The sequence below is a fragment of the Primulina huaijiensis genome, chromosome 2, assembly GCF_012295235.1.
Source record: "Primulina huaijiensis isolate GDHJ02 chromosome 2, ASM1229523v2, whole genome shotgun sequence".
Taxonomy (NCBI): Eukaryota; Viridiplantae; Streptophyta; class Magnoliopsida; order Lamiales; family Gesneriaceae; genus Primulina; species Primulina huaijiensis.
Window position 1 is genome coordinate 28,854,761 of NC_133307.1, and position 56,732 is coordinate 28,911,492.

Consider the following 56,732-nt stretch of genomic DNA (forward strand, 5'->3'; position numbering starts at 1 on the left):
GAAGGATTTGTATTGCATTAAGGCAATAATTTGGGAACAACTTGGGGTCCATGCACCATATTATACTGTTATCACTGTGCAAAATCGAACTAATGATATGCAAAAAAATTTAAAATTGGGGAAATGAATTTTTTTCTCATTGACTTGTTTTATATTAGTTTTTGGTCCATAACTCATCAAACTTTGCTCTTGGTTACCTAATTTTAATTTTAGACTATTTTGATTCATGAATTGCTAACGTGGCGTGTTGACATGCCAGCATTTTCCGGCGAAACATCAACAATTTTTGGTTTCACGTTAGCATTTTTTGGTGGTGTATCAACACTTCAGCGAAATATGACCAAAAGATTAAAAGAATCAAAATTTCCACACCAAATCAAATTTTGAATACTCTGTGGACCAACCCAAAATGAGAAGGAAAATTACATAGTTGGTTTGGTAATTTGCACATATTTCAATCTTGGGCATGTTATCGGATAATTCACGATTTTAGTCCACTGTTTTTTTTTCAATTTTAGTCTTATTTTACCAGAGTGCTAATGAAACGTTGGAAAATGATGACGTGACATAAGAAATTTTTTATGTGTCTGATGCCACATCAGGACCTCGGTGAAAACATGCTTTTTTATTTTAAAAAAAGTGCAAATTAATTCAACAAAATCATGAATTAACTAATAACATAACAAAAAAAAGAAAAAATATGTAAGCTACATTACTAAAAATGTAATTTTTCTCACAAGTTAGATGACTAGATTTTTTTTTCCTTTAGAATTTAGTGAATTAAAAACATTTTTTTTTTGACAAAATAGAAAATAAAATGTTGATTTGGTGGTGTACGCGTTTGAGGACGATGGACTATTGGATATACTAATGGATAATCTCGTACTTGCCTGTTTCAGAATTTGTTTGTATAACCTTAACCTAATAGCAAATAACAAAAGTTGAGGGAGAAAAATTTATAACCACTTTATACAATATTTTAGATTTAGTATTGCCATCAATCATTCAAACAAAACAATTAACTAATTATATCCTATCGAGTCATCATTTGATTACAATTACTCAAACAATCAGTGATGGAATCCCTTCCCTCGTAAGTTTTGTTATTTTTAAAGCTCTTCGTTCATATTTTGAAAAAGCTAAATGTCTCCCTCAAAAATAAAAAAGCAGCCAATCTGGTACCAACCGAATTTAGGATGAGTTTTCAGGTTTGAGACTCGATCATTACAAACCCCTCTTTTAACTCAAAATAAATATAGAAAGAAAAAGAAACCAAGATAGCCATCATGTACGAGTCCATCATGCCTCGGGTTATACAAAAACTTGTGTGAGACTATCTCATGGGTCGTATGTTGTGAGACAGATATCTTATTTGGGTCATCCATGAAAAAATATTACTTTTTATTCTAAGAGTATTACTTTTTATTGTGAATATCGGTAGGGTTGACCTGTCTCACAAATAAAGATTCGTGACACCGTCTCACAAGAAACTTGCTCCTCGGGTTAAGCCTTAAGAAACCGTTAAGGACATCATTTTCACCCATTGATAAGTGCCATTTTTTTTACGCCTATTGATACTTATTGAACCTGACACATGTATTCAGTTGCTCTATTTTTGGTGTTGTATTTTAATTATTTGCAATTTTTGTTCTATATGTTTGTATTTTTTGTGATTTTCATTATTTAATTATATTATCTGAGTTAAGTTTTAGTCATGCATGTATATTTAATTTTTAGTATTTTGGTCATTTCTCCTTAGGAGTACTCGGATGTGGGGTTATATATACCAACATAGCATCAACGTCTAATCAGAAAAAGACTAAAACTGCAAAAAAAAAAAAAAAACAAACAAACAAAATTGAAATTTAACAACATATATGGTTAAAATCGTAAAGAGACAAATATAAAGTACCAAAGTTGCATTTTTCCATATCTACCAACTATATACTATTAGTTAAAATTAATCATCATATAGTGTAGGATCGAACGCTTGTCGTTTTACCAAAAGTTATAGCTGGTGGTAACGATGCAACTCAAATGTTTTAAACAGTGCAACAACTAAAGTACAACGTTTCGATTGCTCTAATCATTAATGACAGTTATTGTACCCAACAATCTTCCTCCCAATAATTGCATTTCTTACAATCAATGAGAATCGAACACTTTGGTTCTTATATCAATTTTAAGACCGAGCTATTTGCGTTTTACCAAAAACTAAAGCTGATGGCAACTATACAACTCAAATCTTTTAAATTATACAACTTCTCAATTAATACGTTTCGATTGCTTTAACCAACAGAGATAATTATTACATTCAACATATGGAGTAACCAACGTTTGATATGTTGGTAGAATTATTTTTTATAATTCTAAGAACAATTTTTAACCATCCATATTCCGCTTTTATCTTTTCATCATATTTTCTCACATATCATTTCAATTTGAAAAATGGATAACTTTCAATTTTAAAAAAAAAAAATTACTTACTTCTCCATTTTTTATACGGGTCATATGCGATCGACCCACTAGTTTTAATTATGTAATAAGAATGCTTTTTCGTCTCTTTGAAACAGACTCAACTTTTGATTTCTAACAATATGATATTTAATGTTATGGAAATTTTATTCCTAAATTTTTCAGAATATCGCCTATTTGCTTTTAGTATTATTAATCCGAATATCCAAAGCTCAAATCTAGAGTTGAGTTGCTTTTGTTAAAAGTTAGAATTTTGAAGATAAGAGTCCTTAACTGGAATTGCAACATGGCTTTGAGAAAACTTGTGTCTGACGATTAAAAAAGGCGAAAAAGGCTCAAACTTTGAATAAAAAAGCAAAATTAAAGAGACAAAGGAAGGTTGCACCCGAATGTAACACGTAGATTTTGGCTGGAAAGTATACATTTTGAATGCATGCATTATCTTCTGCGAATGATTCAAAGTTAATTTTGTAAAGAACAATTTATTTACTTGTTTAAAGTTTATTATTTTGATTAAAGTGATTTTTCATCACGCAATTATTCATAAAGGGTGTTAATTAAGAATTGAATCGAGTACACAAAAATTATTTTTAAGTTAAAAATCTTTGAAATTAGTGGGGCTATCCTTGTGATCTAATCTTTATCTTTGATATATATGATCGGTCTTTTCTTATGATCCAGAGGATGAAACAAATTCTGCTTAAAGGAGAGAAAACATATTAAAAACTATCACACTTTTCATTCCTATAATTTGGGTAATTCGACGGTAAATAAATTGAGTTAATTTTATCAATTACCTGGCACAAATGATGAGTTCCGTGAAATACCTTAAAGTCAAATGAAAAAATAGTGGTTCGCTCTAAAAACAGACCGATCGAACTACGTCCACTGACCATCTTTGCAAATTTTTGTCATGATATAACTGATTATGACAAACTAGAATGACAAAAATTCATTTTCAAAGATTTTGCTTTAATTTGTTTTGTTTTTTGAAAAAGCTTTTCTTTATCTTATAGTAGCAGCAGACTAAAACAAAGGTAAATTTTCATGCATATACTAAATAAGGCGAAATAAAACATCCCTATTACTCAGATTGTGGTTTAACCCAAAGATGAGTTTGGATAAACATATATGTGGAAAGTTTTTAACAGAGTAAAAAGTAGCAGTCCATTATTAATCTACTCAAAAGACTGGAGACTACACTCCCTTCACTTTAGTGTGAGTCTACGGACATAACTGAATAACAGAATAAAGAGCCAATCTGTTATGTTTTCCCTTTTATTCTCTCCCATTAATTCTTTATACTGTCTTATGGTCAATTTTCCTCATGTTTACAAAACCCACCCTTTCTCTATTTCAAAGTCAAGAAACCAAGAATTTGTGACGGGAAAGAGACATCAAAATCCCACCAAGAAAAAGAAATTTACGAGTATAGTCAAGAACCTTAGAGCTTTCAAGTTTCAACTTGCGGAATTTGTCTCAGAACAAGTAGTACATATATATATATATATGTTTATAGACAGGCATATATATCAAGGATTTTTATATGTAATGGAGGGAGAACACTTGCTGATTTACGAGAACAAAAATCGGTTGATTTTGTTGTATATCATGATCATGGTCTGGGGCATGGCTAAACTGGCCAGTAGTAGCATGGGAGTGAATTGGGGTACCATGGCGACTCATCAGTTACCTGCGCGAAGCGTGGTCGAAATGCTAAAAGAAAATGGGTTCCATAAGGTGAAGCTATTCGAGGCGGATGACACGATATTGCAAGCATTGTGTGGGACGGATATTCAAGTCATGCTCGCTGTGCCAAATTACATGCTCAAAGAGATGAGCCTGCACTATGGGGCGGCGGCTTCTTGGGTTGAAGCAAATCTCACTGCTTATGCATATCCCGGAGGAGTCAATATCAGGTTTTGTTTGCTTAATCCTCTGCAAGTATTCTTTTGTTTTACATCCATAAAAATCGGATATTGTGGAGTTAGCAGTTTTATTAATTAAGGGGGCCTAAATAATGATTCAAGAAATTTAATTTCGTTTTCAAAGTGATATTCTTGCCAAATTCTCCCTTTTCTTTAGCTTTTTCCTCTTTTCTTGGGAAAGCTACAAAATTTCAACGTGTTTTCCAATCATTTTTCTCCATTTCTTTTCTAATTTTCTGGGATTTTTCATGGAAAAATTCTTGCAGATATGTAGCTGTGGGGAATGAGCCTTTTCTCAAAACTTACAACGACACATACCTTCCACACACATTCCCGGCACTGAAAAACATACAGGAGGCGATTAACCGGGCCGGGCTGGGTTCACAAATCAAAGCAACTGTCCCATTCAATGCTGATGTATACTACTCACCCGAGTCGAATCAAGTTCCTTCTGCTGGTGACTTTAGGCCCGAAATACGCGATCTCACGGTTCAAATCATCCAATATTTGTACTCCAACGATGCACCATTTGTGGTGAACATCTATCCCTTTTTAAGTCTCTATGGGAACTCCTACTTCCCTTTGGAGTTTGCTTTTTTCGATGGATCGAATAAACCGATCAAAGATGGAGATTATGTTTACACGAATGTGTTCGATGCAAATTTCGATACTTTAGTTTGGGCCATGACTAAAGCAGGATACCCTGACATGAAAATCGTAATCGGAGAAGTAGGGTGGCCAACCGATGGTGACAAGCACGCGAATGTTCAAAACGCGAAAAGATTCAACCAAGGGTTGATCCAGCATGCTTTGAGTGAAGAGGGAACACCGGCCAGGAAAGGAAAGTTAAACGTCTACTTGTTTAGCCTTATCGACGAGAACATGAAAACCATAGAGCCCGGAAGCTTTGAGAGGCATTGGGGGATATTCGAATTCGATGGGAAGCCGAAATACGAGTTGGAGTTGTGGGGTTATCAAGGAAACAAAGGATTAGCCGCCGTACAAGACGTGAGATATATGTTAAGAAGGTGGTGTGTCTTAAACCCTCATGTTAAGGATACGGATCAAGATTTGGCTCAAAACATTGATTATGCCTGTAGTTTATCCGATTGCACGGCTTTAGGCTACGGTTCTTCGTGTAACCACTTGAGTGTACAAGGAAATGCTTCTTATGCTTTTAACATGTACTATCAATTCAAGAATCAGAACGAATGGGATTGTGATTTCGCAGGTTTGGGTATGACCACCGACATCGATCCTTCGGATGATAAGTGCCAGTTTCCGGTTATGATTGCTGATGGGAATTCAGTGTTTGTGGTGCATAAGAGGTTGGTTAATATCTTGCTTGGGATCGTTGAAGGATTCATAGTGTTTTTGCTTCTTGTGTCTTAGGCATGCACTTTTCATTTAAACATAGGGTGGAAACAACTTTCTAACATGTGTACATTGAAATATCTAAAGATCAAAGTTTATGTGTGTCGGATATTTGATCTTCCTTTTTGCCAAACAATGAATGTGATTCAGAATTTTCAGAGCTCCGCAGTTTAATTAACATGAACTTAGCATGGCTGATGATATTTTTCTAATTTTGCTTTCAAGTTTTCCACATACTAGTGCACTTGAGTTACTTGATTACGATTTTTAGACGTATTTAATCACCAATTAATATTAATTCATAGTTAAATCTTAATGGAAAACGACATGTGAAAAAAAAAGGGATAATAGGAACTAAAAATAAAATTACCCAATTTAATTAAGTACCAGATTTTGTGGGGAATTGAACGCGCATATATTTCTTTTTCTGTAGTTTTTGAAGATGAGATATGTGACGTCAGGGATTATAAGGGTTCAAAATTACAGATTGTAAATGAGAATCAAAACTCTTCTGGTTCAAAAGAATAAGAATCAAAATCAAGTTAACATAAGGTGAAAAAAAGATAATTAAAAACATCTATTTAAACTAAAATAGTAACATGCATAATGTATTTAAACTAAAATTTTAATTTATTTCAAGAGTAAAAAGAATGATAACATGCAAAAACTTGTGTGAGAAGGTCTCACAGGTCGTATTTTGTGAGACGAATATCTTATTTGGGTCATCTATGAAAAAATATTACTTTTTATGCTAAGAATATTACTTTTTATTGTGAATATCGGTAGGGTTGACCCGTGTCACAGATAAATAATCGTGAGACCGTCTCACAAGAGACCTACTCATGATAACAAAGCTTCGATCTTATTACTTATATATTGAGATTTGAAATAAAAATATTTGAGTTGATAGTATTTAGTATAATATTAGTTTGACTCACTTTATATGATGTTGTGTATGAAACTTGTATTTATTTTGCTTATTTCTTTATTTGTGTTTTTTAAATATTTAAAAGTGTAAATAAAAATAAATTCTGAGAACGACTTGTGTAAATAACTATAATTATTGGGCATTTTGAAGTTTAATCTGGTAATGTTTTCAAGTTGCAGATTTAATTAGTTCAGTAAATTGTTCTTGATTTTCACTTTCATTCTTTTTCGTTATAAATTCTCATGTGACGATAGACATTAATGTTAATGAGTCAAATGTCACTTCAGAAATTAAAGTGAAAAATAACTAAAAACTAAAAAAGCCAATTTACTGGACAAAACCTGCAACATGAAAACTTACACGACTAAAATTGAAAAATAGACAAGTTACATGATAAAAATTATAATTTTTCCTGTTCTATCGGATTCTCCTCTCGGAATCTCATCATAATGCTCACCAATTTTACACGTCTTTTACACGGTTTGTTGTGCCAATTCATCAATTAGTTAGTTGGAATATACCATAATTGCAAAAGCAGTGACCATTTTCTGCATCACTTCTTAGGATGTGGATTCTTGATAGTGCATTATTGAGGGGGACTAGTTCCCTTTAGAAAATATTCACCTCTCCCCGAATAAAGATGAAACAACGCGGAATATTAAATCAGTGTCTCTGTTAAAAAAAACAATTAGCAAAGTGTTCTTAGGATTCTTTCTTATCAATCTTTGGCTACTATGTCAGCACTTTGCATCCCCTTTATTACAGTCAAAAAAATTTTCATAAGACAGTTACAAGATTTTTTTTTTGTTTGGCATGAAATTCATGGACTGGGGAAGTCATTCATGTTGGTACCATGAAGACTTGTAAAAAAGAAAATCACAATAACATTTATTTAACATCTAAAAAATGGAAAAACCATCCCATAAGTTGGCTTATTTTATGTTTTTTTGTTTCCTCAGTCAAAATTAAGTCCTAGCATATAAGTTTTTTAAAATTATTTTAGTCGTTTTTCGCTGGAGGGGAAGACATGGCTCTGAATTTTATTGACATGACACCAGACATTGCTGATTATATTTATATGTATTCCTTGAGCTTGTCATGCATGTGAATCCTGGGTCAACCCAAGGTTTTCCTATAACTACAAATAAGATAAGTAAATAGGACCAATGGTTTGTTAGTAAGGATTGTTAAAGGGACCGTTATTTCAAGGATTGTTAAAGGGACCATTATTTGAAATAACGAGGTTTTTAAAAACTACGTTAAAACTCTCGGAATATCCAAGTGGCAGGAAACATTCTTTGATTTGCTTTTGTTTTGGGGCGTGACTCTCATGTCCCCCAGCATGAAGACTAGGGGTATAAACAAAGTAAAACAAGAATGTGAAACCCCGGCCACCCCTGCCGGAATCGTGAACATTGCTAATGTAACTGAAATGTTAATGTAGATTTTTCCTAAAAAAAAAAACTAGATGGATTTCTGGGAAGATGTATAAACACGTTAATTTATTTTTTATTTTTTTGAAGCCACGAGCTATACCGTAACGAATTTTGTTGGAGGCATAATGGCATAATAATATATAATCGCGGTCCATTTTCAAATGGATAATGAATTATTGGAAGAAAAAGAAGGAATATTTACCTGATCGTGCATGCAAAGTAGCACCGGTACTATATATTCATCAATGGCGGTGTGGTGTATATATGAAAATGGAATTGATTCTGTCTTTCGTTTAATTTTTGTACCAGATGTTTACCACAACCGCGTACTCACGATTAAGCTCAATTATTGGGATCGATTCATTTTATGATACGTGAAATTTCATTTTCAGAGGGTAAAAGTATAGAATACTTTTTAATATCACAATAATGTTTAATTTTACTAAATTCTTCGTACCAACTTGCGTTTTCACTTTACTAAATTTTAAAAGTCACTACACATTTATCTATCTTTATTTTATACTTCTGAATTTATAAAAATTTGAAATATAGGATACATAATATTAATTAAAATCATGATCGCTAATTGATTTTTTATTTTTTTTTACAAACATAATTCAATAGACAATTTTATGCACCTAGAGGTAGGGGTGCAATCCAGCCGAGCTCGAGTTCGGGGACACGGTGTACGTACAATTGATCGACCATGATCCACGATCCAAATTGCTTTTACATATGATATCCTTATTAGGCAAGTAAAAACACATGCATATATGAAGAGATCAAAGTATCTGTTAGACTGTTACTATATACTTAATGGGAGTAACTAAATAACAAAACATGCGGAACAATTAGCAAAATTGGCCAAAAAATTGGTCTGTGGTGGTTTTTAATTAATTGGCCCATCAAAATCTCATTTTGGTGTAATAAGTTGTTTATTTCTTAACTTTTAATGATTTTTCACAGCAATGTTGGTGTGATAACGGATATCATGGACGTAACATCATCATATACTAACATGTATTCGGGTATTGTTAATATGTACATATGGTGCCATGTAAGTGCGCCACCGAAGAAGTAAAAGAAAAACCAACTTATTGGAACTAAGACTCAGTTAACAGAACGAATTTTGTAATTTTCCCAAGAACATGACAAGAAACGCCCTCAACTCTTATAAAAATTTGCTACCAAAACCTCGCAAACAATATTCCTTGCGTAGAAATGGGAACAGAATACGTACAGAACAAAATTTTCAAATCTTTTCCGTAATAATGCATAGGGAATCATGGCAAAAGGTATAATAATTGACTTATTTTTTGTAACTTCTTTCTTCTACCAATTCACACTAAAGAGTTCACTGCTTGCTTTTACCCTCTCTTCATGTCCCCAACTCAAAATATATGAAGGCAGATGCAGGTCTAACAATCAAAATCTTTTTAGATTCTCTTTTGAAATCAGGAAACCATTTTAGCTCAAAAAGAAAGTTTAGGGTCCCATAAAAAGGAGGACTCACTAGTATTTAAACCTGCATCGACACATATTTTCAAAAATCACCAATTTCAGACAACCCTAGCAAACACTTCCAGCAGGGGTACTCCGAATTCTCAATTCTCAAGTCGATTGTTTCGTTTTCGTCCAAGGTGAGACCATGTTTATCGGCTGTTTTCACTTATGCATGTTAGGTTTCTTGGATATTGTTTGATAGGCAAAATAATGTTGTATTTATTGGTAATGTAACTTAGATTAACTAATCAAACTTAAGATTCAAAGATAGCATTACCCTATAGCTATATTTTCTATGAACCAATAAAGTTCACACCAAATTTTTATGTCATATGCAATAATATAAAGGGAAAATGGTCAAATTCGTCGTATAAGCTAATATATTTTGAGTTTTTGTCATTCATTTTGTAGCGTAATTATTTCCATCATCCCTTAAACATCATAGATTCACATAATGCATGGAGATTTTTTAGAACAATAATATGGATATGTACTCTCTATTCAATTTGCTACATGACGTTTCTAACTTTGCGCTTGCCATAAAATATTAGAGACACGATGAATAATCAAGGAGATTGGATGTGTCCCGCATGCCAGCACATCAACTTCAAGAAACGAGACATATGCCAACGATGTAGCTGCCCCAAGTACGCCACATCAGCCGAAGTTTCCTCTTACTCAATACAGAGGACTGAACTGATGCCTGGAGATTGGTATTGTGGAGGTTTGAATTGCGGTGCGCACAACTATGCCAGTCGAATGAGCTGCTATCGATGCTGTGCAACGAAGGAGTACTTCGGTTGTGGGGCCGGAATGATGGCATCTGCAGGTTATGCATATGATGCCATTCCTGGTTGGAAAAACGGAGACTGGATTTGCACAAGGTTTGTTCAAAGAAACAAGGAACCATTGCATGTGTTCGCACGGGATCATAATATTTAGGAGGGTAAGAGCAAATATTAGGGAGTAAAGTGAAAAAATATAATTATCTTTAGGTCCATAGTCAATAAAATTTAAAAATTGAGGGGGGACAGTCGCACCCATCCGCCCCCATTGGTTCCGTCCCTGCATGTGACAAAAAATTGTTAATGTAATAAAGAATGTTATAAGAAATGTCACAGAAGATTTTTTTATTCCAGCTAGCATTTGATATATGCATTTAATTCATGCGGTAATTAACAATTCTAATCAAATGGCGGATTTTTCATAGATCACTGTGGTAGCTCATCCCCACATTTCTTTTGTGTTAGCTGTTTGAATTTGTTCACAACATGATACAATATAATAGACTAACTATTGTAGCAATTTGAGTTAATTATATGTGAAAGGGGAATGAAGGTGAAATAATTTTGGTGTAAAATAGCGTTTGCGTGAGCTTACTACTCGGGCGGTTGGGCCCGAGATGTGACATCGGCCATTAAATCATATTTTGAAGGTTTTCAACGAAATGTCAATTTTAAGACGAATTGATAATTAAATCGTACCATGCATGCATACTTATTTAAGTGAATTAACGAGCATATTTAAATGGATGTCATGTAAAGTTTATTTCTATCTGACATGATTAATGTTGGCCAGGTTTGGATGTGGCATGCACAATTATGCTAGCAGGATGGATTGCTATAAATGCAAGAAACCTAGAGATTTTGGTGATTAATTAAGCTAGCGTATTTCTTTTTGTCAATTCATATATATCCATTAATTTAGTTGCAAAGTTACTTGCTTCTCATTTTAATTAAATAATAAAAATATATTGTATAATTCATTTTTTTTAATTTTCCTTTGCAGGAGGAGCCGAGTGAGGGAAATTAAAGGAAATAGGTGTTAATCCCTATGTCTGATGCAAAAATTTATAATTATTATTTGCAAGAATGTATAAAGCTAAGGGAATAGCCCAGCCAATATGTGTAACATTGTTAAAAAAANGAATGAGTTGGACATATATATAATTAATATTAATATATATATGTGTGTGTGTGTGTGTGTGTGTGTGTGTGTGTGTTCATATATTATAGTGATCCAACTTTGAATGGATATTGAATTATTGGATGAAAAAGGAAGGAATATTTTACCTGACCATGCATGCAAAGTAACAATTAATGGCGGTGTTGTGTGAAATGGAATTGATTCTCTCTGGCTTTTTCACTACAAGTTTACCTGAAACCAGCCAGCCTAGGATTGATTCATTTGAAGCATGTTGATTAAATCCATGGAGAAAACAGATTTTATTTAGAGCTAGACAAAATTAGTATATATAAAAAAATATTTGATCCTAGTAAACTGTTTCAGTTCGTGTTTTTATTTGATTATTTTTTTCTTATTGACCACCATCTTTTCAATTACAAAATATATATAATACTTAAGAGATCAGAGAGAAAAAATTGGTCATGTAATTAGTAATTGGCTTATATTTTTCTCAGTAACTTGGTTTCTTTTGCATTTTTAGTACTTTTCGTCGTGGGATGCTGAAACAGCACCAGAGGTTGACTACCTGTGTAATTATATTGTATGATCTTGAGTTAGATTGAGATAAATAAAAAACAAAGAATCCAAAATTCTATCTGATCATATATATTTGACATCGTGGAAAACTCAACTACAGCACCACCAAACCAAAATAAACATTCTTGATATACACAAAAATGGTTGTGGTTGATGTCGATTTCGAATTCGAGCCCTATTGAATATATACATACATAAGAAAACTCAACGGGGGCATCATCTGTATTCATCACCCTCAAATTCTAATACAAATTTGCCTCCACCACTCAAGTAATGTCTTCCCCTCGTAATGCCTGCAAGAAATCGGAATAGAATACTGAACAAAAAAATTTCAAACTTCTCAGTAATGATGCATAGGGAATCATGGGAAAATGTTTAATAATTGACTTATTTTTTTGTAACTTCTTGATCTTCTACCAATGATCAACACCAAAATGTCGTCCACTATTTTTACCATCTCTCCTCATGTCACCAGATCCAAAAGATCTATGAAACCGAGGACGAAAGGTCTAACCACCGAAATGTCCACTACTTTTTACCATCTTTCCCTTGTGTTAATTAGGCTTCTTTCGTGCTGTTTGTTTGACAAAATAGTGTTATATAAGACGGAAATGTACTTTAAATATAATAATCTTGAATTTCAAAAACTTAATTTAAGAATCAAGGATAGAGTTATGCGTGTTCTCATTCGTTTCGCAGCTTGATTATTGCCATCATACTTTAAACATCATGATTCACATAATGCAGATTTATTAGAACTATATGTATATATATATACGTACACTCTAATCGATTTACTACATTCTTAGTACTGTTGCTAATAACTTTGCACTCTTCATAAAATATTAGACGCACAATGAACAAGGAAGGAGATTGGTTGTGTCCCGCATGCCAGCACCTCAACTTCAAGAAACGAGACCCTTGCCAACGATGTAGATGCCCCAAGAATGCTACTGCAGCCGAAGTTTCCTCGTACACAATACAGAGAACCGAACTGATGCCTGGAGATTGGTATTGTGGTGGTCTGAATTGCGTTGCACACAACTATGCCAGTCGAACGAGCTGCTATCGATGTGGTGCACTGAAGGACTACTGCGGTTATGGGGCCGGAATGATAGCATCTGCCGGTTATGCATATGATGACATCCCTGGTTGGAAAAGTGGAGATTGGATTTGCACCAGGTTTGTTCCAAAGAAACAAGGGATTAATACATGTTTTCCTTTAAATGCACGTTGCAATAACTGATGTGGGATCCTTATATTATTCATGCTTTAAATTCAAAAACCGTGACTAGCCGCACTGAATTGGCTAGTACTACTCCATCAGTCTTGTTGTACGTACACAATTTAGTTCAGGCAATAATCAACGACGTTAATCAAACCCTATGGCCCTTTAATAGGTCACCGGTATATCCATGCATCATATCGGTCTGTACGTGTAGATGTTTGAATTAGTTTATACGTGAATTTAGCATATTTCATAGAATAAAAATAGATACGAAGAAGTAGTTGTTAGTAGAATCTTTCATGCATTGTAGTGCTCACACGGGCTTACGACTTGAGGCACGTACGACATGATATCAACCTTATATTATATTTTGTTGGTTTTCAAGTAAAATGACAATTTTGAGATATATATGTCCTTAAAAAAAGATATCCGTATGTTAAAAAAGAGTGTGGAAAATTCAAAAAGATTCATTCATTGGATCGTACTGTGTTAAATATAATTATGCGTATATTGTTTATTTCTGGCTGACATGATTAATGTTGGCCAGACTTGGATGTGGCATGCACAATTATGCTAGCAGGATGGAGTGCTATAAATGCAAGACACCTAGGGATTTTGGTATGTATCTCTCTTACACATATCGTAATATTTTCCTACATTAATAACTCGTGTACCATTAATAAAAAAATTTATCATATATATTAATTACAAAAATTTTAAAAAAATTACAACTCATTAATTAGAAATATCACAGAAAATATTGCAGAATATTTTTTCTCGTACATACATACACATACATATGTATATAATATTTGTTTAAATTCATTGTCATGATAGTTATTTCTTATTGTAATTAATATTTCATATATTATTTTGTCCCCCTTGCAGGAGGAGCAGTCTAAGATAAACTAATGATCAAAGAAGGGTTTTAACCCTATGAGTGAAGCAATATGTATTAATATTTTTTTTTTTTGCATGAATAAATAAAGCTAACGAAAGAGCTCGACATGTGTAACATTTTTTTTAATTATTTCTTAATTTGTAACATTTTTCCAATCAAGTTTACTTGGAATTGAGAGATCCTCTTAGCAACTATGTACCTTCCAATTCAACTTAGTATTAATTGTTTATTTTCCTGGGTTATTTTTAAATTTAGTTTATTTTATTTTGTTTCCTCTAATTTAATTTGTTAAAAAAAATTGAGTATATCTATACCATATGATATTAGAAATTGTGTTTGGGTCATCTCGACACGTGCAAATAAAAGGCTCTATTATTATATATGAGTCAAAAGATAAATAAGAAATCGAGATTCATGGAATCTCAAGGAAAATATAGTTCAATTGAGAAGTCCCCATCGTTTCTAAGCGAACAAGAAACCGTTGTATATTGAATGAGATAAGAACCAGATGCTCGCACTTTAGCAACAGCTATTGTTGATTGAATAACAAAGGGACTCAGTTAAATGTCAAAGCCAATACATATTGTCGAAATATGCTTTTCATAATGGTAAAAAAGGAAAACAAAATAAGTCAATTAATGAATATAATTTTGATTTTAGTCCTCTTATGAGGAGCGCCAGTTGAATTATTCGGGTTTGGGTATATTTTTTATACCCCAATATATAAAATTTTATTTTAATTAGATTTGTAATATATCTATAAATTAAAATTAAAAAATCGAATATCTGTTTACGCTGTTGTACCCAATCTATCCGATTTTTTCTCCAACCAGATTCAGGTGGGGATCCAAACTACCCAACCCGAATGCCCATCTTAACTCCAGGCTTCATTTGGAGAGTAGGTCTCTTGTGAGACGGTCTCACGAATCTTTATCTGTAAGACGGGTCAACCCTACCGATATTCACAATGAAAAGCACTACATACCTTTAGCATTATAAGAAGTAATATTTTTTCATGGATGACCCAAATAAGATATCTGTCTCACAAAATACGACCCGTGAGACCGTCTCACACAAGTTTTTGCCTCATTGAGTAGATCTTTTGTGAGACGGTATCACGAATCTTTATCTGTGATACGGGTCAACCCTACCGATATTCACAATGAAAATTACTATGTATCCTTAACATAAAAAGTAATATTTTTTCATGGATGACCCAAATAAGAGATCCGTCTCACAAAATACGACCTGTAAGACCGTCTCACACAAGTTTTTTTCTCATTTGGGAGTATTAAAATATCGAGAAAACAACGGATTTGGATGGAAATTTTTTTAAAAAAGGGAAAAAACTCACATAAGTTTTTGTNTGGGTCATGGGGCGGGTCTCGGGTCCAATTTTTGAGACCCGTCTGANATAGGACCCATGACCCGCCCCATACTCAGACGGGTCTCAAAAATTGGACCCGAGACCCGCCCCATGACCCATTTAGTATGCCCAAACCCGCCCCAGATGGGGTGGGTCTATTGCGGGTCTGGGTAAAACCCGGACCCATTGACATCCTTACTTAACTCTATGCTTCATTTGGAGAGTAGGTTTTTTTTTTGTGACAGTATCACGAATCTTTATCTGTGAGACGGATCAACTCTACCGATATTCACAATAAAAAATACTACTTATAACATAAAAAATAATATTTTTCTCATATATTACCCAAATTATACTACGTATGATTTTAAATTTGGGTAATTTTTTATTATATGTATGATTTAATTAAAAGAAACCCACAATTATACTTATAACACTGTTCATTAGAAATTCATAACCCTGGTAACCGTTCAGATCGATCGAGTTGCGACCAGAAATGGCAGTGTTTTTCAGAAGACTGGCAAAATCTGCAGTCGCTTTCGGAAGCCAGACGAAGTGCAATACTGGCATTCGCTTCGGAACTCTTGCAGGTGTATCCGCTGGAATCTCCTCTTATTACTACTTCTCCTCGCCAAATTTGGTAATATATCACTTCTTCGATGATTTAGGGCCGAAGCATGGCTTTGTCCTTGTTTTCTACGGGGGTACATGTTTAATTTTAAATCGTAATAGTGAAAGCTACGATTTTGTTGGATTCACGCACTTTCAGTTTTGGTATTCTGCTGCTGTACTCGTGATTTAACTGAATTTAGAGATGTTGTGTATTTGGGTTGTTTCTATTATGTTTCTTTATCAAATATCTTATTTTTTTATGACTCAGGTTTACTTGGATCAACTCAATGAAGACGCTGTACCAAAAATTGGTATGTAAAAGTTCCTCCTTATGTGAAGAAGGTCGTGATTCAGGTCTCATTGATTTCTTTTTTATCGGTGATTTTAATTTCAATCTATAGTAGCGTCAGCACGACTACAAGAGTTTCAATCATATTGAGAGGCTGAAGAAATCACTTCTCTGACAATCCTGACTAGTTGTTTTACTAGCATGGCTAATATTCATGAAACAAGTCTCAATTAGAATTAAATTATGATGAGACCTAAGCTTCTCGAGTGCGTATTTGAATGTACAAAGAAATAATAGTCCTAATTTTATTAAAATACCTGGTAAAGGAAAAAATATATAAGGGAACATGGAAGTACCTACCCATGACAGATGAAGCATGGTTGATTAACTTAAAATAATTTTGATCCACTGACAGACCTGTTTTGTCGTTATTACCTCATGGAGCCCTTGGATTTTGTGAAATTTCTTGATATCTTGCCTTGAGAATGGACACAAGTTTGTAGGTAAAAAACCTCTACTGTGGCAATTGAATCTGAGCTATCATGAAACAAGATGTATTTTGCTGTATCCCAAATCCACGTTGCATTCACATGAAAGTTTGTTTGGTTTTAATCATATAAACAGTATTATAATTTGAGTTAGGAAGATGATGATGTTTAAATGCACAAGGAAAAATGTGTTAGAACTGTATTTTATAATTGTTATTAGAATCTAAGCAATTTCTATATTCTTTTGGCTTTGAATCATGTTAGTAGAATATCTCTTCATTTCTCACCATAAATAATGTGTTGTGTTGCATGTAAAAAATTATTCATATAACTGAATATCATATGTTTTGAACCTATGATTGCTCTTTTTACCTCGCAATTTGTTGATTCTATTATTTGCTCTCAGCCCTGAATCCAGATAAATGGATTGAATTTAAGCTTCAAGACAAGGTGGAGGCAAGCCACAATACTCAGCTATTTCGGTTAGTCTCTTATCAGTTTTTTTACCTCTTATCTTTTTGTCCCTTGAAGGCGTGTATTCTTTTGAAGTATGGTAATGTCTCTCGCGATTCTTCAGTTGTTCCATCAACTCAAGCCTCTTGCGTGGGCTAACCTCATAAAAGTGAATTAGAGTGGCTAGGTGTGGCAGGCTTTAGTTGGATATGATTGTTTCTGGAGTTTGGTTGGGGAGTGGGTTGGGGGGCACAGAGGAACTCTTGACGAGATTATGTGTGAGCAAGAGGAATGTATAGTCATAAAACTGGTAAGAATATTAGTGACTTTTCTGGGATAACTATTCACAGAAGGAAGAATGGCTCTCATTATTTCAGCAGAGGATTTTTGTGGGAACGATTTCGGATTTCCTCAAATTTTGAATTACCAAATATCTCTATCCAGCTCGTGTACGAAGCCTTATGTTTTCTGGATGATTGATTTGATGACAAAAGAATCTTTATTAACTATAAACTAATACTTAGAATTGACGAGGGCATTGACTGAAAATGGTGTCACTCCCTGTACACTAAAATAAAATAATAATAATAATAAAAACTGACTAAAATGGTGCCACTCCTTCTTTACTATATAATAGGGGATTACTGATTCACTTCAATGTCCAAATCCACAGAAACCAACTGTGTTGCATAGGCACATGGAAGGCAAGATTTTTCTGACAGAGGACGGTGTGGCTATGGATGTGAGTGAGGTGAATTGATATAGAGAGGGGGTCAGCTACTGAGAGGGTGCTGGCATGGGTGGAGATGATACAAATTACTTTCATAAACCTTAGTCAAATCCATATATTAAATTAATCATAGATAGAACTGGTTGAGTTCAGGTGGAGACTCTCCGGCTTAAACCCCTACAAAAGTTCCTTTTGATTTTGCTAACTAATCTAAAAGCTCTCTTATAGTTCTTTTACTGATCTCAACAAGATTATTGTAATACCTGAACTTTTCTAAGTTGATAACAAACTCTTGAGCTTAGAGATGAACTCTTCCATTTGGTATTTTTTAATTGTTTTTGTTGTTTACTTTTTCTGTTGCACAATATTTAATGACCAACCCTCCAAAATTAAGTCTTCTAGGCCATAAATATTTCAAGATTCTTGTTCACTGTTAACATGTTTTTCACGTCTTTTACAAGTTGTGATGGCTCAAAGTGTTGATGCAAAATAAGTGACTTATACTCTTTGTTATCTGGTGTTAATGATATTGACCCCTGTTTTTTTAATTGGTAGATTTTCATTTGATCCCAATCTGAAGTTAGGTCTTGATGTTGCTTCTTGCATTATTACAAGGTAAATTCACAGGATGTTGTTAATTTCTGCATAATTCTTTATTTTTCCAATTAGGTTTTTTAATTTTCTTTGATACAATGATGTGCAATTTGTCATATCTGTTGTCGTTGACATCTCTCACTGTTAATTTTGTGTAGGGCTCCAAAACAAAATGATGCTGATGGAAAAACCAATTATGTGATTCGCCCGTGAGTTATTAAAATTTGTACAGCAGTAGTTTACCTTATGTTTGATGTGTACAAAGTTGGTGCTAATAGTCAGCATAAAACTCCCATGTCTCTCTACCTTAATGATAACTCCCAACTCCTTTTATCTAATGTGTTGGTCTTAATTAAAAAAAAATTCTTTTATCTAATGTGTTAGTATCAATTAAAAAATTATATAAATTGAGTTTCTTTCATAGTTATTGTTCTGTGTGTCAAATCTGAATTTTGCTGTATCTAAGCATGAGTTGAATGACCAACAAAATTCTTAGGAGAAGCGAGGACTGTCGAATTCAATTTTGCCAATGTTTTATCAGATGCATCATCATGTTTCAAGCGGCCTATTCATTTTTTAAGCAACCTATTAATACTGATTAAACTCCAATCAGCTAACCCTCATTCAACTGCCTGGTCCTTGCTGAGATTTTGATAGGGCTAGTTACTAGAAGCAATGAGATCAATATGTAATAAGAAATTTTTTTTCTCAAGCTTCTTTTATCTGCAGTTACACTCCTATATCAGATCCAGATGCTAAGGGATACTTCGACTTATTGATAAAGGTATTATTTTAAAATTGATTTCCATCCCTAAAAATAATCATGCATGCCTTTTTCATCAGTCTCTGGGCTTTCTTTTTTATGAAAACAGTTTCTAGTTATTCGATCTTGTTACAGGTGTATCCTGAAGGTAATATGAGTCAACATTTTGCTAGCTTAAAACCAGGAGATGTGGTGGAAGTGAAAGGGTAAGTAATTCAGGGGTCATTGTATTTAAATATAATGTTATCTGTGTAATAATCAGCTAATATGCTTGTTTTATCCAGGCCCATCGAAAAATTGAGATACAATCCAAACATGAAGAAACATATCGGCATGGTAGGATCATCATTAGAGTTTCACTTTAGTGTGTGTTGTGCAAGTAAAGCTATATTAAGGTGACTCACAGTTCAAAATAAGAATGGGCTTGGAACTATCAGCCATAATTTAAATCTATTCTCAGAAAGTGCAATTCCAGTGTGTTGACTGCCTGTGACGCGTCTTGGTTCACAAAAATAAGTCCAAGATGCTGAGATTTTATTTCACGTTGAATTACACTCTGGCTTGATGTAGGAATGGATAGAGGTGAAGAGTGAAAGGGAAGTAAGGGAAACTATCGAAATAGATTTATAAATTGATAAATTCATAGGATATTAAAAGTTAACCGTCAACTTATATCGCTCTTCAGCAAAAAGATGTCAATGATGCCAAAGAAATTAGAATTCTTTGCATACTTCAGTACACAATAGACATATGGCTAAGGTTGTCATGAGATCCGAAGTATGATAATTTTGAGGTTGGGACTGAATTGTACTTTCAAAGTTGTGGATCTTACGACCCCACACGATTTATGAATTAATCTTTTTTCAACTTCTAAATTATAAAATTATACTCCACATGACCTTCTATATTGAAAGTGTGATTGTTGTGACCCAAATCACCGACATGGCCTCTCAAATGTAGTTTTGATGATAGTTATTAGAGACGCAAGGCGCAATCTGAGGCACGAATTCTAGGCATGCACTTTATTGTTATGAAGCTCCACATCCAAAAAAATTACGATATATAATGCAATATTTAATTTACAAGATTTTAAATAACAATAAAAAAGCTAGAAGCAAAAGTAAATAACTCTATCTTGCACTTAATTTTGCATTTACTATCTCTGCCACTAGAGGTGTGCTCAAATAGGGCCTTGACTATAAAGCACACGAAAACCGACTCTTTGTGGTTGGAGCGGAAGTGGCTTAAATGGGCTACCTACCTTATGGGGTATCTTAATAGTCTATTACTGTGCTTCATCGAAAGATAGTGCCTCAACTTGTGTCAAGGTGCAAGGCTGAGCTTTGGCCCAAGCCTATCACCTGCCTTGTGGGCTTTCAATAAATATGGTTTTAGTGCTAGATATAGGAATAATGTATAGTTTAATACCCTGCATCGGAAGAGCACTCGTTTACTGCTGAGCTAGTGAAGTCATTGCTAGAATCCATGGATAGCGGAATTTAAGAGTTGTCTATGGTGACCATGTTCATTCTCGGCTCCCAGTTGGAACTGAAGTATGTATCTGGATAATTAGTACTCCATCAATTGCCTCAACCCAAATGTCACACACCTTGATACATTTAGCGTCATCAACTTCTAGTGGTTTGGCTAAAGCTATTTCCCAAATCAGAATTTTTCAAGTGCCAAAATTTTTGAATTTTTTTCTATGCTTGTCTTGTTGTCCATATTACTTGTTACAGTGAGCGGCTAGCGAATCATCAGAGATTTGGTGTAATTTCCATATCTGTGAACTTAAATACTCTATTTAATTTGCTGAAGAATGTGATAATCATGCTTTTATGTAGGTTCATTGAACCAATATTGCGTAATCATTTCTGTGAACTTAAATACTCTATTTATTTTGCTGAAGAATGTGATAATCATGCTTTTATGTAGGTTCATTGAACCAATATTGCGTAATCATTTCTCACTTTTTTATTCAGATTGCCGGAGGATCTGGAATTACTCCAATGCTTCAGGTGATAGATGCTATTGTTAAGAACCCAGATGATAATACCCAAGTAGGCCTTAATCCCATTTTTCGTTTTTTTGTTAAATCACTTCTGCTTTAAAAAGTTGATCAATGTGATTTTTGAACATAAATGATGAACTTTTACTCTTTTAGGTATCCCTGCTCTATGCTAATGTATCTCCTGATGACATACTTCTCAAAAAGAAGCTTGACCTACTTGCTGCAAGCCACCCAAACTTGAAGGTGCTACAATCATCAACTTAACTTTTTACCATTTGTGTTGAAATTTGCTTCTTTTTTTTCTTAATCGAGTCAGATCTGATTACATCTCTTATTCAGGTATTCTACACTGTCGACAAGCCAACCAAGGATTGGCATGGAGGCACTGGTTACGTATCAAAGGACATGGTTGTAAAAGGCTTGCCTAGCCCCAGTGATGATACACTTATTCTTGTAAGCTTCTTTGCTTTGAATATCGGTGACCTAACCCCGTCAATATAATCTGATAATGCAGCGTGAGAGTTATGTTTGGAAAGGGTAGGCAATAGTTACAGCAACATGTAGCAAACACTCTCTATGTTTAAGCACATGCAGTTTTGATTATAAAGGAGATAAAAATCAGTTCATTTACGCTTGTTTGACCTGGAGAGCTCGTTTGTAATTTGAGCCTCTCAAATTTACTGCTGTTACGTGCATTGTTTGTACCTCAACTTTACAAACAGTATCACCTGCATTACTGTCAATACCTCATCTTAATCTCTAGCCCCACAAAGGAATTACTAGTAACTTCTATCTGCTTCAATGTGGTTTCTTATGTTTTTGAGAGATAAGTCTGGTGTTGTTTTCTGGGACTAGAGGGTCTCAACTCGATACTTTGCGAATGGAGAGTTGTTAGCACAGTGAATGATGGGAAAGGTTGATGGCTGCAAGAGATGGTAGAATTTTTGTAGACAGGAGTGACTAGTAGATGTCTGTTTGGTGGCATCAATTGTGTGAACTCGTGTCCGTAATTACGTAAGGTGCATACTACTGCATCCAGTACCAGTTACTATGTGTATATAGGTGTTTCATGTATCCAAATATTTCGAAATTAATACTTGCCTCTTCCAAATAACCGATTGCTAGAGCAGTCAAAACTGGCTAGCGAAAGCCCGGCATACCTAGCCAGTTTTTAGTTATGTTAAGCTGCGGGTCGGGGCGGGCTGGCCCACCATTTGTGTTGATAAAGTGTCTCGCAAGTTGGCCTAGTTTATTGGATACAGCAAGTGACTGGACCTCCTGGTTATTGGCCATAACTGTGAGGTGATCAAAATGAGTCAACTGCTGTTGCACCAGTGGATTGGTAGGGGAAGACTTTGTGGACTGGAAGGACCGGTGCTACATATAAAAGGGTAACTCCAGTGAAGAGAAGAACACTTTTAATTCGAGATTCTATTCCACAATCAAAACCCGAAGAAAAAGATTGAAAGAAGTCACAAGGAGATCCAAGAGGGTTGAGAGGTTCTGAGGGGAGAAACTCGGTTATTCTTTTTTTCTGGGTGTAAAAGCTTGTACTTGTTAACTTTTTCTATTTCAATACAGTGGCAGTTTCCTCCCATGTACGTAGGTCGTAAACAACTGAACCACGTAAATTTCTTGTGCTTTGATTGATTGCTTATTGTGTATTCTTGATCCTGTGATGCTTGGTTCTGTAATTGTTCACGTACAGTTCTTGGTTGGGTATCAAATTATGGTTATTCTAACAATTTGGGCGAACGGGAAATTGCCAACCCAACTTGCGTATTTGGCAGGCCGACCCGGCTGGCCTACATCATTATGACGACTCTACTAATTGAATAATTTTACGTGGGAAATTGTTTCACTCGTTTCTGTTGCTTTTCCAGGTTTGTGGCCCTCCTGGACTGATGAAACATATATCCGGAGATAAGGCAAAGGATCGATCACAAGGCGAGGTATACATCATTCCAATAACCAAAATCTCCCCTCTTTTTGCCACCTTTTTCTCTGTTTGCAATGATTCCCATTGCCTAATCATTTTTCCTCTTCGCAGCTGACTGGCATACTCAAGGAAATTGGCTTCACAGAAAACATGGTTTTCAAATTCTGACCACCAATTTTGATTATTGTCACGAATGAGGTGTCGAATAAATATACTTTGATCACACAAAAATACGATTTCGCGAGAACGTAGTTTCCTCCATTACCGTCGTGGATATTTAGTATCCGGAATATATATCTATGGACAGACGAATGTATTTTATAATAATTTGGCTTCGTCCGTTCCATTTTCTTTGATATTTATTTCTATATGATAAATGTGGAAAATGGTTTGTGTTGAACCCATCCTCAGAAGCATCGCACTCCAAAAACAATAGATGAAAAGTGAACCCTTCTGAAATTCACACGATGGGAGTGAATTTTGATGTTTTTTTCTCGTTTGTTTACTTTCTGATTTCACATTGTTTGATTTGTGTTTCATGAATACAAAATAATTTCTGATATTTATTGTGTATTATAAATTTATAGTGTTTGTATATTTTATTTGGGGTGGTCCTATAGGTTATTGGGGTTTCAAAGGCGTTTATCATTTATTGTCTGGATTTGTCGAATGTTTAATGATAATGGCTCATTTATTATCTGTATGAATATATAAGTGTCATCAATTTTAATATGTTGTCCATAGTATCAAATATATATGTGCAAATGATATTTTTGGTATGCGATTTTCATTTTTTTTTTAATTTTTTATCATGTTAATAATGAATTTGTATTTTTAGTCTTGTAATTTACATTTTTTAAATTTTTAATCTTTTTGCAATAAATTTTCATTTTTAATCTTATAATTTTTATGCTTTTTTTTTTATTGGAGTCGGTAGTTTTTGTCGGCAAAAAAAAAAGATAGACTTAAAACAAAATCATGTGACCAAATATTAAAAAAAAACATATAAGTTATATGATTAAAATTGAAATTCACCACAACATGGTCAAAAGTGGAAAAAGTGTATATTACATGATCAAAAATTTAGTGTACTCAACATATATTTTATATGATAATATTTAAATATTTTTTCATTATATCATGCAAAAATATTTATGGGTAGGTACCATCCAAAACATAACCTAAATCCGCTCTGGTACTAAACTGATGTATTCGTTAGAAGAGCAATCGACGTAAATAAATTGCAAAATGAACCTAGTTGTTAATTTGGATAATACCCTTAATAATTATTCTATTAATAAAAAAAATACCAAAATTTTGATGTATGTATCTGGATAACTGACTCTTGAGTACCTTGGTGTATGTTGGTGAATTGTTGTGCAATGGGACTCAACACGTTCGTTATGACTAGGCCTAGAGAACCGTTACCTTCGTACTCTCTTGATAATTTGTACCCCATCAATTGCCTCAACCCAAATGTCACACACCTTGATACATTTAGCATCATCAACTTCTAGTGGTTTGGCTAAAGCTATTTCCCAAATCAGAATTTTTCACGTGCCAAAATTTTTGAATTTTTTTCTATGCTTGTCTTGTTGTCCATATTACTTGTTACAGTGAGCGGCTAGCGAATCATCAGAGAGTTGGTGTAATTTCCATATCTGTGAACTTAAATACTCTATTTAATTTGCTGAAGAATGTGATAATCATGCTTTTATGTAGGTTCATTGAACCAATATTGCGTAATCATTTCTCACTTTTTTATTCAGATTGCCGGAGGATCTGGAATTACTCCAATGCTTCAGGTGATAGATGCTATCGTTAAGAACCCAGATGATACTACCCAAGTAGGCCTTAATCCCATTTTTCAGTTTTTTGTTAAATCACTTCTTCTGCTTTAAAAATTTGATCAATTTGATTTTTGGACATAAATGATGAACTTTTACTGTTTTAGGTATCCCTGCTCTATGCTAATGTATCTCCTGATGACATACTTCTCAAAAAGAAGCTTGACCTACTTGCTGCGAGCCACCCAAACTTGAAGGTGCTACAATCATCAACTTAACCTTTTACCATTTGTGTTGAAATTTGCTTCTTTTTTTTCTTAATCGAGTCAGATCTGATTACATCTCTTATTCAGGTATTCTACACTGTCGACAAGCCAACCAAGGATTGGCATGGAGGCACTGGTTACGTATCAAAGGACATGGTTGTAAAAGGCTTGCCTAGCCCCAGTGATGATACACTTATTCTTGTAAGCTTCTTTGCTTTGAATATCGGTGACCTAACCCTTCAATATAATCTGATAATGCAAAGTGAGAGTTACGTTTGGAAAGGCTAGGCAATAGTTACAGCACATGTAGCAAACACTGTCTGTGTCTAGGCACATGCAGTTTTGATATAAAGGAGATACAAATCAGTTCACTTACGCTTGTTAGACCTGGAGAGCTCGTTTGTAATTTGAGCCTCTCAAATAGGCTTGTTAGACCTGGAGAGCTCGTTTGTAATTTGAGCCTCTCAAATTTACTGCTGTTACGTGCATTGTTCTTACCTCAACTTTACAAACAGTATCACCTGCATTACTGTCAATACCTCATCTTAATCTCTAGCCCCACAAAGGAATTACTTGTAACTTCTATCTGCTTCAATGTGGTTTCTTATGTTTTTGAGAGATAAGTCTGGTGTTGTTTTCTGGGACTAGAGGGTCTCAACTCGATACTTTGCGAATGGAGAGTTGTTAGCACAGTGAATGATGGGAAAGGTTGATGGCTGCAAGAGATGGTTGAATTTTTGTAGACAGGAGTGACTAGTAGATGTCTGTTTGGTGGTATCAATTGTGTGAACTCGTATCCGTAATTACTTAAGGTGCATACTACTGCATCCAGTACCAGTTATTATGTGTATATAGGTGTTTCATGTATCCAAATATTTCGAAATGAATACTTGCCTCTTCCAAATAACCGATTGCTAGAGCAGTCAAAACTGGCTAGCGAAAGCCCGGCGTACCTAGCCAGTTTTTAGTTATGTTAGGCTGCGGGTCGAGGCGGGCTGGCCCACCATTTGTGTTGATAAAGTGTCTCGCAAGTTGGCCTACTTTATTGGATACAGCAAGTGACTGGACCTCCTGGTTAACGGCCATAACTTTGAGGTGATCAAAATGAGTCAACTACTGTTGCACCAGTGTATTGGTAGGGGAAGACTTTGTGGAGTGGAAGGACCGGTGCTACATATAAAAGGGTAACTCCAGTGAAGAGAAGAACACTTCTAATTCGAGATTCTATTCCACAATCAAAACCCAAAGAAAAAAGATTGAAAGAAAAGTCACAAGGAGATCCAAGAGGGTTGAGAGGTTCTGAGGGAAGAAACTCTGTTATTCTGTTTTTTTTTCTGGGTGTAAAGCTTGTACTCGTTAACTCTTTCTATTTCAATAAAGTGGCAGTTTCCTCCTGTGGACGTAGATCGTAAACAACTGAACCATGTAAATTTCTTGTGCTTTGATTGATTGCTTAGTGTGTATTCTTGATCCTGTGATGCTTGGTTCTGTAATTGTTCACGTACAGTTCTTGGTCGGGTATCAAATTATAGTTATTCTAACAATTTGGGCGGAGCGGGAAATTGCCAACCCAACTTGTGTATTTGGCACGCCAACCCGGCTGGCCTTCATCATTTTGACTACTCTACTAATTGAATAATTTTACGTGGGAAATTGTTTCCCTCGTTTCTGTTGCTTTTCCAGGTTTGTGGCCCTCCTGGACTGATGAAACATATATCCGGAGATAAGGCAAAGGATCGATCACAAGGCGAGGTATACATCATTCCAATAAACCAAAATCTCCCCTCTTTTTGCCACCTTTTTCTCTGTTTGCAATGATTCCCATTGCCTAATCATTTTTCCTCTTCGCAGCTGACTGGCATACTCAAGGAAATTGGCTTCACAGAAAACATGGTTTTCAAATTCTGACCACCAATTTTGATTATTGTCATGAATGAGGGTCAAAGAAATATACTTTGATCACACAAAAATACGATTTCGCGAGAACGTAGTGTAGTTTCCTCCATTACCGTCGTGGATATTTAGTATCCGGAATATATTTCTATGGACAGACGAATGTATTTTATAATAATTTGGCTTCGTCCGTTCCATTTTCTTTGATATTTATTTCTATATGATAAATGTGGAAAATGGTTTGTGTTGAACCCATCCTCAGAAGCAATAGATGAAAAGTGAACCCTTCTGAAATTCACACGATGGGAGTGAATTTTGATGTTTTTTCTCCTTTGTTGACTTTCTGATTTCACATTGTTTGATTTGTCTTTCATGAATACAAAATAATTTCTAATATTTATTGTGTATTATAAATTTATAGTGTGTGTATATTTTGTTTGGGGTGGTCCTATAGGTTATTGGGGTGTCAAAGGCGTTTATCATTTATTGTCTGGATTTGTCGAATGTTTAATGATAATGGCTCATTTATTATCTGTTTGAATATATAAGTGTCATCAATTTTAATATGTTGTCCATAGTATCAAATATATATGGGCAAATGATATTTTTGGTATGCGATTTTCATTTTTTTAAAATTTTTTATCATGTTAATAATGAATTTGTATTTTTAGTTTTGTAATTTACATTTTTTTTTTCATTTTTAATCTTGTTGCAATAAATTTGCATTCTTAATCTTATAATTTTTATGCTTTTTTTTAATTGGATTCGGTAGTTTTTGTCGGCCAAAAAAAAAGATAGACTTAAAACAAAGTCATGTGACCAAATATGAAAAAAAAAAAAAACATATAAGTTATATGATTAAAATTGAAATTCACCACAACATGGTCAAAAGTGGAAAAAGTGCATATTACATGATCAAAAATTTAGTGTACCCAACATATATTTTATATGATAATATTTCAATATTTTTTCATTATATCATGCAAAAATATTTATGGCTAGGTACCATCCTAAACATAACCTAAATCCGCTCTGGTACTAAACTGATGTATTCTTTAGAAGAGCAATCGACGTAAATAAATTGCAAAATGAACCTAGTTGTTAATTTGGATAATACCCTTAATAATTATTCTATTAATAAAAAAAATACCAAAATTTTGAAAAATTCCGAATCCAATTAAAAATGAAACATAGTTAATTTCCATATTGCTACTTTACAAAAAAGGTTGAAATCGATTATCTTTAAATACCTTATAGGATTAATTCTGATAGTGAAGTAAAATAGTGCAAGACAAATTCAAAACTAACGTATGTATACATATAGTAGTAATTATTTTACTCTTCATTTTTTTAAAACTATAAGAAACCAAATAAAAGGAAAAGACATTGTACCAAAAAATTCATCAAAGGAAAAGAGAGGTAACATGGGAATAGTACATGATTTCTTAGGGAAAAAATATCAAGATCAACTGTATAAATTTGTAGCTATTAACTAGCTAGTCATCGTGACTAAAAATTAAACTTGTTCCCTTTACGTTGTTTCTTGGAGTGTGACTCGGCCCTCCCGAAAATCGGGCACATGCCACAACCCGAGACCCTAGGAGAAGGTGGATCGCTCAAGGCCGAGACCTCCTTAATAGTATTCGTCGCGCAATACGTGTTGCGTGTAATCGTGCATACTTGGTCATATCGTGATAATTCTTCGAATTTTGCTTTTCCCCAGAGCTCGACGGAGAAGAACTTCTGGTCATCCCAAACTAGCCCAGAGGACCCTTGCCTTCTAAATGATGTTCCGGATCTTTGCAAACCAGCCATATCTTCTGTTTACACTCTTTTTACAATTATATTGGATCTCTCTTTCTCTTGCTCAAAAGCCAAGATCGAAGAACTATATATATAGATATATAGCACGATCAGTTCAATTCTTGATGAAATTTTTGGTGTTGGCTTCTGTAAATTGATTGATTTGATAATGTTTAACCTCGCTTTTCTTTCCAAACGCGATGTATATATATATGGTCATCGGATGTACATTTCAAATTTTCAAATGGATTAAAGAAAATAACAAATATAGAGTCATAGGGCAAGTGAGGTCACAATGAAGAATCTCTATATTTGGTTGAGGCCATGGGGAATTAATTGGTCTATTGACTAGTCTTTTCTTTTTCTTTTTTTTTTTTGAAGGAATTATTCATTTCTTTTTTAAAAAAAATAAATAAAAGTGATTAAAATGTGATCCAGGAATCTTTAACTTGTTAAATTTACATTTAATAGTAGGTTGAGTCATCTAATAATTAGTTCAAGATCCGATTCATCGTTTTCTTTTCTCCAGTATGATTATGTTATAACTATATAATTCGGAATTAGGTTGATAGAGTCTTCATGTTTCAAATCTACATAGGATCATGCTTGGATCTAATTAGTGTTTTATTTATTTGAAAAATGGATTGAAAGATTATTTTCCAGTAGTAAGTTTCAAGTTCTTGATATATAATATATATTTGTGTGAATTGTTGGTGTAATTTTGGACAACTTTTGGTGATTTCAAAACCTCCATGTGTTTGCTGTTGCAAACTATTGATGTTGTCAACCTTTTAACACTCGTAATTTGATAGTAATAAAATTTTTCATATCCTTAAACCATCCAAAATTTGAAACCAATCTATAATCACTCGAAACTGACATTGAAAACATATCTCAAAGAACGAGGCCCCCAAAATTTGAAACCAATCTATAATGGTACTCGATTGAAGGATATTCTTACCGTAAATTGTATCTAGTTTCAATGGAAGGATATCAATTAATCTTTCCTTGGCTTCAGAACAAGAGCGTAATCCCATCTCATCAAATAGGAATCCAATGCAAAAACTAAACACTCAAATACACAGCGATGGTAGTTTCTTCTCGATCTTTAATGTAAGGGTATGCGAGAGTTGAAAGATTTCCTCGAATTGTACCCCAAAAATGGGCATTTATTAACCCTTCTACCGATCTTCATCTTCAACTAAAATTTTCTTGCACGCCTCGTAGCACATGAAAGAAATTCCTGCAGCAGGGACTAATTTCATGCAGCTCGGACCCAACCCTCGATAAAGGCCCTCTACCCCTTCATGTTTGAGTATGCTTAGAAGGGCATGAAGCATGTTTCTATACTGTCTACCATTGAGCGCACCAGCTTGCATATGTTTCCGAGCTACCTCAAGAGGAAAAGTTGCAGTGCTCGAAATTGCACCAGCAGCCGATCCTATCAAGAGTGTGGCCATATTTTCAACTTCATCCTTGTCAAAAACCTTCTTGTAAGCTTTTCTTAATGAGTCATAGGCAAAATAATTGGTGGCAGCATATGGAATTACTCCTATTATACTTGGTGTAAGGCCTCTGTAAAGCTCCGCAGGTCCCTCCTCCCGTACTATTTTCGAGAAAGCATCCATGAGATTTTTGTACGCACCTCTCTGAGGATGATAAAAATAACGCAATTGAAACTTTGTGATAAGAAAATAGATAAATGAATGACAAGAAAATGGAGTTCTTGTACCTGAATGGTTAATCGAGTTTTGAGCAGCTCGAGTGGATAGGTACATATGGTAGAGCTGATTCCAGCTACAGCACCGGCAATTAGAGAAATGGGCACGTGTATTTTGGGTTGTTCTCCAGGTTTAGCAGTCAACTGGTTCTTTACCGTATCATACGCGAATAACTGCAGTTATCAGAGAGAATATGTCAAGAAAAAAGTCAAAACAATGCTTGCATGTCCCACATCAACTCCATAACAATCTGTAGAGCACAGAAATATGTGCTATGCCCTCCCACCTAATTAGTTAACCAAATCTATCAGGTGTGTGCACTCTCCTCTGTGATGTATAGCCAATTAATACTGCTACTCTCGTTGAGAACCAACGAAACCAAAATATGACATAAAAAACGTACCATCAGGTCTGTGTTAATGGTGTAGCTTGTAACCACATTTTTTACTGGATCAAAGTGCATGCACGAAATATTGATGCTCAAGGGATTTGTCAAAAGTAAAACATCAAAGGTGTCCGCCACTCGATAATTGGAAAATAGCATGGGTCCCATATCAACTCCACACTAAGTAAAGGAGATTAGCATATAAACATGAGGGGCTCCCACACCTAATGGGCTAGTTTCTTGGATCTAGGCTATCCTACTCTGCCCATAAAAGAACAAAGAATAACCTGGTTCGAGTGATTCTGAAACTGGGATTTCGAAGTTAATTGAAAATATGGTGGCCCAGTCACATCTCTCTACCATTAATATTCAGTATATCTGTGCCTTTTACATCACATTTCAAAACAGAAGAATGAAAGTACATCCACAGTTTTCTTCACAAAATTATAGCACATCAACAAACAAATAAAACTCGGCAAGTCACCACATGCAACAAGTTTATGTTTTTATCAGCAAGCCAATCCAGACGTAAATTCCAGTTAATAGTTACAATCAATAGAACATCAGCATTAACAATAGTAAACACAAACAACAACATAACATTTCGAATACCAATAGTTCTTTAATGCGAGCCTGCCCAAAAAAAAAAGACGATGCCACATTTAAGATACTTAATGTGAAGTCAAAACTAACAAAGGAACACAGAACAGACTAAAGTACCTCTATAGCTTTGCTTGGTGCAACCCGAATCACATTAACCAGATTACCTCTAAACAACCCCTGCCATCCTTCATGCTTCATGATATCCCGAAACACTTCAGCCATTGAATGGCCACAAGTTCCGACCATTAAATGAGTCCGTATCGTCTCCAAAGGCGCAACCGATGTCCGGGACACAGCACCGGAAATTGCCCCACTTATCAACCTCCTAAGAGATGGATTTCTGATCGTCATTTTACACCTAAGACCCCGTTTCCTACTCTTTTTCTTCGGCAACACCCCTTCTTCCTCCACTTCCAATGCTTCTCCAACCTCCAACTCCGGCAAGCTGCCCACGAGTAGGCCAGGCTCGGGTAGGGCATTTTTACAAAAAAAACTCGAGGGCACAACCTTAAAACGACTTTGATCAGTGGAATTCGGAGAGTTTGGTGATAAGCCAAAGCCCATTCCCATCTGCCCAACACTCGCAAATAGACCTCCAAGATTATATTTTTCACCTTGGGGACACCACAAGAACCCTATTCCAGAATTTGTCGGCAACCCCTCATCTCCAATCCTTTCAGCACCCATTAATCCTCTTCCATCCATATGACCCAGATCAAAAGGACACAAATCTTGTGCTTAAAAATTAAGCAACACCACCACGTCACCTAGCTGCTCTCTGTTGAATATCTTGTGCTTAAAAATGACGCAACACCTCCACCTCACCCAGCTGCTCACTGTTGAGTATAGAAATGCTAAATTAAATATTGTAAAATAGTTAGCAACAGTAAATAAATAGATGCACGACAAGAACATGCGAAAAGGAATATTCCGTCGCATCAGAAACAAGCAGAAGCTAGAGGAGAGATTATCTGGATTGCCTTGGCTTAGTGATGCAAACAATCAAACTAAATCAAACAATATCATACTTGAATTTGATTATTATTTGAGTTTCGAGCTCGGCTCGAGGTCAATTCGAGCTTTTATTATATGCTCGATATTAGTTCGTATGAAATTATTAAGATCGAGAAAAGCTCGAACTCGGCTCGTTAAAAACTCGGTTTATCATGTTTATCAAGTCGGGCTCGAGCTTGATTCATTTCATTAATAGTTCGTTTATCATGTTTAACAAACCTTGGCTTGAGCTTGGCTCGTTTTCAAGCTCGTAAAGCATAGAATTGAGCTCGAGTTTGAGCTTGTTAAAAATTAAATTTATCTTTGAACTAACTTTAAATCAAACATAAAAATATAAATTCATTCATAAATAACCAAAACGACAAAAATAACAACTAAAAAACATAAACTCATTATATTATTGATCATCCTAAAATAATACATCTAGCATCCAAGTAACAAATATTCGTCATACACTGATATCACCATATAAATAACATTGCAATAATTTCACTCCTTTGATACTCCATTCCATGTGTTCCAAATAAATTTTATTTTTTAATCGATATAAATTCATTATATTCAATTTAATATTATATTTTAGGATAATAATTTGTCAAGTTACTCAACGTGTATATGACCTGGTGATGTAAATTTTTTGGGGAAAAAATAATAAGTTGGTGTATTTCTGTTAATTTATTATGTTTTAAAGAACATTTTAGTACAATGATATGCAAGTAAGATTAAAAATGTAATTGTGACTGTGTGGTGTAAATTCATCTTTTTTTCGACTATGTTTTGTGTTCACTCTTTCCATTGACATTAGTACTAATATTTTTATTTGTCAACTCAACAAATGAGCCAAGTTAGAGTTGACGAGTTACTTAAACGAGTCGAGTTCGAGCTCGAGCTTACGAGCCCCCTAAACAAACTGAGCTCGAGCTTGCTAGCTTATTATCAAACATGTTTGCAAGCCTATTATCGAACATGTTTATGAGCTCACGAGCCGAATATCCTTATGCTTGAGCTTGGGTTGATTAAATTTTAGAACTCGAAATCGAGCTTGAGTTTGGCTTAATATGATTAACAAACGAACTTAAACAAGCTTTTTATCGAGACGAATTCCGAATAGCTCGCAAACGATTTGGTTCATTTACAACCTTATCTTTACTGAATATGGAAGCCCCAAATAAATTAAACTATTTTTTAAAAAAAAAGAAAGATTATATTTCCTGTGGTTGGCTGGTATTCTCTTGTCTATCCTTCCTTCCCTCTAAGCAGAGAGGGGAAGGTCACTTTGTGGTTTACCTTTGATCTATTCTTTATATGCCCAAATGCTTTGCAACCGGTTGGGTATAGGTAGTTTACGGAAAAATGTTCTTATCGAAGAGCGGAAACTGAAAATATCGAAATGCCCAAATGCTTTGCTTGCGTGTTCGCTGACCTTTCGGTGTCGGAGAAGTTAACACAGTTGCTTTCGATGAGTATTCGAATTGATCAATTATTTTATTTTGAATTTTTTCGGAAATAAAATCTTTAAATAAAATTTTCTAATGTAATTATAAACTATTATGTTACTTCGAATATTTATCTTGTAAATGTTAAAAAAACAAGGACTAATAGTCCTAAAAAAATTTAAGTTATAATTAATTAATCATAATTTCTTTGTTGAAATTTTCAATAATTTACAAATTGATCGAACCATATGGTGCGTGAAAAAAATAGATAATAAAAAGGTTCTTTTAAATTTAAAAAGTTAAAATAATTTTTATCAATATTAAAAGTAAAATGGAAAGAGAAATGTAAAATACGAATTTTGTTTTTATCAAAATTAGTTATGGGATTTAACTTTAATTGATAAATATAGATTTATTATGAAATACATAAGCATGTATTAAATTAAAATAAAAGTAGCGAGGTTTACCAAAAATAACTGTATAATATTTTTACATAAAAAGTAGAGAGACGACAGATGTTAAAATTAATTAGTCAACGGGGTAATACAATTCCAGATTTTGACTCAATAAAATTCTGCGCTTATGCAAAGTTGACTCAATTGTTTCCTTTTTTATTTGGTTTTCTTCTCTTCCATTTTGTTTACACTATTTGACTTTTTAATAGTTTGATTTGATTCGACAAACGCAAGCATATAAGAGACAAACAAATCGAATTGAGTGGAGCAGAAGAAAAATTCGAGGTTAAAATCAATATTATTTGAACTCGAGTTCAGTTCGAAAAATTAATCTTTTTCCTCAAGTTTGACTCTATCGAAACTCGAAATCAAGTTCGGTTCGAAAAATTCAAACATATTTCATAGTTATTTCAAATATATAATTATTGTGATACAACATCTCACATCAGTAGATTTGATATGCTGCACACCTACCGTGCACACCTATGTGAGCACCGATGAGGTGTCACTGACCCATTGGATACACAATTTCATCACATCCAATGGGTGAGTGACACCTCATCGGTGCTCACATAGGTGTGCACGGTAGGTGTGCAGCATATCAAAACTCCTGATGTGAGATGTTGTATCACAATAATTATATATTTGAAATAACTATGAAATATGTTTGAATTTTTCGAACCGAACTTGATTTCGAGTTTCGATAGAGTCAAACTTGAGGAAAAAGATTAATTTTTCGAACTGAACTCGAGTTCAAATAATATTGATTTTAACCTCGAATTTTTCTTCTGCTCCACTCAATTCGATTTGTTTGTCTCTTATATGCTTGCGTTTGTCGAATCAAATCAAACTATTAAAAAGTCAAATAGTGTAAACAAAATGGAAGAGAAGAAAACCAAATAAAAAAGGAAACAATTGAGTCAACTTTGCATAAGCGCAGAATTTTATTGAGTCAAAATCTGGAATTGTATTACCCCGTTGACTAATTAATTTTAACATCTGTCGTCTCTCTACTTTTTATGTAAAAATATTATACAGTTATTTTTGGTAAACCTCGCTACTTTTATTTTAATTTAATACATGCTTATGTATTTCATAATAAATCTATATTTATCAATTAAAGTTAAATCCCATAACTAATTTTGATAAAAACAAAATTCGTATTTTACATTTCTCTTTCCATTTTACTTTTAATATTGATAAAAATTATTTTAACTTTTTAAATTTAAAAGAACCTTTTTATTATCTATTTTTTTCACGCACCATATGGTTCGATCAATTTGTAAATTATTGAAAATTTCAACAAAGAAATTATGATTAATTAATTATAACTTAAATTTTTTTAGGACTATTAGTCCTTGTTTTTTTAACATTTACAAGATAAATATTCGAAGTAACATAATAGTTTATAATTACATTAGAAAATTTTATTTAAAGATTTTATTTCCGAAAAAATTCAAAATAAAATAATTGATCAATTCGAATACTCATCGAAAGCAACTGTGTTAACTTCTCCGACACCGAAAGGTCAGCGAACACGCAAGCAAAGCATTTGGGCATTTCGGTATTTTCAGTTTCCGCTCTTCGATAAGAACATTTTTCCGTAAACTACCTATACCCAACCGGTTGCAAAGCATTTGGGCATATAAAGAATAGATCAAAGGTAAACCACAAAGTGACCTTCCCCTCTCTGCTTAGAGGGAAGGAAGGATAGACAAGAGAATACCAGCCAACCACAGGAAATATAATCTTTCTTTTTTTTTAAAAAATAGTTTAATTTATTTGGGGCTTCCATATTCAGTAAAGATAAGGTTGTAAATGAACCAAATCGTTTGCGAGCTATTCGGAATTCGTCTCGATAAAAAGCTTGTTTAAGTTCGTTTGTTAATCATATTAAGCCAAACTCAAGCTCGATTTCGAGTTCGAAAATTTAATCAACCCAAGCTCAAGCATAAGGATATTCGGCTCGTGAGCTCATAAACATGTTCGATAATAGGCTTGCAAACATGTTTGATAATAAGCTAGCAAGCTCGAGCTCAGTTTGTTTAGGGGGCTCGTAAGCTCGAGCTCGAACTCGACTCGTTTAAGTAACTCGTCAACTCTAACTTGGCTCATTTGTTGAGTTGACAAATAAAAATATTAGTACTAATGTCAATGGAAAGAGTGAACACAAAACATAGTCGAAAAAAAGATGAATTTACACCACACAGTCACAATTACATTTTTAATCTTACTTGCATATCATTGTACTAAAATGTTCTTTAAAACATAATAAATTAACAGAAATACACCAACTTATTATTTTTTCCCCAAAAAATTTACATCACCAGGTCATATACACGTTGAGTAACTTGACAAATTATTATCCTAAAATATAATATTAAATTGAATATAATGAATTTATATCGATTAAAAAATAAAATTTATTTGGAACACATGGAATGGAGTATCAAAGGAGTGAAATTATTGCAATGTTATTTATATGGTGATATCAGTGTATGACGAATATTTGTTACTTGGATGCTAGATGTATTATTTTAGGATGATCAATAATATAATGAGTTTATGTTTTTTAGTTGTTATTTTTGTCGTTTTGGTTATTTATGAATGAATTTATATTTTTATGTTTGATTTAAAGTTAGTTCAAAGATAAATTTAATTTTTAACAAGCTCAAACTCGAGCTCAATTCTATGCTTTACGAGCTTGAAAACGAGCCAAGCTCAAGCCAAGGTTTGTTAAACATGATAAACGAACTATTAATGAAATGAATCAAGCTCGAGCCCGACTTGATAAACATGATAAACCGAGTTTTTAACGAGCCGAGTTCGAGCTTTTCTCGATCTTAATAATTTCATACGAACTAATATCGAGCATATAATAAAAGCTCGAATTGACCTCGAGCCGAGCTCGAAACTCAAATAATAATCAAATTCAAGTATGATATTGTTTGATTTAGTTTGATTGTTTGCATCACTAAGCCAAGGCAATCCAGATAATCTCTCCTCTAGCTTCTGCTTGTTTCTGATGCGACGGAATATTCCTTTTCGCATGTTCTTGTCGTGCATCTATTTATTTACTGTTGCTAACTATTTTACAATATTTAATTTAGCATTTCTATACTCAACAGTGAGCAGCTGGGTGAGGTGGAGGTGTTGCGTCATTTTTAAGCACAAGATATTCAACAGAGAGCAGCTAGGTGACGTGGTGGTGTTGCTTAATTTTTAAGCACAAGATTTGTGTCCTTTTGATCTGGGTCATATGGATGGAAGAGGATTAATGGGTGCTGAAAGGATTGGAGATGAGGGGTTGCCGACAAATTCTGGAATAGGGTTCTTGTGGTGTCCCCAAGGTGAAAAATATAATCTTGGAGGTCTATTTGCGAGTGTTGGGCAGATGGGAATGGGCTTTGGCTTATCACCAAACTCTCCGAATTCCACTGATCAAAGTCGTTTTAAGGTTGTGCCCTCGAGTTTTTTTTGTAAAAATGCCCTACCCGAGCCTGGCCTACTCGTGGGCAGCTTGCCGGAGTTGGAGGTTGGAGAAGCATTGGAAGTGGAGGAAGAAGGGGTGTTGCCGAAGAAAAAGAGTAGGAAACGGGGTCTTAGGTGTAAAATGACGATCAGAAATCCATCTCTTAGGAGGTTGATAAGTGGGGCAATTTCCGGTGCTGTGTCCCGGACATCGGTTGCGCCTTTGGAGACGATACGGACTCATTTAATGGTCGGAACTTGTGGCCATTCAATGGCTGAAGTGTTTCGGGATATCATGAAGCATGAAGGATGGCAGGGGTTGTTTAGAGGTAATCTGGTTAATGTGATTCGGGTTGCACCAAGCAAAGCTATAGAGGTACTTTAGTCTGTTCTGTGTTCCTTTGTTAGTTTTGACTTCACATTAAGTATCTTAAATGTGGCATCGTCTTTTTTTTTTGGGCAGGCTCGCATTAAAGAACTATTGGTATTCGAAATGTTATGTTGTTGTTTGTGTTTACTATTGTTAATGCTGATGTTCTATTGATTGTAACTATTAACTGGAATTTACGTCTGGATTGGCTTGCTGATAAAAACATAAACTTGTTGCATGTGGTGACTTGCCGAGTTTTATTTGTTTGTTGATGTGCTATAATTTTGTGAAGAAAACTGTGGATGTACTTTCATTCTTCTGTTTTGAAATGTGATGTAAAAGGCACAGATATACTGAATATTAATGGTAGAGAGATGTGACTGGGCCACCATATTTTCAATTAACTTCGAAATCCCAGTTTCAGAATCACTCGAACCAGGTTATTCTTTGTTCTTTTATGGGCAGAGTAGGATAGCCTAGATCCAAGAAACTAGCCCATTAGGTGTGGGAGCCCCTCATGTTTATATGCTAATCTCCTTTACTTAGTGTGGAGTTGATATGGGACCCATGCTATTTTCCAATTATCGAGTGGCGGACACCTTTGATGTTTTACTTTTGACAAATCCCTTGAGCATCAATATTTCGTGCATGCACTTTGATCCAGTAAAAAATGTGGTTACAAGCTACACCATTAACACAGACCTGATGGTACGTTTTTTATGTCATATTTTGGTTTCGTTGGTTCTCAACGAGAGTAGCAGTATTAATTGGCTATACATCACAGAGGAGAGTGCACACACCTGATAGATTTGGTTAACTAATTAGGTGGGAGGGCATAGCACATATTTCTGTGCTCTACAGATTGTTATGGAGTTGATGTGGGACATGCAAGCATTGTTTTGACTTTTTTCTTGACATATTCTCTCTGATAACTGCAGTTATTCGCGTATGATACGGTAAAGAACCAGTTGACTGCTAAACCTGGAGAACAACCCAAAATACACGTGCCCATTTCTCTAATTGCCGGTGCTGTAGCTGGAATCAGCTCTACCATATGTACCTATCCACTCGAGCTGCTCAAAACTCGATTAACCATTCAGGTACAAGAACTCCATTTTCTTGTCATTCATTTATCTATTTTCTTATCACAAAGTTTCAATTGCGTTATTTTTATCATCCTCAGAGAGGTGCGTACAAAAATCTCATGGATGCTTTCTCGAAAATAGTACGGGAGGAGGGACCTGCGGAGCTTTACAGAGGCCTTACACCAAGTATAATAGGAGTAATTCCATATGCTGCCACCAATTATTTTGCCTATGACTCATTAAGAAAAGCTTACAAGAAGGTTTTTGACAAGGATGAAGTTGAAAATATGGCCACACTCTTGATAGGATCGGCTGCTGGTGCAATTTCGAGCACTGCAACTTTTCCTCTTGAGGTAGCTCGGAAACATATGCAAGCTGGTGCGCTCAATGGTAGACAGTATAGAAACATGCTTCATGCCCTTCTAAGCATACTCAAACATGAAGGGGTAGAGGGCCTTTATCGAGGGTTGGGTCCGAGCTGCATGAAATTAGTCCCTGCTGCAGGAATTTCTTTCATGTGCTACGAGGCGTGCAAGAAAATTTTAGTTGAAGATGAAGATCGGTAGAAGGGTTAATAAATGCCCATTTTTGGGGTACAATTCGAGGAAATCTTTCAACTCTCGCATACCCTTACATTAAAGATCGAGAAGAAACTACCATCGCTGTGTATTTGAGTGTTTAGTTTTTGCATTGGATTCCTATTTGATGAGATGGGATTACGCTCTTGTTCTGAAGCCAAGGAAAGATTAATTGATATCCTTCCATTGAAACTAGATACAATTTACGGTAAGAATATCCTTCAATCGAGTACCATTATAGATTGGTTTCAAATTTTGGGGGCCTCGTTCTTTGAGATATGTTTTCAATGTCAGTTTCGAGTGATTATAGATTGGTTTCAAATTTTGGATGGTTTAAGGATATGAAAAATTTTATTACTATCAAATTACGAGTGTTAAAAGGTTGACAACATCAATAGTTTGCAACAGCAAACACATGGAGGTTTTGAAATCACCAAAAGTTGTCCAAAATTACACCAACAATTCACACAAATATATATTATATATCAAGAACTTGAAACTTACTACTGGAAAATAATCTTTCAATCCATTTTTCAAATAAATAAAACACTAATTAGATCCAAGCATGATCCTATGTAGATTTGAAACATGAAGACTCTATCAACCTAATTCCGAATTATATAGTTATAACATAATCATACTGGAGAAAAGAAAACGATGAATCGGATCTTGAACTAATTATTAGATGACTCAACCTACTATTAAATGTAAATTTAACAAGTTAAAGATTCCTGGATCACATTTTAATCACTTTTATTTATTTTTTTTAAAAAAGAAATGAATAATTCCTTCAAAAAAAAAAAAGAAAAAGAAAAGACTAGTCAATAGACCAATTAATTCCCCATGGCCTCAACCAAATATAGAGATTCTTCATTGTGACCTCACTTGCCCTATGACTCTATATTTGTTATTTTCTTTAATCCATTTGAAAATTTGAAATGTACATCCGATGACCATATATATATACATCGCGTTTGGAAAGAAAAGCGAGGTTAAACATTATCAAATCAATCAATTTACAGAAGCCAACACCAAAAATTTCATCAAGAATTGAACTGATCGTGCTATATATCTATATATATAGTTCTTCGATCTTGGCTTTTGAGCAAGAGAAAGAGAGATCCAATATAATTGTAAAAAGAGTGTAAACAGAAGATATGGCTGGTTTGCAAAGATCAGGAACATCATTTAGAAGGCAAGGGTCCTCTGGGCTAGTTTGGGATGACCAGAAGTTCTTCTCCGTCGAGCTCTGGGGAAAAGCAAAATTCGAAGAATTATCACAATATGACCAAGTATGCACGATTACACGCAACACGTATTGCGCGACGAATACTATTAAGGAGATCTCGGCCTTGAGCGATCCACCTTCTCCTAGGCTCTCGGGTTGTGGCATGTGCCCGATTTTCGGGAGGGCCGAGTCACACTTCAAGAAACAACGTAAAGGGAACACGTTTAATTTTTAGTCACGTAAAAAGAAAAAATATTGAAATTTTATCATATAAAATATATGTTGGGTACACTAAATTTTTTGTTATGTAATATGCACTTTTTCATTTTTGACCATGTTGTGGTAAATTTCAATTTTAATGATATAACTTATATGTTTTTTTTTAATCTTTTTTTTAACTTGAGTCGGTAGTTTTTGTCGGGCAAAAAAAAAAAAAAAACTTAAAACAAAGTCATGTGACCTAATATGAAATAAGATTAAAAATGAAAATTTATTGCAACAAAATCAAAAATGAAAAAGAATGTAAATTACAAGACTAAAAAAATACAAATTTATTGTTTAACATGATGAAAAATGAAAAAAGAAAAAGAAAATTGCATACCAAAAATATCATTTGCCCATATATATTTGATACTATGGACAACATATTAAAATTGATGACACTTATATATTCATACAGATAATAAATGAGCCATTATCATTAAACATTCGACAAATCCAGACAATAAATGATAAACGCCTTTGACACCCCAATAACCTATAGGACCACCCCAAACAAAATATACAAACACTATAAATTTATAATACACAATAAATATTAGAAATTATTTTGTATTCATGAAGACAAATCAAACAATGTGAAATCAGAAAGTCAACAAAGGAGAAAAAAACATCAAAATTCACTCCCATCGTGTGAATTTCAGAAGGGTTCACTTTTCATCTATTGTTTTTGGAGTGCGATGCTTCTGAGGANTTTACATAAAGTTAAAAGGTTAACTAAGATTAGGACATGAATCACATGATACACGTGTAATTTGGCCTTATATATATATTATACACGTGAGAAAAAATCTTATAATTACTAATATAAAAGTATTTAGTGAACAATTAATGCATTTCGAGGTAAGTCATGCAAATGGATTAAACGAGCCACAGGGATCATTATGGTTTTGTGGATTGAGATATTTTTCGATTTCTATTTTGCAATAAAATGTTTTCGAATTTTATCGTTGAAATTTTAAACTCACGATTTCAAATATTTCTGATTTTTCGGGGAAAAAAAAATCAATGAAGGAGATTTTGAATTCATATACTATCAATTTAGTTAATTTCTCTATATTCAATCATAAATTCATATAGACTATAGCATTTAATTTACTTAAAATTAACTCATATTTCTAACTCCTAAAATTAAATTCCTTCCGTCAAATCAAATACCAATTTTTAGTCAATATTGTACTAGTAAATAAGCATCATTTTTAGATTATTTAGCAACTCGGGAATTTGTTGGAATATCCATATATATTACGTGATAATCCACTACACTGGGGGTGAGACTATGATTTCCTGGTTCCTCGGAAACCAACTTCTATTTGTTACGCGAGAGAAGAAAAGAGCAACGAAAATCCAAAAAGTTGCATTATTATAGGGAACATAAACAAGGAGGAACGAGTGAACACTACAATGGTGCAGTCAGCTTCTAATGATGCTGTGGACTACAATGGTGATCCTGCTGAAAGGTCCGCAACCGGCGGTTGGGTTTCTGCGGCGTCGATCCTTGGTCACACTCCACTCGTTTAACTCTTACGTTATTTCGATATTTTGTTGAGTTTTCAGAATGATTTTCATGAAAAGTTGTGATTTTTTCACATGGTTTTATTTTATTTATTTTTTTTTTTTCTGTTTATGGATGTTTTTGTTTGTGCATGTATGTAAATCAGTGTTCATAAGTGAGATCCGAAAAGAGGGAAGAAGAGGCCACATGTGCCGTTTTGTTTTTGAAATGTGCCCAACAGATGATTTTAATTGTGTTAAAGATTTTAGTTGCGATGTAACATGTGTGAAAGTCTGAAGCTTTTCTGTATCGCATGAGATTAAGAGAAGTTCATGTATGAAATGGTTGTTTTGCTCATTCAACAAGAGATCCATTTCTTGAAAATCTAGAATCCGTAGTTTTAAATCTGATGAAGTTTGATTAAATTCAATAACTAGCAGATGAGGAAATTCAGTTATTGTTGTGTGCAGTGGTCGAGCTCTCGGAAAGGCTATCGTCGATGGCGATTGGGGTTAACCTTGTGACTTACATCCATGGTACGATGCATCTACCGAGCGCCACTGCTTCCACCATAGTCACAAATTGGGGTGGTTTTTGTTTCCTCTTAAGCATATTTGGAGGCATACTTGCAGACACCTTCTTAGGAAGATATTGGACTATTGCAATATTTGCAAATATTCATGCACTGGTAAGTGATAAACGCTGGTTATATTAGATGTGCGAACGACAAGACGGTTGATTTAATTTTTCCATTTTCTTACAAACATGAAAGTTAGATTTCTTGTCTCAGGATGTGCTCTTTAGGACAAATGAATTGTGATTTATCATTGTAAGTAAACATGTTCCATTGCATCTATTATGCGATCCAACGAGTCAATAACAGAGTATAGAAGCACTTATCTACAAATCTTTAGCTTTTTAATTTAATCTAGTTGGCTACCAAATCAAATAAATGCTTTCTCAGATAAAGTTTTCTTATTTCTTGCTGTCTTGACGTCCATAGGGTTCTGGCCTATTAGCAATTTCAACAGTTCTGCCCCACTTACGCCCACCTCCATGTAATCCTTCTATGTCAAACGATTGCAAAGAAGCTAACGGTATGCAAATGGCAGTTTTCAATATTGCTTTGTATACTGTCGCGTTGGGATTAGGTGGTATCAAATGCAGTGTTTCGGGTTTCGGGGCAGATCAGTTTGACCAAAAAGACGAGGAGGAGAAAGCTCAAATGGTACACTTTTTCAATAGGTTCTACTTTTTCATCAGTTTTGGGACACTCCTTGCGGTTACCGTGTTTGTTTATATACAAGACAAAGTGGCTCGAGTATGGGGTTATGGAAGTATCACGGTTTTGATGTGGCTCGCAGTTGTCACGTTTCTATCAGGAACTAGAAGATATCGTTACAAAAAATGTGTTGGGAGCCCTGTTGTTCAAACTCTGCAAGTTTTGGTAGCTGCTATAAGAAAAAGAAACCTCAAATTCCCCTCGAACGTCCAACAATTGTACCAAACTCATTCCGAGGACTCGAGATATTCTCAAAATGGTCGTTTCAGGTATATTACTAATTTACTATCGTCTAAAAACTCCGTAGTTCATCAGTGACACCACACTAAAGTCCATATTAATTTGCTATATCATAGTAGTAACACAATGAGAGACCGGAGACGTGATTCACGTGAAGCCAAATACGACAGGCGATTTTCTTTGTTTTATTTTTTATTGGGAGAACATATCTCAGAAAGCATTCTTTTTAACAGAAAATAGTGAAATTTTGTAGTCTCTCTCAGTTGGTCTGCTTTTGGAGCTAAATATCCATGTAGTCATTTTAACCTTTTGAACTTGTAGTTTCTTGGATAAGGCATCCGTCATAGACGAGACTGACACCGCAAATGTCGAATCTGGTATTCAAAATTCGTGGAGACTCTGCTCGATCACAAAGGTGGAGGAAATTAAAATGATGAGTCGGCTGCTACCAATTTGGGCAACAACGATTATGCTTTGGACCGTACATGCACAGATGATCACTTATTCTGTGCTACAAGCTGCCACATTGAAAAGGTCTATCGGTTCATTTCAAATCCCACCAGGCTCATTCAATGCCTTCTTCATTGGAGCCATACTGCTGTCCCTCGGAATTTATGATCGTTTGGTCATCCATCTTTTCGAAAAAGAGTCTGGCAACAAGGGTATAAGCTCTAAATTCTCCCTTTTTGGTTTTTGACTCTAAATACTTGGAAACTACCCCAAGAAATCATGTATGGTTTCTTGATGTTGAAGTATGCATTCGAAATTCAATATCCAGTTGCAAGCCAACCAATACTAATGAAAGAGGCACTAGAATATGCCAGAAATGAAATAATAGGTAATGGAATTAGATTTAGTATCATTAAAATTATTATAAATTAGTAACCTAAATAAGGATCAAGGAGAGAGAGTGATAAGAAGTTTTAGTTCATTGGACATTGTGTTGTGATCGGATGTCTTCATCACCTATACCATTGTATTGCATCTCTTTACATTCAAGATACTCTGTAGAATATTACTTTATAACCATAATCAAACATACCCTTTCTCTTGAAAAAGTTTAACAGCTTTATCTTGAAATTTATCAGGTCTAACAAATCTCCAAAAAATCGGTCTAGGCCTCCTTTTTTCCGTTATAGCAATGGGGGTGGCAGCAATAGTCGAGATTCGAAGATTGAAGGTTGCAAAATCCACAAGTCAGGCCATTTTAACCCTGCCGATGAGTGGGTTCTTCTTGGTACCACAGTTTGCTCTAGCCGGAGTTGCAGAAGGATTCGTGTACACAGGGCAGCTCGACTTTTTCTTGTCAGAGTCGCCAAAAGGGATGAAAGCAATTAGCACGAGCCTGTTTCTGACAACAATCGCGTTCGGGTTTTTCGTCAGCACTGGTTTGGTTTCGATCATAAAGAATGTGACTGATGATAAGCATAATTGGCTTCCGGCAGATATTAACAATGGTAGATTGGATCTCTTTTACGGGTTTATAGCATTGCTCTGTGCTATTAATCTTGTGCTCTTTATCTGTTGTGCTAGATGGTTTATTACTAAGAAAGCACAGACTTCGAATTAAGTGATCTGCATAAGGACTTTTGTTTCTATGCATTATTCTTCAGGTGGATCGAGAGTACGTGCCAAAACTACACTTTGGCCTAATGGATAAAGATTTGTAATTTAGATCTCTTCTCAACTATAAAGGGAAACTTGGATTCATATTTACCACATATAGAGACAAGATTGTGCGTTCACTTTATAGAAATGATGTTTCTGTTTATTGATCTTGTTCTCAGGTTCTCTTTTTGTACTTCTTGTTTCTGTTTATTGTGTCAATGGCTCCACAAGCGCGTACCTAGACAAGGACCTGCCATGGATCTGTCGAATCCCGCAACAAAAACTGAAAAATTATAGAAAAAAAACTAGGAAATCACGGGGAAAGGATCATCTCTACCATCCAAAATTTGATCTGTCTACTTTAAAGGTGAGAAATTCGAACTTTTGGGATGAACAGAATTTTGGAGAGCTTTTGAGGGCTAGAGTATGAAGAATTTCCCCTATGCAAACGAATTTGGACTTCATCCAAATATTGTATGGCTTTAAAAAATGTGATCAAATTTTAATTTTGCTGCATAAGAACTAAGAAGATCAAATTTGTCGCAGTTTAATCCATTCATGATTTGAAATTAACTCTAATGTTCACAGCCAGGACCTGTATTCTATTAAAAAAAATTAAAATTAATCCGGATAAATATATTCCAGATACACATATACTATACGTTATACAGCTACACTTGTATATTCAACCATATAAATTATCCGATAACAACATAATCCTAAAAACATTCAACGAATCTTCGAAAAACAGTCTAATGAACATTGGTAACGGCAAATGCACAGACATTCTGCAGGTACTTAAGCTTACAGACATTGAGGAAAAATATACAGACGTTACAAATGTTAAATGCCAGCCAGTCGAAGCATAAAGTTCACACCACAATCAAAATATGCTTTGCATAATCATCACAGGCTGGTTTTTACTGAAATTCAACAAGCATGCAAGAAAGAGTTCAACAAGAACTCTAACCTGCCATCAATCACATAAGACATAACTATTGCCAAATAACAGTAATTCTAAAAAAGCAAGATATTTTCGAGATAGTTTACAAGTATAAATGTCAACCCAAAAGGTTGTATCATATTCAAAATCAAGCCACAGAAAGTAAAGGAAGCAAATCCAAGAAGCGACTACAACTCTTCACTCCATTTCAGCAAAACAATGTCATATCCCTGGAAGCCTAGCCAGGTTAGATACCGAATCCTAAAATCAAGATCAAATTGGATTTACATAGACACAGGAGAAAAATCCAGAATTTAATGCGATATCATGTGAGTATATAGCAATAAAAGTGCGATGAAAGGTTGAAGAAGGAAGATGATAGAAGTATGGTTCAATTTCAAGCGAGCATATGCAAACAAAATCGATAAATAGACAATGCAGAAACTTCTTCATATGGTAATACGACAAAGATCGCATGAAAAGCCAGCAATGGATTCATCTCCACTCCGAAAATAGGGTTTTAGAAGCTTATGATAATTAGTGCGTCAAATAAAAACCAAAAGAAGTTAATGATCATCAATAATAGTCTTTGAACAAGCTCAACTTATTAGGCCAAGAAATCTACATTGATTAGGTTTCGCGATTATGTAGTCTTTGAACTCATCAACATATTGATACAGATGATTCAAACAGAACTGGAGACCGTTTTATGAGAAAATTCATATATGGTGAAACACGACTTAAAAACAAAGCAACGAGATACTGCTATTATTTACTAATCGACAATCTCGTGACACTTACCATATTAAGGCATAATTTAATACGCATAAAAAGGAACACTCTTGTGGAAAATTGGAGGATTAAAAATCATTCCGTGCATGATGTGAATTAAGAAAACATTAGATGATTAACGCAAATCATTCTCATATAAATATAGCTCTATGCGATTATACTAAAATGAGTTTCATAATAACAAGGAACGTGAGCTTATCTCAAGTCATTCCACAGACTCAAAACATGGTCTGGCAACATGAGCAACCTCGCATCCTCGGTAACACGAAACAACAAAAATGTCTATTAAGTTTAATGGAAAATAAATTCGACAAAAAGATAAAAGAAATTCCTAAAACTAAATAACCCAAGTAGAACCACCTTAGTTAGCCAATCATCCACTCATCCTCAAAATCCAGAATCCGATACTCGATTTTGTCCCCATTCGCAGCAAAATTTCTCATAGGTGATCAAACAACGATCAATCAATCCTGGGGCACGTCCCTCTTCGAATCGCCACTATTCTCAGTTCCCCTTTCCTCAAGCAACCTTCCGGCCTCCTCATCAGTCTGTTGCACCTTCTTCTGCGCTTCCTTGGCCTTCATGGCCTGCAATTTCGAGTGGTTGTAATATGCAACCCCCAAGAAAGCCAATCCATAACCAAACAAATTTACAGGAGTCACCGTATCCTTAATCACCGACCAAGAGAAAGCAATCAAGAGCCAATCCTTCACCACACCGGCCACATTCATGGTCAAAGCAGATGTCTTTCCAACAAGCAAAAATACAGCAAGATTCAGGGCAAAAGCACAGAACGAATTAGACGCAAAAATAGCATAATCAAAATGGAAGCTCGAATTCTCCTTCAATGATGGGAACTCAACAAGAACCCAAGGAATAAACAAGAAGGCCAAGCAACACGGCGCCACATAATAAAGAGAAGTAATGGGATTAAGAGTGATCCCTTTGGAAGTAAGCAATATCTGAATCATAACAAGCCTAGTGGCCTCAAAAGCAACAGCACCCAATTGAAGCATAACCCCCCAAGAATCAAACTTGGCCTCACCAAAAGCAGCAATCGCCACCCCAACCGAGATCGAAACCATATTCGCCATCGTCTCCGACCTAAAGCCCTCCTTTTTAAACATAACACCAATCGAATACACAGCCACAGGCATCAGCGCCTTAAGCATTTGAATAAATGACACAGAGAGATAAATATACGCAGAATTCGAAAGCCAGAGTGAAAGAGAGTACAAAAGGCCAATCGGGACCACAGATCTGAGGTAAAGATCCCAAGACATGGTGACTGGCTCCACCGCCTTGAAAACCCGAACCAGTAAATACGCGAGAGAAGAGCAGAAGGACATGTGAATCATCGTGAGCGAGATGGGGTAAGGCCAATTGTACATCTTTCGATCCAGAATGTACTTGTTGTAGACGATGACAGTGAAAGAGAGGAAGATCCATATCGCCACGTATGTATACGAAAGCACGATCTTCCTCACCACGCCTTCGCTCAAAGCTCCGCCTTTCCCCATTGTGGATTTCTTCTGCAACTCTTTGTCTCTCTGTCAGAAGTGAAGGAATTTAGTTATGGAAGATATATACTTATACATAATCTATTAATGATGACGTTTGAGTCCGTCAAGGAGACTTCTCAAGGAAACGTAATTTGATCAACTTCAAATTCAATTTACTATTTTATATTATATTATTTTTAAAACAAAATGCCCATTTCTCAATAAATAGATTCTTTCTAGTTTATATAGAATATTCATGCTCTTTTATTTTATTTCATCAAACATACATTTAGGTATATTATATAATTATTTAAATGCTTTATGTATATAATATTATATTTCGATCTTTATTTATGAGATGGGTTAACTATATCCATATTTACAATAAGTAATATTATTGACATAAAAATTGATATTTTTTCATGAGTGCTCAAATAAAACATGTCTCACAAAATTGACTAATGAGATTATCTAAAAAAATTTATTATTAGATATAATTTAGCGATTGGAGAATTATTAACAAAGTAAATAAAATAACTCTTTGATAAATACTAAATTAGTATTAGTGGTTTAAAAGAAAAAAAAAACAAGTATTAGTGAAAATGTAGTTAAGATTTCTCATATCTCTTTGTTTTAATGCAAAATTTTATGCTATATATCATATGTCCACTACTGATAAAGCAAAGTTTTATTCTACATACCATATATATTCACCTTTTTGTTGCATAATTTTTCGTTAGATACGGTTAAATTACTCACATATTAAGGTGGAATTCATTATATTAGATAACAAAACCATTTATAAGTCTATGTAAAATTGCCACTACGTTAGTTGCGTGGCTGGAGATATAATATTTAGAAAAATTAATTTCCTTCTTTAAATTTTTTGGTGATATAACGGGACAATATTTTATTCTTGTTGTTTTGTATAATTTTGAATTTATANTACATATAATATACAAATAAAATAAATTTTTTTACATATTATTTGTATTTTCTCTAATTATATATTTCACATTACTATGATCTGATTTTTTTTTAAAAAAAAGAATTTGATTTGATTTAACTTAGATATAATAATAGTAATAACAACAATAATAACTTATGCATTTTGTGTAGAATCCATAAATATTTACAATAGTTACGGGTTGCAGATGCAGATGGCATCATATTCCCGGATTAAGATAATATCAAACGGAGTATACACCCCGAAAACTCGAACGACTTCTCCGTTTCTTCGAGACAGTGATTCTTCTCCTCTCTAGTCCAACTCTGAGAAAATTGTATATAAAACCATTAACTAAACGGTATAATAACATAGTCAACAAGTTGTTTGATTTTCGCCACGAAAAATGTGAAAATAATGACGAGTGTAACTAGAAATTTCAGGACATACGTCGGCGACACTATTTAGCCTGTCCCGGACATTCTGCAATAGTTGAGAGAGGTCGCCTTCCCATGTGTAGAATTCTAGTTCCTTCCCGTTAAGGGTCTTCTGTGATACCTGTGGAAAAAGAAGCAGCTAATATTTTTGTCTGACGTAAATTAAACAAGAACAGAAAGCTAAAAAAAGCATGTTGTTTGACAAATTGATAATAAATTAGAACACTGATCACAATGAGCTACGGATTTACTGGGTGTGTCGATTGATAAACAAACTTCGGTTTATAGCTTCATCTCAGAAAGACTAAATCGATGAAAGAAATACTAAAAACGCATTGGAATACCGAACATAGAGTGTTCCAAATCAATCTGTAAAGCATATGAAATTTGGAAGACGGAAAATAAATTGCTAGGGGTTTATCAATTTCAGTCTCAGAAAATATTGCTGACCTTTCTCCCTATCATCCTGCCACCAGCTGAGTGGGCAAAGTATGTGTTATAGAAATGGCAAATAAATGCCTGAGGGTCTTTCTCTGATAACTTCTCAAGATACTCAACATAATTAACACCAGGAGACGATGGTTCGGGTATCACATGTCCTTGCAGCTTAAACCATTCCAAGTCTTTTCCAAGACTTTCTGATCTCTCTAGACCCGTGTTCCTGAATTCGACATCTGCAACATCCAAAACCAATAGTTAGCTTAAAAGTACGAAAACGCACAATCTATATAATCAACAACCAAAGCTTATCCATAATTCTTAAATTTCTGGAAGCATTGATGAGAATATATCCCGAAGAAAGGTGTTCTCCCAACAAAAAAGAGACGCAGTCTTGCGCTAAATCAAGAATAATGCCAAGTTTTCTTTCCATCTCCTTTCTGTCACCGGATTACAATTATCAGCCGGCATTTTTTATTTTCTTAATTTTTAAAATTCACTTGTGGGCAGCAAAAAAGTGCATAATAGCAATTGCAATTTTGCGCGCGATGATTTTGTACATATTTTCTACTTCCGGTACTCACAAACAGCAAATGATCACACAATTGTCAACTATCCAAGGCTGATATATGAAGATATCCACTTCAAGATCGAAAAAAACAGTCGCATAATCCAATTCAAACTTTCAAATTCCAACACCTCAAGCATCAGCTAATTAAAAACACCAACATGTCAAAACGCAGCGGATCAAACAAATGAACAATCGAGAAACAACATACTCACATTCAGGGAATGCAGCTCTCTCTACAATCCTCTCAAGAGTCTCGAAAACAAGCTTACTGTCCACCAAGAACTTCAAGTACCCCTCAACAGTAGGCTCCCATTTAGCCACCGGCGGGCCTTCCGGCTCCTTCTCCCCTTCCTTAGCTTGGTCCCTTGTGTGCAGTTTCATCGCCACAAATCTCATTTCCTCCACGAACCCCTTACCCTCACCTGGGTACCTACTCTTCTGCTTCTCCGCGGCTGCTGTTGCTGAAACAACCACCATCCTTGCTCTCTTCTCAGTAAAAACCGATATGGGCAGGGATAAAATTTGGTTAAATCGACGATTTTTAGATTTTCCCAACTTGCAGAAAGGGGACTGCGAGACGGGTGTTATAGAAGCCATGGCGAGGAAGAGTGTTCAGGTGGGTATCCAAAAAACCAAAAAAAATTTAAAAAATAAAATAGAGATAATCTAAATTAATATTGTTGTTGAGCGCAAACAGGATAGGAGCAATGAGAAAAAAGCATGAAGATGGCTGTTGGGGTAATCGTAAGGATAACGCTACTGATACAGAGGTGATTATTTAATGTGTATTTATGAATCTTTTATTGGCTTCGACGAGATTGGATGTATGTGTAAACGTAATGAGAATATATTATAATTGTTACTTCAATTCCTCCATGGAAATGGATAGCCATCTCCATTTTTCTATTCACTGATGAGACAGACAGACAGACATGCTTTGTCATTGCGGGGGGAGAACGGGGAGAGTTGTCGCTATACGAAATCTTGGTAAGTTCGACCCGACCCCTGCGGGGCAGCCCGCAGGGGTCGATCCAACAGCAGTGCCCGCAGGGTCGATCCAACAGCTCGGAGGATTTTTCAGAGTCAATTTTTTTTTTTTTTTACATAGAGGTGGGCCCGGATCACTCGTGAAATAATCCCGAAATCTTGTGCACTTGTCAGCAATTTTCATGAACCGCACTTTTAAATTCATTTAAATTTAAATATTATTTACCACATGAAGGGCAAATAAAAGAAGCAGGGCGTTGTGTACAGCCCAGCCCGTGGGCCATTTCGGGCTCTCCTCAACTGTTCCATTGTATTTGTTGAGATGGGCCTTGCGTAGTTCCTTAAAATCAAATAACTATTGACAATTTTAACTGCAACGGGTACCTGATCGGATATCGAGTAGGATTATATTTACAATGCGGGTTTGGTTATTCTTAGAAAAATAACTCGATCAATCGAATAATAACCGATAAAGTGGCTATGACGTCGGTGAACCGGATGTGTTGTGTAACACACTTGGTGTGGCGAGTGTCGCTAGATGCATGGCCTCACTTGAAATTTACGATAGATCCGTGTGTATGAATGTTCGGACTGCATCAAGAGTAAAACTCCGATGAAACATAATATGAGCATGAAAAACCATTCATATGTCAATAAAAAAAACCTTATTACAAATGAGTTCTGATCGAGAATAAATAAGATCGGATGATTTTGGTCAATCTGTGGATGATAATATCAGCAAATGATTGTATCATATCAAGAAAACGAGCGCCATCAAAAGTTGATAATGGAGAAGTGGCAGTTTCTTTAATTTCCTACCACTAATCCCATGTGACAATTATTTTCCGATTGAATATGCGTGTCTTAATCGATGCTTTCTTTATTTTTTATGCACATCTTAACTGATTTTTCATAAAATTTTGATTAGCCGATTTGCAGATGATTTGTAATTTGGTAAGAAAATATCTGTATGGTTTTATTTCTTTTTTTTTTTTAAAAAAATAATATCTCTTAACAACAGTATGTCGTAAGAATTTTTCGGACCGAATTTCTTGAAACATATTTTGAGTTGGAATATTCCTTTTTTTTTTGGATTCGAAAAAAAAAGAGGAAAAAAAGAATATTCCAACTCATTATTAATTTAAAATATGCAAAATGACCGGATTCCCTTGACCTAAAAAAGAAGGCACGTTCACCATAGGCGGCTACTAGCTCCACTGCATAATACGCTAATATATATATTTTATTTACTTAGGTCCCTTCTCCGTTAATTAATATCATCAATCCATGGGTATATATTATACTTATATAATTTATTTATATATTTTTAAAAACCAAATATAATATGCTATCATATTGTTATATAATAAAAAAGAACGAAAGAAACAAAATAATAATTAATGTAGTTTAGATTTTAAAATATTCTACTCTTTATTACTGGAGAAATTATATATACGGTCGTTCTTCTAAGTTAGACCATATATATCGAATTTTGGTACTTTAATTGATCAAAATCTGACCTTACTACAATAAAATAGTATCTTTCGTGATTTTAATTCCATTTTATCAGGTAAAATTCATTCTAAATGCAAAATTAATGAAATTTTGTATTGAATTTTGTGTTGTAAAAATGTCGTTGTACCTGTAACACGACTACTTAATTTAATAACTCAAACACACAAAAGTTTAAGTCAATGTCAACTTATTTATTTCCAAGCATTTTAACAATTTTCCTTTTATTTTCATGGTTTCACACTTAATTATTATCGGGTCAATAATCNCAAATTTTACTTCACGGAGATCTTCATGCAACTGTATATGGGATTGATAAGCTGCACATTGGATTCATCGCCGAATTATTTCATAAGGTGTTTATTCTTAACCTGAACTTTATTTTTCTGTATTCATGGTATATATCGAGGTTTCAAGTGTCTGAATACAAAAGTTCGATAAGTTTACAAACCCAGCTGGGGTTTTCAAGTTCGTCACATGAATGTTGAGTTCAAGCAATTCCTAGGATCGTGGCGGCGTAGGGCTGAAAATCAATTCTCGATTCGATTTAACTCATTTTGGCAAGTATTTCATTGATCTTGTTAAGATTGGAACTTGAACCTAATTCAACCCCAAAACTAGCTCAAAAGGGAGAGGATTGTCCAAATCTACATATGCAAGTTTCAGAAATTTTATTTAATCGATGTGGGTCAACTAATAGATCATCAAACTATGCTTGAGGAAACTCACAGTTGGAAATCATGATTAGTATTTCAGTATAACTACTCTGGATTTTATAGAAATTTGACAAGCTAGGAAACGTCAGAATAAAGAACAAGTTCAAATTATCATTATTATTCGAAATTTCTTTTAATCGATTCATCTCTTCCATGCGTTAAATATTTTTTAAACATCTTATTTTCCTTCTAAAAACTTGCATTTCATCATTTTTTTCCCCCTAATTTCACATTGTTTTCTTTAAATATATATAGTATTGACATTTATATTTGTGCAGTCAATATAACTTAAAAAGTTGGAAAGAGATTTGACACTTTTGTCTTTTGAAGAAAAGTACTCCATGTGAAACTTATAACATTGGTTGAATGATTTGATTTAAGTATTGAATTTAAAATAATGAATTTCAATCTACTTTAATAATTAAGAATTGAAATATATTGTTTAGATTTTAAAAAAATAATTAAAAATAGTAATGAAATTATTTAAATCTACAGAAAATAGTCCAGACAACATGAACAGATTTATGGACTTTTTAACTATTCACTATTGCAATAGACATTTGTAGAGAAGTGGTGGGTGGGGGTGCAAAGGGTGAATAGAGATAGCTTAGCAGCAATTTTTTGCGTGTGGAATTAATTGATATTATTGTGGTCGTTGATAATTTGTCGAATTCTCAATTGTTATCCATTCTTAGGAGTATTTTTTTTCAGTTTTGGATTTTTATTTTAAGATATTTTGACACTTAAAATTATGTGACATAAATTGTTAGATCTGTTCTGGTTACAGTTACTATTAACAAACAGTTTCGATTTCGGTTCAATTTACAAATTCAAGAATACAATAAAATGGAACTTAAACTTAATTATGTAATACAAAAACTCATGTGAGACGGTCTCACGGGTCATTCACGAAAAAGTATTACTTTTTATGTCAAATATATTAATTTTTATTGTAAATATGAACATGAGTGATACATCTCACGAATAAAGATCCGTGAGACCGTCTTATGAAAGACATAATCTTCTATTAATTATTAGACATGACAAATTGATTGTTTTTAATATATGTGTATATATATTAAAAGGAACAAAGATAATTCATTCTATGGTAGAAATAACGATGAAATTTCAGAAAATAAAACTGTAATTAAAATAGTGTATAGGATTTACAGTAAAACAAAACATGGACTTATTTCACATACATTGAATTTTCCTGAGTAAACTGATGTCAATGATCTACAATTAGCTCTCTTAAAGGGTCTCTTCTAAAAATCGGCCTAGACGGCGCTAGGCACTAGCAGGACCACCTAAAAAATGCTAGTAGGCTAGTTTAGGCGGTTCGAGCTTTTAAGTTTTTTTTTTTTTTTTT

At 34.5% G+C, this 56,732-nt stretch overlaps 10 protein-coding genes and 1 long non-coding RNA gene across 12 annotated transcripts in view; 7 read left to right on the plus strand and 4 right to left on the minus strand.

The window, feature by feature from the left end:
- Positions 1-3,730: 3,730 nt before the first annotated feature.
- Positions 3,731-5,937, plus strand: LOC140961245 (glucan endo-1,3-beta-glucosidase 8). The gene is made up of 2 exons (XM_073419654.1): positions 3,731-4,394; positions 4,670-5,937. The coding sequence occupies exons 1-2, from the start codon at positions 3,742-3,744 to the stop codon at positions 5,793-5,795; spliced, it is 1,779 nt and encodes a 592-aa protein (XP_073275755.1). The 5' UTR covers positions 3,731-3,741; the 3' UTR covers positions 5,796-5,937.
- Positions 5,938-9,600: 3,663 nt separating this feature from the next.
- On the plus strand, positions 9,601-11,560 carry LOC140961255 (RNA-binding protein involved in heterochromatin assembly dri1-like). Its single transcript, XM_073419665.1, has 4 exons — positions 9,601-9,781; positions 10,196-10,528; positions 11,223-11,293; positions 11,433-11,560. The coding sequence occupies exons 2-4, from the start codon at positions 10,203-10,205 to the stop codon at positions 11,444-11,446; spliced, it is 411 nt and encodes a 136-aa protein (XP_073275766.1). The 5' UTR covers positions 9,601-9,781; positions 10,196-10,202; the 3' UTR covers positions 11,447-11,560.
- Positions 11,561-12,990: 1,430 nt separating this feature from the next.
- On the plus strand, positions 12,991-14,276 carry LOC140958224 (RNA-binding protein involved in heterochromatin assembly dri1-like). The gene is made up of 3 exons (XM_073415605.1): positions 12,991-13,328; positions 13,922-13,992; positions 14,263-14,276. Exons 1-3 carry the CDS (start codon positions 13,003-13,005, stop codon positions 14,274-14,276), a joined length of 411 nt encoding a protein of 136 aa, XP_073271706.1. The 5' UTR covers positions 12,991-13,002.
- Positions 14,277-16,034: 1,758 nt separating this feature from the next.
- On the plus strand, positions 16,035-27,717 carry LOC140971369 (NADH-cytochrome b5 reductase-like protein). 2 transcript variants are annotated; one of them, XM_073433604.1, is made up of 13 exons: positions 16,035-16,281; positions 16,522-16,564; positions 17,437-17,512; positions 18,769-18,828; positions 18,966-19,016; positions 19,537-19,591; positions 19,706-19,776; positions 19,855-19,906; positions 25,290-25,367; positions 25,475-25,564; positions 25,661-25,774; positions 27,257-27,325; positions 27,425-27,717. In XM_073433604.1, exons 1-13 carry the CDS (start codon positions 16,138-16,140, stop codon positions 27,479-27,481), a joined length of 960 nt encoding a protein of 319 aa, XP_073289705.1. In that variant the 5' UTR covers positions 16,035-16,137; the 3' UTR covers positions 27,482-27,717. The 2 variants fall into 2 exon arrangements, with proteins under 2 accessions (XP_073289705.1, XP_073289704.1); XM_073433603.1 differs by lacking the exons at positions 25,290-25,367; positions 25,475-25,564; positions 25,661-25,774; positions 27,257-27,325; positions 27,425-27,717 and adding exons at positions 21,553-21,630; positions 21,735-21,824; positions 21,921-22,034; positions 23,465-23,533; positions 23,632-23,866.
- Positions 27,718-30,264: 2,547 nt separating this feature from the next.
- LOC140971370 (adenine nucleotide transporter BT1, chloroplastic/mitochondrial-like) lies at positions 30,265-32,964 on the minus strand. Its single transcript, XM_073433605.1, has 3 exons — positions 32,096-32,964; positions 31,002-31,163; positions 30,265-30,918 (listed from the first exon to the last, which is right to left on the minus strand). Exons 1-3 carry the CDS (start codon positions 32,681-32,683, stop codon positions 30,451-30,453), a joined length of 1,218 nt encoding a protein of 405 aa, XP_073289706.1. The 5' UTR covers positions 32,684-32,964; the 3' UTR covers positions 30,265-30,450.
- A 1,225-nt stretch (positions 32,965-34,189) lies between these two features.
- On the minus strand, positions 34,190-34,464 carry LOC140962334 (uncharacterized). Its single transcript, XR_012172522.1, has 2 exons — positions 34,370-34,464; positions 34,190-34,286 (listed from the first exon to the last, which is right to left on the minus strand). It is a non-coding gene; the product is annotated as an uncharacterized lncRNA (long non-coding RNA).
- Positions 34,465-37,861: 3,397 nt separating this feature from the next.
- Positions 37,862-40,561, plus strand: LOC140971371 (adenine nucleotide transporter BT1, chloroplastic/mitochondrial-like). The gene is made up of 3 exons (XM_073433606.1): positions 37,862-38,730; positions 39,663-39,824; positions 39,908-40,561. Exons 1-3 carry the CDS (start codon positions 38,143-38,145, stop codon positions 40,373-40,375), a joined length of 1,218 nt encoding a protein of 405 aa, XP_073289707.1. The 5' UTR covers positions 37,862-38,142; the 3' UTR covers positions 40,376-40,561.
- A 2,461-nt stretch (positions 40,562-43,022) lies between these two features.
- Positions 43,023-46,682, plus strand: LOC140971372 (protein NRT1/ PTR FAMILY 6.2-like). Its single transcript, XM_073433607.1, has 5 exons — positions 43,023-43,395; positions 43,860-44,077; positions 44,393-44,940; positions 45,233-45,573; positions 46,000-46,682. Exons 1-5 carry the CDS (start codon positions 43,299-43,301, stop codon positions 46,479-46,481), a joined length of 1,686 nt encoding a protein of 561 aa, XP_073289708.1. The 5' UTR covers positions 43,023-43,298; the 3' UTR covers positions 46,482-46,682.
- Positions 46,683-48,346: 1,664 nt separating this feature from the next.
- LOC140971373 (probable sugar phosphate/phosphate translocator At5g25400) lies at positions 48,347-49,840 on the minus strand. Its single transcript, XM_073433608.1, has one exon. It carries the CDS (start codon positions 49,772-49,774, stop codon positions 48,719-48,721), a length of 1,056 nt encoding a protein of 351 aa, XP_073289709.1. The 5' UTR covers positions 49,775-49,840; the 3' UTR covers positions 48,347-48,718.
- Positions 49,841-50,828: 988 nt separating this feature from the next.
- LOC140971374 (heme oxygenase 1, chloroplastic-like) lies at positions 50,829-53,110 on the minus strand. The gene is made up of 4 exons (XM_073433609.1): positions 52,361-53,110; positions 51,590-51,813; positions 51,153-51,260; positions 50,829-51,028 (listed from the first exon to the last, which is right to left on the minus strand). Exons 1-4 carry the CDS (start codon positions 52,743-52,745, stop codon positions 50,936-50,938), a joined length of 810 nt encoding a protein of 269 aa, XP_073289710.1. The 5' UTR covers positions 52,746-53,110; the 3' UTR covers positions 50,829-50,935.
- A 1,809-nt stretch (positions 53,111-54,919) lies between these two features.
- The window catches only part of LOC140958234 (phospholipase D alpha 1-like), a gene marked incomplete at both ends in the record, with an annotated part of 11,675 nt that continues 9,862 nt past the window's right edge, over positions 54,920-56,732 (plus strand). Inside the window, one exon of the mRNA XM_073415616.1 lies at positions 54,920-55,003. Coding sequence (XP_073271717.1) covers positions 54,920-55,003 — 84 coding nt within the window. The remainder of the gene's footprint in view (positions 55,004-56,732) is intronic.

What these genes read in the sequence shown, in the direction of transcription:
- LOC140958224 (XM_073415605.1), top strand. Translation starts at nt 13,003, where the DNA reads ATGAACAAGGAAGGAGATTGGTTGTGTCCCGCATGCCAGCACCTCAAC. An exon ending in GGAGATTGGATTTGCACCAG is followed by an intron (nt 13,329 to 13,921) that starts GTTTGTTCCAAA and finishes AATGTTGGCCAG; the next exon opens with ACTTGGATGTGGCATGCACA.
- LOC140971371 (XM_073433606.1), top strand. Translation starts at nt 38,143, where the DNA reads ATGGATGGAAGAGGATTAATGGGTGCTGAAAGGATTGGAGATGAGGGG. An exon ending in CACCAAGCAAAGCTATAGAG is followed by an intron (nt 38,731 to 39,662) that starts GTACTTTAGTCT and finishes TGATAACTGCAG; the next exon opens with TTATTCGCGTATGATACGGT. An exon ending in AAACTCGATTAACCATTCAG is followed by an intron (nt 39,825 to 39,907) that starts GTACAAGAACTC and finishes TATCATCCTCAG; the next exon opens with AGAGGTGCGTACAAAAATCT.
- LOC140961255 (XM_073419665.1), top strand. Translation starts at nt 10,203, where the DNA reads ATGAATAATCAAGGAGATTGGATGTGTCCCGCATGCCAGCACATCAAC. An exon ending in GGAGACTGGATTTGCACAAG is followed by an intron (nt 10,529 to 11,222) that starts GTTTGTTCAAAG and finishes AATGTTGGCCAG; the next exon opens with GTTTGGATGTGGCATGCACA.
- LOC140971370 (XM_073433605.1), bottom strand. Translation starts at nt 32,683, where the DNA reads ATGGATGGAAGAGGATTAATGGGTGCTGAAAGGATTGGAGATGAGGGG. An exon ending in CACCAAGCAAAGCTATAGAG is followed by an intron (nt 31,164 to 32,095) that starts GTACTTTAGTCT and finishes TGATAACTGCAG; the next exon opens with TTATTCGCGTATGATACGGT. An exon ending in AAACTCGATTAACCATTCAG is followed by an intron (nt 30,919 to 31,001) that starts GTACAAGAACTC and finishes TATCATCCTCAG; the next exon opens with AGAGGTGCGTACAAAAATCT.
- LOC140971374 (XM_073433609.1), bottom strand. Translation starts at nt 52,745, where the DNA reads ATGGCTTCTATAACACCCGTCTCGCAGTCCCCTTTCTGCAAGTTGGGA. An exon ending in GAGAGCTGCATTCCCTGAAT is followed by an intron (nt 51,814 to 52,360) that starts GTGAGTATGTTG and finishes TGGATGTTGCAG; the next exon opens with ATGTCGAATTCAGGAACACG. An exon ending in GGCTAAATAGTGTCGCCGAC is followed by an intron (nt 51,029 to 51,152) that starts GTATGTCCTGAA and finishes CAATTTTCTCAG; the next exon opens with AGTTGGACTAGAGAGGAGAA.
- LOC140961245 (XM_073419654.1), top strand. Translation starts at nt 3,742, where the DNA reads ATGTTTTCCCTTTTATTCTCTCCCATTAATTCTTTATACTGTCTTATG. An exon ending in CCCGGAGGAGTCAATATCAG is followed by an intron (nt 4,395 to 4,669) that starts GTTTTGTTTGCT and finishes AAATTCTTGCAG; the next exon opens with ATATGTAGCTGTGGGGAATG.
- LOC140971372 (XM_073433607.1), top strand. Translation starts at nt 43,299, where the DNA reads ATGGTGCAGTCAGCTTCTAATGATGCTGTGGACTACAATGGTGATCCT. An exon ending in TTGCAAATATTCATGCACTG is followed by an intron (nt 44,078 to 44,392) that starts GTAAGTGATAAA and finishes TGACGTCCATAG; the next exon opens with GGTTCTGGCCTATTAGCAAT. An exon ending in TCTCAAAATGGTCGTTTCAG is followed by an intron (nt 44,941 to 45,232) that starts GTATATTACTAA and finishes TTGAACTTGTAG; the next exon opens with TTTCTTGGATAAGGCATCCG.
- LOC140971373 (XM_073433608.1), bottom strand. Translation starts at nt 49,774, where the DNA reads ATGGGGAAAGGCGGAGCTTTGAGCGAAGGCGTGGTGAGGAAGATCGTG.
- LOC140971369 (XM_073433604.1), top strand. Translation starts at nt 16,138, where the DNA reads ATGGCAGTGTTTTTCAGAAGACTGGCAAAATCTGCAGTCGCTTTCGGA. An exon ending in AGACGCTGTACCAAAAATTG is followed by an intron (nt 16,565 to 17,436) that starts GTATGTAAAAGT and finishes ATTTGCTCTCAG; the next exon opens with CCCTGAATCCAGATAAATGG. An exon ending in ACTTCGACTTATTGATAAAG is followed by an intron (nt 19,592 to 19,705) that starts GTATTATTTTAA and finishes ATCTTGTTACAG; the next exon opens with GTGTATCCTGAAGGTAATAT.